Source organism: Eulemur rufifrons, unplaced genomic scaffold (assembly GCF_041146395.1).
Source record: "Eulemur rufifrons isolate Redbay unplaced genomic scaffold, OSU_ERuf_1 scaffold_44, whole genome shotgun sequence".
NCBI classification, from domain to species: domain Eukaryota; kingdom Metazoa; phylum Chordata; class Mammalia; order Primates; family Lemuridae; genus Eulemur; species Eulemur rufifrons.
In genome coordinates, this window is record NW_027182826.1 from 1684594 (window position 1) to 1756682 (window position 72089).

Consider the following 72089-nt stretch of genomic DNA (forward strand, 5'->3'; position numbering starts at 1 on the left):
AATGAAATTCAACCCAACATGAGGAACAGCAATCTGTCTCACTTATCAGTTCTCTCATTAAATGTGAATGGATTGAATTCCCCACTCAAGACACATAGACTGGCCCGATGGATAAAAAAGATATAAGCCAAGTATCTGCTGTCTTCAGGAAACTCATCTAACCTACAAGGATGCATTTAGACTGAAAATAAAAGGGTGGAAATCAATATTCCAAGCAAATGGAACCCAAAAGAAAGCTGGCGTGGCAGTTCTAATCTCCGATAACGTAGTTTTTAAATCAACAAAAGTAAAGAAAGACAAAGATGGTTACTATATACTGGTGAAGGTTACAATTCAACAAGAAGACATAACTATACTTAACATATATGCACCCAACCTAGGTGCACCCAGATTCATAAAGCAAAACCTACTTGATCTGAACCAAATGATAGATAACAACACTTTAGTAGCCAGAGATTTTAACACGCCACTGACAGTTCAAGACAGATCCTCCAAACAAAAAATAAACAAAGAAATATTGGACGTAAATAGAATGCTAGAACAAATGAGCCTGACTGACATCTACAGGACATTCTACCCAAATACCACTGAATATAAGTTCTTCTCATCAGCTCATGGGACATTCTCCAAGATTGACCATATCTTAGGACATAAAGCATGTCTTAAAAAATTTAAAAATATAGAAATAATACCATGCATCTTCTCAGATCACAGTGGAATAAAAGTAACAATGAACCCTAACATAAATCCTCATTTCTACTCAAAGTCATGGAAGCTAAATAACCTTCTCCTGAACAATCATTTATAAATGAAGAAATCAAGTCAGAAATCAAAAGATTATTTGAATTAAACGACAAAGGAGATACAACTTATCAAAATCTGTGGGACACAGCTAAAGCAGTCCTGAGAGGAAAATTTATTTCCATAAATGCCTATACCAAAAAGACAGAAAACTTACAAATAGGCAATCTAATGAATAGACTCAAAGAGCTGGAGAAGGAAGAAGAGACTAACCCCAAACCCAGCAGAAGGAGAGAAATTATTAAGATTAAATCAGAACTAAATGAAAAGGACAACAATCAAACCATAAGGGAGATTAATAAAACCAAAAGTTGGTTCTTTGAAAAAATAAACAAAATTGACACACCTCTGGCTAAACTAACCAAGAGCAGAAAAGAAAAATCTCTTATAACCTCGATCAGGAACACGAAAGGAGTAATCATGACTGATGCCACAGAGATACATGATATCATCTATGAATTCTACAAAAATATTTATGCACACAAATTAGAAAACCTGGAGGAAATGGACAAATTCTTATAAACACACAGCCTTCCCAGGCTCAACCAGGAAGAAATAGAATTCCTGAATAGACCGATATCTAGATCTGAAATTGAAACAGCAATAAAAAACCTTCCCAAAAAGAAAAGCCCTGGACCAGATGGGTTCACACCTGAATTCTACCATACCTACAAAGAAGAACTGGTACCCATCGTACATAAACTATTCTCCAATATAGAGAAGGATGGGATTCTCCCCAACACTTTTTACCAAGCCAACATAATCCTGATACCAAAACCAGGAAAGGATGCAACTAAAACAGAGAACTATAGACCAATTTCTCTTATGAATATAGATGCAAAAATTCTCAATAAAATTCTAGCAAATCGAATCCAAGTGCTTATCAAAAAAATAATCCATCACGACCAAGTGGGCTTCATCCCAGAGATGCAGGGATGGTTTGACATATGTGAATGTAATTTATCACATAAATAGAAGCAAAAATAAAGATCATATGATCCTCTCAATAGATGCAGAGAAAGCATTTGACAAAATTCAACACCCTTTTATGATAAGAACACTTAACAAAATAGGCATAGATGGCGCCTATATAAAAATGATACAAGCCATATACGACAAACCCTCAGCCAACATCATACTGACTGGGGAAAAACTGAAAGCATTCCCACTTCAAACTGGAACCAGACAAGGCTTACCACTGTCCCCATTACTTTTCTACATAGTATTGGAAGTCCTTGCAAGAGCTATCAGGCAAGAGAGCAGAATCAAGGGAGTCGAAATAGGGACAGAAGAGATCAAACTCTCACTCTTTGCTGATGATATGATGTTATATCTAGAAAACCCCAAGGTTTCAACCAAGAGATTCCTGGAATTGATCAATGAATTCAGTAAAGTCTCAGGATACAAAATCAATACACACAAATCAGAGGCATTCATATACGCCAATAACAGTCAAATGGAAAACCAAATTAAGGACTCAATACCCTTCAAAATAGCAACAAAGAAAATAAAATACCTAGGAATATATTCTAAGGAGGTAAAGGACCTCTATAGGGAGAACTATGAAACACTGAGGAAGGAAATTGCAGAACATGTAAATAGGTGGAAAACCATACCATGCTCATGGATCGGTAGAATCAACATTGTTAAAAATGTCTATACTGCCCAAAGTTATCTACAGATTCAATGCAATCCCTATTAAATTACCAACATCTTTTTTCACAGACATAGAAAAAATAATTTTACGCTTTGTATGGAACCAGGGAAGACCCCGTTTAGCAAAAGCAATCTTAAACAACAAAAACAAAATGGGAAGTATTAATTTGCCAGACTTCAAACTATACTACAAGGCTGTGGTTCTTAAAACAGCCTGGTACTGGCACAAGTGCAGGGACACAGACCAGTGGAACAGAACAGAAAATCCAAATATAAAACCATCCTCATATAGCCATCTAATCTTTGACAAAGCAGACAAAAACATACTCTGGGGAAAAGATTCCTTATTTAATAAATGGTGCTGGGAAAACTGGATATCCACATGTAGAAGACTAAAACAGGACACACAACTCTCATGCCTCACAAAAATCAAATCACGGTGGTTAACAGACTTAAACCTTAGGTCAGAAACTATTAGAATTCTAGAAGAAAATGTAGGAAAGACTCTTACAGACATTGGCCTAGGCAAAGAATTTATGAAGAAGACCCCTAAAGCAATCACAGCAACAACAAAAATAAATAAATGGGACCTGATCAAATTAAAAAGCTTCTGCACAGCCAAAGAAACAGTCACGAGAGTAAACAGACAACCTACAGAATGGGAAAAAATTTTCGCATACTACACATCAGATAAAGGACTGATAACAAGAATCTATTTAGAACTCAGGAAAATCAGTAAGAAAAAATCAAACAACCCTATCAAAAAGTGGGCAAAGGACATAAATAGAAATTTTTCAAAAGAAGATATAAAAATGGCTAACAAACATATGAAAAAGTGTTCAACATCTCTAATCATCAGGGAAATGCAAATCAAAACCACAATGAGATATCACTTAACTCCAGTGGGAATGGCCTTTATCAAAAAGTCCCAAAACTATACATGTTGGCGTGGGTGTGGAGAGACAGGTACTCTCATACACTGCTGGTGGGACTGTAAACTAGTGCAGCCCCTGTGGAAAGCAATGTGGAGATACCTTAAACAGATTCAAGTAGACCTACCATTCGATCCTGCAATTCCATTATTGGACATCTACCCAGAAGAACAAAAGTCATTCTATAAAAAAGACACCTGCACCTGAATGATTATAGCAGCACAATTCACAATCACAAAGATGTGGAAACAACCCAAATGCCCATCAATTCATGAATGGATTAGCAAAATGTGGTATATGTATACCATGGAATATTACTCAGCTATTAGAAATAATGACGATATGGCATCTCTTTGGTTCTCCTGGAGAGAGCTGGAACCCATTCTATTAAGTGAAGTATCCCAAGAATGGAAAAATAAGCACCACATGTACTCACCAGCAAACTGGTTTCCCTGAGTGCACATTTGGGAACAACACCAATTGGGTATCGGACAGAGGTCGGGGCTGGGTGGAACGGATGGGTGTATACCTACTTGATGAATGTGATGTGCACTGCCTGGGGAATGGACACCCTTCAAGTTCTAACTGGGGGGGATGGGGTGGGGGAGGAGAGGGGTGCACACCTACATGATGAGTGTGATGTGCACTGATTAGGGAATGGACACAATTGAAGCTCAGAATCGGGGGGAAGGGGAGGCATGGGCAATGTATATAGCCTGATCTTTTGTACCCCAATAATGAGCTGAAAAACAAACAAACAAACAAAAAAGAATCCTTTGATTCATCAGCTGGAAATACACCATGGTTCTTTAAAGATCTCTATGCATGGGCCCAGGTAACTGGCTAGTTCCAAGAAGTATGCCACAGAGCTTTTGAAATAACCACTACGTTGAGAATTATTTGCCAGGTTTTGCACCACCTTACACCATAATTGTGATAAGGTTCGTCCGTGCCTCCTTCAACCCAAGATGGCTGGGGCAGACAAAACTATGCTGAGGCCTAGTTCATTTGGTGTTGCCGATAGTTGGTACTGGAGTCTGGCAAGAAGCCATGCTATTAAGAGTCATTCCACCATCCTTTCTCCATTATTTTAAAAGGCAGAACACCTTTTTCCAGTTATCATAAGAATGAGTTGCTGGAGGGGACGTTTTTGTGTGGGGTCGGGTGGTGTGTTGGGGGGAAGGCTCTCTGTCTGTCCGGTGGTTTGTCTTTATTATGCCCAAAGAGGAGAGGTGGGCATGTGTGTGGCAGGTGAAAAGTGCGGATCCTGTTTCAGTCTTAGACTGAAACAGGATCCGCACTTTTCAGCCAGTTCCTTTACGAATCCTTTGATTCATCAGCTGGGAATCCACCATGGTTGTCGAGACCCCTCTATGCGTGGGCCCAGGTAACTGGCTAGTTCCAAGAAGTATGCCATAGAGCTTTTGAAATAACTGCTACGTTGAGAATTATTTGCCAGTTTTTGCAGCACCTTTGACCATAATTGTGATAAGGTTCATCTGTGTCTCCTGAAACCAAAGCAGGCTGCCACGGACAAAACTATGCTGAGGCCTAGCTCCTTTGGTGTTACCGATACCTTTTACTGGAGCCTGGCAAGAAGCCATTTTTTTAAGTACCATTCCATCATCCTTTCTCCACTATTTTAAAAGGCAGTGCACCTTTAGCCAGTTAGCATAAAGATGAGTCACTGGAGCGGCTTTTTGTGTGGGGTCGGGTGTGTGTGGGAGGGCAGGCCCTCTGTCAGTCCGGTGGTTTGTTTTTATTATTCCCAGAGAGGAGAAGCGGGCATGTATGTGCAAGGTGAAAACTTTGGATCCTGTTTCAGTCTTACACTTACAGGATCTCCACTTCTGAGCCTGTTCCTTTCGGAATCCTTTAATTCATCAGTTGGGAATCCACCATGGTTCTCTAGACCTCCCTGAGCGTGGGCCCAGGTAACTGGCTAGTTCCAAGATGTATGCCACAGAGCTTTAGAAATAACCACTACATTGAGTATTATTTGCCAGTTTTTGCAGCAACTTTCAAAATGATTGTGAAAAGGTTAGGCAGTGCATCCTGAAACCCAAGCTGGCTTCCACGGAAAAAACTATGGTTTGGCCTATCTCCCTTAGAGTTGCTGATAATTGGTACTGGTCCGTGGCAAGAAGCCATTCTTTTAAGTATCATTCCACCATCCTTTCGCCACTATTTTAAAAGGCAGAGCACCTTTCGCCATTTAGCTTAAGGATGAGTCGCTGGAGGAAACGTTTTTGTGTGGGGTGGGGGAGGCAGAGCCAGGCCCTCTGTCAGTCCGGTGGTTTGTTTTTATTATCCTCAGAGAGGAGAAGTGGACATGTGTGTGGCAGGTGAAAAGTGTGGATCCTGTTTAAGTCTTAGACTGAAATAGGATCGGCACTTTTCATCCTGTTCCTTTAAGAATTCTTTGCTTCATCAGCAGGGAATCCACCGTAGTTCTCTACACCCCACTATGCGTGGGCCCAGTTAACTAGCTAGTTCAAAGAAGTATGCCACAGAGCTTTTGAAATAAGCACTACCATGTAAATTATTTGCCAGCTTTTCCAGCACTTTTACCATAATTTTGATAAGGTTCATCTGTGCTTCCTTAAACCGTAGATCGCTGCCACGGACAAACCTATACTGAGGGTTCTCTCGTTGGTGTTGCCAATACTTGGTACGGGAGTCTGATAAGAATCCAGTCTTTTAATTATCATTGCACCATCCTTTCTCCCTTATATTAAAAGGCAGAGCAACTTTCGGCAGTTAGCATAAGGCTGAGTCAACGGAGGGGACGTTTTTGTGTGGGGTCAAGGTGGGTTGGGGGACAGGCCCTCTGTCAGTCTGGTGGTTTGTGTTTATTATGCCCAGACAGGGAAGTGGGTATGTTTGTGGCAGGTGAAAAGTGCGGATCCCATTTCAGTCTTAGACTGAAACGGGATCCGCACTTTTCAGCCTGTTTCTTTAAAAATCCTTTGTTTCATCAGCTGGGAATCCACCATGGTTCCTTAGAACCCTCCATGCATGGGCCCATGAACTGGCCAGTACCAAGATGTATGCCACACAGCTTTTTAGATAAACACTACGTGTAGAATTATTTGCCAGTTTATGCAGCACATATCACCATAATTGTGATAAGGTTCGTCTGTGCCTCCTTAAACACAAGATGGCTGCCACGGAGAAAACTATGCTGAGGCCGAGCTCACTTGGAGTTCACGACACTTGTTACTGGAGGCTGGAAGGAGGCCTTTCTTTTAAGTATCATTCCACCATCCTTTCTCCATTATTTTAAAATGCAGGGAAACATTTCCAAGTTAGCATAATAATTAGTAGCTGAAGGGGACTTTCTTATTTGTGGGGTCAGTGTGGATGGGGGGCGCAGGCCCTCTGTCAGTTAACTGGATTGTTTTGATTTTCCCCAGAGAGGAGAAGTGGGCATGTGTGTGGCAGATGAAAAGTTCGGATCACGTTTCTGTCTTAGACTGAAACAGGACCTGCACTTTTCACCCCGTTCCATTAAGAATCCCTTGCTTCATCAGCTGGGAATCCACCATGGGCCTCTAGACCGCTCTAGGCGTGGGCCCAGTTAACTGGCTAGTTCAAAGAATTATGCCGCAGTGCTTTTAAAGACACCACTACCATGAGAATTATTTGACTGCTTTTGCAGCACCTTTCACCATAATTGTGATAAGGTTCATCTGTGCATCCTTAAACCCAAAATGGCTGCCAGGGACAAACGTGTGCTGAGGCCTAGGTCACTTGCTGTTGCCAATACTTGGTAAGGGAGTCTGGCAATAAGCCAGTCTTTTAGGTATAATTCCACCATCCTATCTCCATTATTTTAAAAGGCAGAGGACCTTTCGCCAGATAGCATAAGGATGAGTCACTGGAGGGGACGTTTTTGTTTGGGGTGGTGGGGGGCGGGGAAGGCCATCTGTCAATCCGATGGGTTGTTTTTGTTATCCCTAGAGAGGAGAAGTGGGCATGTGTGTTGCAGGGAAAAAGTGCAGATCCTGTTTCAGTCTTAGACTGAAACAGGATCCGCACTTTTCAGCCAGTTCCTTTAAGAATACTTTGATTCATCACCAGGAACCCACCATGGTTCTCTAGACTCCTCTATGCGTGGGCACAGGTAACTGGATTGTTCCAAGAAGTATACCACAGAGCTTTTGAATTAACCAGTACGTTGAGAATTATTTGCGAGGTTTTCAGCACGTTTCACCATAATTGTCATAACGTTTGTATGTGCATCCTTGAACCCAAGATGGCTGCCACGGACATTACTATGCTGAGGCGTAGCTGACTTTGTGTTGCCTATTTTTGTTTGTGGAGACTGACAAGAAGCCATTCTTCTAAGTATCATTCCACCATCTTTTCTCCATTATTTAAAAATGCAGGGAAATTTTCTAGTTAACATAATAATTAGTAGCTGGAAGGGACCCTTTTTTTTGTGGCGTCGGTGTGGTGGTTGGGGGGCAGGCCTTCTGTCAGTTTGCTGGTTTGTTTTTATTATCCCCAGAGAGGAGAAGAGGGCATGTGTGTGGAAGGTGAAAAGTGGGGATCCTGTTTCAGTCTTAGAAAAACCGGATCCACACTTTTCACCCCGTTCCATTAAGAATCCTTTGCTTCATCAGCTGGGAATCCACCATGGTTCTCTAGACCCCTCTATGCGTGGGCCCAGAAAACTGGCTGGTTCCAAGAAGTATTCCACAGAGCTTTTGAAATAACCACTACGTTGAGAATTATTTGCCATATTTGCAGCACCTTTCACCAAAATTGTCATAATAATCATCTCTTCATCCTTAATCTCGAGATGGCTGCCATGGACAAAAATTTGCTGAGGCTTAGCTCTCTTGGAGTGGCCGAAACTTCATACTGGAGAGTGGCAAGAATACATTCTTTTAAGCATCATTCCACCATCCTTTCTCCACTATTTTAAAAGCTAGAACACTTTCCGCAGTTAGAATAACAAGGACTCGCTGGTGGGGAACTTTTTATGTGGGGTCTGGGGGGCGGGTGGGGCAAGGCCTTTGTCAGTTCTATGGTTTCTTTTTATTATCCCCAGAGAGGAGAAGTGGGCATGTGTGTGGCAGGTGAAAAGTGCGGGTCCTGTTTCAGAGACTGAAACGGGATCAACACTTTTCATCCCGTTCCTTTAAGAATCCTTTGCTTCATCAGCTGGGAATCCACCATGGTTCTCTAGACCCCTCTATGCGTCGGCCCAGAAAACTGCCTCATTCCAAGAAGTATTCCACAGAGCATTTTAAATAACCACTACGTTGAGAATTATTTCCCAGTTTTTGCAGCACCTTTCACCATAATTTTCATAAGGTTTGTCTCTTCCTCCTTAGTGTTGAGATGGCTGCCATGGACAAAACTATGCTGAGGCCTAGCTCACTTGTTGTGGTCGATACTTGGTACTGGAGACTGGCAAGAATACAGTCTTTTAAGTATCATTCCTCCATACTTTCTCCACTTTTTTAAAAGCCAGAGCACCTTTCGGCAGTTAGAATAACAAGGTGTCACTGGAGGGGAAGTTTTTATGTGGTGTTTGGGGGGCTCGTGGGACAAGCCCTATACCAGTTCTGTTGTTTGTTTTTATTATCCCCAGAGAGGAGAAGTTGGCATGTGTGTGGCAGGTGAAAAGTGCGGATCCTGTTTCAGAGACTGAAACAGGATCAACACTTTTCATCCCGTTCCTTTAAGAAGCCTTTGCTTCATCAGCTGGGATTCCACCATGGTTCTCTACACCCCACTATGCGTGGGGCCCAGTTCCCTGGCTAGTTCAAAGAAGTATGCCACAGAGCTTTTGAAATAACCACTACCATGGTAATTATTTGCCAGCTTTTCCAGCACTTTTACCATAATTTTGATAAGGTTCATCTGTGCTACCTTAAACCCGAGATGGCTGCCACACACAAACCTATAATGAGGGATATCTCGCTTGGTTTTCCCTATACTTGGTACGGGAGTCTGACAAGAATCCAGTCTTTCAATTATCATTGCACCATCCTTTCTCCCTTATATTAAAAGGCAGAGCAACTTTCGGCAGTTAGCATAAGGATTAGTCACTAGAAGGGACGTTTTTGTGTGGGTTGGTTGGGGGAGAGGTCCTGTGTCAGTCCGGCGGTTTGTATTTATTATGCCCAGATAGGGGAAGTGGATATGTGTGTGGCAGGTGAAAAGTGCGGATCCTGTTTCAGTCTTAGAGTGAAACAGGATCCACACTTTTGAGCCTGTTCCTTTAAAAATGCTTTGATTCATCAGCTGGGAATCCACCATGGTTCCCTAGACCCCTCTATGCATGGGCCCAGTAAACTCGCCAGTACCAAGATGTATGCCGCAGAGCTTTTGAATTAAACACTACGGATAGACTTGTTTGCCAGTTTTTGCAGCACATATCACCATAATTGTGATAAGGTTCGTCTGTGCCTCCTTAAATACAAGACGGCTGCCATGGAGAAAAGTATGGTGAGGCCTAGTTCACTTGGTTTTCACGACACTTGTTACTGGAGCCTGGAAGGAGGCCATTCTTTTAAGTATCATTCCACGATCCTTTCTCCATTATTTTAAAATGCAGGGAACCTTTTGCAAGTTAGCATAATAACTAGTAGCTGGAGGGGATTTCTTGGGGGGGAGTCGGTGTGGGTGGGGGGCGCAGCCCCTCTGTGAGTTCGCTGATTTGTTTTTATTTTCCCCAGAGAGGGGAAGTGGGCATCTGTGTGGCAGGTGAAAAGTGCGGATCCCATTTCTGTCTTAGACTGAAACAGGACCTGCACTTTTCACCCCGTTCCTTTAAGAATCCTTTGTTTCATCAGCTTGGAATCCACCATGGGTCTCTAGACCGCTCTATGCATAGGCCACTTAAAAGGCTAGTTCAAAGAATTATGCCGCAGAGCTTTTGAACTAACCACTACCATGGGAATTATTTGACAGCTTTTGTAGCTCCTTTCACAATAATTGTGATAAGGCTCATCTGTACCTCTTTAAAACCAAGATGGCTGCCACAGACAAAGGTGTGCTGAGGCCTAGGTCACTTGCTGTTGCCAATACTTGGTATGGGTGTCTGGCAATAAGCCAGGCTTTTAGGTATAATTCCACCATCGTATCTTCATTATTTTAAAAGGGAGAGGACCTTTCGCAAGACAGCATAGGGATGAGTCGCTGGAGGGGACTTTTTTGTGTGGGGTCATGGGGGGCGCAGGCAGGCCATCTGTCAATTCAATGGGTTGTTTTTGTTATCCATAGAGAATAGAAGTGGGCATGTGTGTTGGAGGCAAAAAGTGCGGATCCTGTTTCAGTCGTAGACTGAAACAGGATCCATACTTTTCAGCCTGTTCCTTTAAGAATCCTTTGATTCATCACCTGGGAATCTCCCATGGTTCTCTAGACCCCTCTCTGCGTGCGCACATGTAACTGGCTTGTTCCAAGAAGTATGCCGCAGAGCTTTTGAATTAACCAGTACGTTGAGAATTCTTTGCCAGGTTTTCAGCACGTTTCACCATAATTGTGATAACATTAGTATGTGCCTCCTTAAACCCAAGATGGCTGCCACGGACATAACTAAGCTGAGGCGTAGCTGACTTGGTGTGGCCTATTTTTGTTAGTGGAGACTGACAAGAAGCCATTCTTCTAAGTATCATTCCACCATCCTTTCTTCTTTGTTTAAAAATGCAGGGAAATTTTGCAAGTTAGCTTAATAATTAGTAGCTGGAGGGGACTTTTTTTTTTTTTGGGGGGTCGGTGTTAGTGGGGGAGGGCAGGTCCTCTTTCCGTTCACTGGTTTGTTTTATTATCCCCAGAGAGGAGAAGTGGGCATGTGTGTGGCAGGTGAAAAGTGCGGATCCTCTTTCAGTCTTAGACAGGAACAGGATCCGCACATTTCACCCCGTTCCATTAAGAATCGTTTACTTCAACAGCTGGGAATACACCATGGTTCTCTAGGCAACTCTGTGCTTGGGCCCAGAAAACTTCCTGGTTCCATGAAGTATTCCACAGAGCTTTTTAAATAACCACTATGTTGACAATTATTTGTCAGTTTTTGCAGCACCTTTCACCATAATTGTCATAAGGTTCGTCTCTTCCTCCTTAATCTCGAGATGGCTGCCATGGACAAAACTATGCTGAGGCCTAGCTCACTTGGTGTGGCCGATACTTCGTACAGGAGACTGGCAAGAATACATTATTTTAAGTATTATTCCACCATCCTTTCTCCACTATTTTGAAAGCCAGAGCACCTTTCGGAAGTCAGAATAACAAGGAGTCGCTGGAGGGGAAGTTTTTATGTGGGGTCTGGGTGGCTGGGGCAGCAAACCCTTTGTCAGTTCTGTGGTTTCTTTTTATTATCCTCAGAGAGGAGAAGTGGGCATGTGTGATGCAGGGGAAAACTGCGTATCCTGTTTCAGAGACTGAAACAGGATCTGCACTTTTCATCCTGTTCCTTTAAGAATCCTTTGCTTCATCAGCTGGGAATCCAGCATGGTTCTCTACACCCCACCATGCAAGGGCCCAGGTAACTGGCTAGTTCAAAGAAGTATGCCGCAGATCTTTTGAAATAACCACTACTGTTCAAATTATTTGCCAGCTTTCCAGCACTTTTACCATAAATTTTATAAGGTTCATCTGTGCTTCCTTAAACCCTAGATGGCTGCCACGGGAAAACCTATGCTGAGGCCTAGGTCACTTCCTGTTGCCAATAATTGGTATGGGAGTCTGGCAAAAGGCCAGTCTTTTAGGTATAATTCCACCATCCTATCTCCATTTTTTTAAAAGGCAGAGGACATTTCACCAGATAGCATAAGGATTAGTCGCTGGAGGGGACGTTTTTGTGTGCGGTTGTGGGGAGTGGGCGCAGGCCATCTATCAATCCAATGGGTTGTTTTAATTATCCCTAGAGAGGAGAATTGGGCATGTGTGTTGCAGGCAAAAAGTGCATATACTGTTTCAGTCTTAGACTGAAACAGAATCTCACTTTTCAGCCTGTTCCTTTAAGAATCATTTGATTCATCACCTAGGAATCCACAATGGTTCTCTAGACCCCTCTATGCGTGGGCCCAGAAAACGGCCTGGTTCCCAGAAGTATTCCACAGAGCTTTTGAAATAAACACTACGTTGAAAATTATTTGCCAGTTTTTGCAGCACCTTTCACCATAATTGTCATAAGGTTCATCTCTTCCTCCTTAATCTCGAGATGGCTGCCATGGACAAAACTATGCTCAGGCCTAGCTCACTTGGTGTGGCCAATACTTGGTACTGGAGACTGGCAAGAATACATTCTTTCAAGTTTCATTCCGCCATCCTTCTCCACTATTTTAAAAGCCAGAGCACCATTCGGCAGTTAGAATAAGAAGGAGTGCCTGGAGGCGAAGTTTTTATGTGGGGTCTGGGGGCTGGTGGGGCAAGCCCTCTGTCAGTTCTAGGGTTTGATTTTATTATCCCGAGGGAGGAGAAGTGGGTATGTGTGTGACAGGGGAAAAGTGCGGATCCTGTTTCAGAGAGTGAAAGAGGATCCACAATTTTCATCCCGTTTCTTTAAGAATCTTTCACTTCATCAGCTGGGAATCCACCATGGGTCTCTAGACCGCTCTATGCGTGGGCTCAGTTAACTGGCTAGTTCAAAGAATTATGCTGCAGAGCTTTTGAAATAACCACTACCATGAGAATTATTTGACAGCTTTTGCAGCACCTATCACCATAATTGTTATAAGATTCATCTGTGCCCCCTTAAACACAAGATGGCTGCCACGGAGAAAACTATGCTGAGGCCTAGGTCACTTGGATTTCACGATACTTGTTACTAGAGCCTCAAGGAGGCCATTCTTTTAAGTATCATTCCACCATTCTTACTCCATTATTTTAAAATGTAGGGAACCTTTTGCAAGTTAGCGTCATAATTAGTAGCTGGAGGGGACTTTTTTTTGTGGGGTCGGTGTGTGTGGGGGGCGCAGGCCCTCTGTCAGTTTGGTAGTTTGTGTTTATATTACTTAGAGAGCAGAAGGGGGCATGTATGTGGCAGGTGAAAAGTGCAGATCCCATTTCTGTCTTAGACTGAAACAGGACCTGCATTTTTCACCCCGGTCCTGTAAGAATCCTTTGCTTCATAAGCTGGAAATCCACCATGTGTCTCTAGACCACTCTATGCGTGGGCCCAGTTAACAGGCTAGTTCAAAGAATTATCCCGCAGAGCTTTTGAAATAACCACTACCATGCAAATTATTTGACAGCTTTTGCAGCACCTTTCACAATAATTGTGCTAAGGTTAATCTGTGCCTCCTTAAACCCAAGATGGCTGCCAGGGACAAACGTGCGCTGAGGCCTAGGTCACTTGCTGTTGCCAATAATTGGTATGGGTGTCTGGCAATAAACCAGTCTTTTAGGTATAATTCCACCATCCTATCTTCATTATTTTAAAAGGCAGGGGATCTTTCACCAGATAGCATAAGGATGAGTGGCTGGAGGGACGTTTTTGTGTCGGGTGTTGGGGGGCAGGGGCAGGCCATTGTCAATCCGATTGGTTGTTTTTGTTATTCCTAGAGAGGAGAAGTGGGCATATGTGTTGCAGGCAAAAAGTGAGGATCCTGTTTCAGTCGTACACTGAAACAGGATCCGCACTTTTCAGCCTGTTCCTTTAAGAATCCTTTGATTGATCTCCTGGGAATCCACCATGGTTCTGTAGACCTCTCTATGGGTGGGCACAGGTAACTGACTTGTTATAAGAAGTATGCCGCAGATCTTTTGAATTAACCAGTATGTTTAGAATGATTTGCCAGGTTTGTAGCACGTTTCACCATAATTGTGATAACGTTTGTATGTGCCTCCTTAAACCCAAGATGGCTGCCATGGACATAACTACGCTGAGGCGTAGCTGACTTGGTGTTGCCTATTTTTGTTGGTGGAGACTGACAAGAAGCCATTCTTCTAAGTACCATTCCATCACCCTTTCTCCATTATTTAAAAATGCAGGGAAATTTTGCAAGTTAGCTTAATAATTAGTAGCTGGAGAGGACTTTTTTTTTGTGAGGTCTGTGTGGGGGGGCAGGCCCTCTTTCAGTTCGCTGGTTTGTTTTTATTATCCTAAGAGAGGAGAAGTGGGCATGTGTGTGGCAGATGAAAACTGCGGATCCTGTTTCAGTCTTAGACAGAAACAGGATCCGCACATTTCACCCCGTTCCATTAAGAATCCTTTGCTTCATCACCTGGGAATCCAACATGGTTCTCTAGACCCCTTTTCTTTGGCCCAGAAAACTGCCTGGTTCCAAGAAGTATTCCACAGAGCTTTTGAAATAACCACTACGTTGAGAATTATTTGCCAGTTTTTGCAGCACCTTTCACCATAATTGTCATAAGGTTCGTCTCTTCCTCCTTAATCTCGAGATGGCTGCCATGGACAAAACTATGCTGAGGCCTAGCTCACTTGGTGTGCCCGATACTTGGTATTGGAGACTGGCAACAATACATTCTTCTAAGTATCATTAAAGCATCCTTTCTCCACTATTTTAAAAGCCAGAGCACCTTTTGGCAGTTAGAATAACATGGAGTAGCTGGAGGGGAAATTTTTATGTGGGGTCTGGGGGACTTGTGGGGCAAGCCCTCTGTGAGTTCTGTGGTTTGTTTTTATTATCCCCAGAGAGGAGAAGTGCGCATGTGTGTGGATGTGAAAAGTTCGATCCTGTTTCAGAGACTGAAACATGATCCGCACTTTTCATCCCATTCCTTTAAGAATCCTTTTCTTCATCAGCTGGGAATCCACCTTGGTTCTCTACACCCCACTATGGGTTGGCCCAGTTAACTGGCTAGTTCAAGAAGTATGCACCAGAGGTTTTTTTGGTTTTTTTTTTTTTTTTTTTTTTTTTTTTTTTTTTGAGACAGAGTGTCACTCTGCTGCCCAGGCTAGAGTGAGTGCCGTGGCGTCAGCCTAGCTCACGGCAACCTCAAACTCCTGGGCTCAAGCGATCCTCCTGCCTCAGCCTCCCGAGTAGCTGGGACTACAGGCATGCGCCACTATGCCCGGCTAATTTTTCTATATATATTTTTTTAGTTGTCAATATAATTTCTATTTTTAGCAGAGACGGGGTCTCGCTCTTGCTCAGGCTGGTCTCGAACTCCTGACCTTGAGCGATCCACCCACCTCCGCCTCCCAGAGTGCTAGGATTACAGGCGTGAGCCACCGCGCCCGGCCTCACCAGAGCTTTTGAAATAACCACTACCATGGAAATTATTTGCCAGCTTTTCCAGCACTTTTACCATAATTTTGATAAGGTTCATCTGTGCTTCCTTAAACCCTAGATGGCTGCCACGGACAAACCTATACTGAGGGCTATCTCGCTTGGTGTTGCCAATACTTGGTTTAGGAGTCTGACAAGAATGCAGTCTTTTGGCCGGGCGTGGTGGCTCACGCCTGTAATCCTAGCACTCTGGGAGGCCGAGGTGGGCAGATCGTTTGAGCTCAGGAGTTCGAGACCAGCCTGAGCAAGAGCGAGACCCCATCTCTACCAAAAATAGAAAAGAAATTATATGGACAGCTAAAAATATATATAGAAAAAATTAGCCGGGCATGGTGGTGCATGCCTGTAGTACCAGCTACTCAGGAGGCTGAGACAGGAGGATCCCTTGAGCCCAGGAGTTTGAGGTTGCTGTGAGCTAGGCTGACGCCACGGCACTCACTCTAGCCTGGGCAACAGAGTGAGACTCTGTCTCAAAAAAAAAAAAAAAAAAAAAAAAAAAAAAAGAATGCAGTCTTTTAATTATCATTGAACCATCCTTTCTCCCTTATATTAAAAGGCAGAGCAACTTTCGGCAGTTAGCATAAGGATGAGTCAACGGAGGGGACGTTTTTGTGCGGGGTCGTTGTGGGTTGGGGACAAGCCCTCGGTCAGACCGGCGGTTTGTATTTATTATCCTCAGACAGGTGAAGTGGATATGTGTGTGGCAGGTGAAAAGTGTGGTCCCTCTTTAAGTCCCTAGACCCCTCTATGCATGGGCCCAGGTAACTGGACAGTACCAAGATGTATGCCACAGAGCTTTTGAAATAAACACTACGTGTAGAATTATTTGCCAGTTTTTGCAGCACATATCACCATAATTCTGATAAGGTTCGTCTGTGCCTCCTTAAACACAAGATGGCTGCCACGGAGAAAACTATGCTGAGGCCTAGGTCACTTGGAATTCACGATACTTCCTACTGGAACCTGGAAGGAGGCCATTCTTTCAAGTATCATTCCACCATTCTTACTCCATTATTTTAAAATGCAGGGAACCTTTTCCAAGTTAGCATAATAATTAATAGCTGGAGGGGACATTTTTTTTGTGGGGTCAGTGTGGGTGGGGGTTGCAGGCCCTCTGTCAAGTCGCTGGTTTGCTTTTAGTTTCCCCAGAGAGGAGAAGTGGGCATGTGTGTGGCAGGGGAAAAGTGTGGATCCTATTTCTGTCTTAGACTGATATAGGACCCGCACTTTTCACCCCGTTCCTTTAAGAATCCTTTGCTTCATCAGCTGGGAATCCACCATGGGTCTCTGGACCACTCTATGCGTGGGCCGAATTAACTGGCTAGTTCAAAGAATTATGCAGCAGAGCTTTTGAAATAACCACTACCATCGACATTATTTGCCAGCATTTCCAGCACTTTTACCATAATTTTGATAAGGTTCATCTGTGCTTCCTTAAACCCTAGATGGCTGCCACGGACAAACCTATACTGAGGGCTATCTCGCTTGGTGTTGCCAATACTTGGTACGGGAGTCTGACAAGAGTCCAGTCTTTTAATTATCATTGCACCATCCTTTCTCCCTTATAATAAAAGGCAGAGCAACTTTCGGCAGTTAGCATAAGGATGAGTCAACGGAGGGGACGTTTTTGTGTGGTGTCGGGGTGGGTTGGGGGACAGGCCCTCTGTCAGTCTGGTGGTTTGTATTTATTATGCCCAGACAGGGAAGTGGATATGTGTGTGGCGGGTGAAAAGTGCAGATCCTGTTTCAGTCTTAGACTGAAACAGGATCCGCACTTTTTAGCCTGTTCCTTTAAAAACGCTTTGATTCATCAACTGGGAATCCACCATGGTTCCCTAGACCCCTCCATGCATGGGCCCATGTAACTGGCCAGTACCAAGATGTATGCCGCACAGCTTTTGAGATAAACACTACCTTTAGAATTATTTGCCAGTTTTTTTCACCACATATTACCATAATTGTGATAAGGTTCGTCTGTGCCTCCTTAAACACAAGATGGCTGCCATGGAGAAAACTATGCTAACCGTAGCTGTCTTGGATTTCACGACACTTGTTACTGCAGCCTGGAAGGAGGCCATTCTTTTAAGTATCATTCCACCATCGTTTCTCCTTTATTTTAGAATGCAGGGAACCTTTTGCAAGTTAGCATAATAATTAGTAGCTGGAGGGGACTTTTTTTGCGGGGAGTTGGTGTGGGTGGGGGGCGCAGGGCCTCTGTCAGTTCGCTGGTTTGTTTTCCTTTTCCCCAGAGAGGAGAAGTGGGCATGTGTGTGGCAGGTGAAAAGTGCAGATTCCGTTTCTGTCTTAGACTGAAACATGACCGGCACTTTTCACCCCGTTCCCTTAAGAATCCTTTGCTTCATCAGCTGGATATCCACCATGGGTCTCTAGACCACTCTATGCGTGGGCTCAGTTAACTGGCTAGTTCAAAGAATTATGCCGCAGAGCTTTTGCAATAACCACTACCATGAGATCTATTTGAGAGCTTTTGCAGCATCTTTCACCATAATTGTTACAAGGTTTATCTGTGCCTCCTTAAACCCCAGATGGCTGCCACGGACAAAGCTGTGCTGAGGCCTAGGTCACTTGCTGTTGCCAATAATGGTGTGAGTATCTGGCAATAAGGAGTCTTTTAGGTATAATTTCACCATCGTATCTTCATTATTTTAAAATGCAGAGGACCTTTCACCAGATAGCATAAGGATGAGTGGCTGGAGGGGACGTTTTTGTGTGGGGTGGTGGTGGGCGGGGGCAGGCCATCTGTCTATCCGATGGGTTGTTTTTGTTATCCCTAGAGAGGAGAAGTGGGCATGTGTGTTGCAGGCAAAAAGTGCGGATTCTGTTTCAGTCGTACACTGAAACAGAATCCGCACTTTTCAGCCTGTTCCTTTAAGAATCATTTGATTCATCACCTGGGAATCCACCATGGTTCTCTAGATCCATCTATGCGTCGGCAGAGGTAACTGGCTTGTTCCAAGAAGTATGCCTCAGAGCTTTTAAATTAACCAGTACATTGAGAATCCCTTGCTGGGTTTTCAGCACCTTTCACCATAATTGTGATAACGTTTGTATGTGCCTCCTTAAACCTAAGATGGCTGCTATGGACATAACTATGCTGAGGCGTAGCTTACTTGGTGTTGCCTATTTTTGTTACTGGAGACAGACAAGAAGCTGTTCTTCTAAGTATCATTACACCATTCTTTCTCCATTATTTAAAAATGCAGGGAACCTTTTGCAAGTTAGCATATTAATTAGTAGCTGGAAAGGACTTTTTTTTTTTCCTGGGGTCGGTGTGGATGGGGGTGGGCATGCCCTCTATCAGTTCGCTGATTTGATTTTATTATCCCCAGGGAGGAGAAGTGGGCATGTGTGTGGCAGGTGAAAAGTGCGGATCCTGTTTCAGTCTTAGAGAGAAACAGGATCCGCACATTTCATTCCCTTCCATTAAGAATCATTTACTTCAACAGCTGGGAATACTCCATGGTTCTCTAGGCAACTCTATGCTTGGCCCCAGAAAACTGCCTGTTTCCATGAAGTATTCCACAGAGCTTTTGAAATAACCACTATATTGAGAATTATTTGCTAGTTCTTGCAGCGACTTTCACCATAATTGTCATAAGGTTCGTCTCTTCATCCTTAATCTCGAGATGCCTGCCATGGACAAAACTATGCTGAGGCCTAGCTCATTTGGTGTGGCTGATACTTGTTACTGGAGACTGGCAGGATTACATTCTTTTAAGTATCATTCCACCATCCTTTCTCCACTATTTTAAAAGCCAAAGCCCGTTTCTACAGTTAGAGTAACAAGGAGTCGCTGGAGGGGAAGTTTTTATGTAGGGTCTGGGTGGCTGGTGCGGCAAGCCCCGTGTCAGTTCTGTGGTTTCCTTTTTTTATCCTAAGAGAGGAGAAGTGCGCATGAGTGTGGCACGTGAAAAGTGCGGATCCTGTTTCAGAGACTGAAACAGGATCAACACTTTTCATCCTGTTCCTTTAAGCATCCTTCACTTGATCAGCTAGGAATCCAGCATGGTTCTCTACAACCCACTATGCGTGGGCCCAGTTACCTGGCTAGTTCAAAGAAGTATGCTAGAGAGCTTTTGAAATAACCACTACCATGGACATTATTTGCCAGCATTTCCAGCACTTTTACCATAATTTTGATAAGGTTCATCTGTGCTTCCTTCAACCGTAGATGGCTGCCATGAACAAACCTATATGGAGGGCTACTCGCTTGGTGTTGCCAATACTTGGTACGGGAGTCTGACAAAAATCCAGTCTTTTAATTATCATTGCACCATCCTTTCTGCCTTATATTAAAAGGCAGAGAAACTTTCGGCAGTTAACATAAGGATGAGTCACTGGAGGGGACGTTTTTGTGTGGGGTCAGGGTGGGTTGGAGGACAGGCCCTCTGTCAGTCGGCAGCTTTTTTTTGTTATGCCAAGAAAGGGGAAGTGGATACGTGTGTGGCAGTTGAAAAGTGCGGATCCTGTTTCTGTCTTACACTGAAACAGGATCCGCACTTTTCAGCCTGTTCCTTTAAAAATCCTTTGATTCATCAGCTGTGAATCCACCATGGTTCCCTAGACCACTCTATGCATGGGCCCAGGTAACTGGCCAGTACCAAGATGTATGCCGCACAGCTTTTGAGATAAACACTAACTTTAGAAATATTTGCCACTTTTTGCAGCACATATTACCATAATGGAGATAAGGTTCGTCTGTGCCTCCTTAAACACAAGATAGCTGCCACGCAGAAAACTATGCTGAGGCCTAGCTCACTTTGATTTCATGACACTGTTAATGGAACCTGGAAGGAGGCCATTCTTTTTAGGATCATTCCACCATCGTTTCTCCATTGTTTTAAAATGCAGGGAAACTTTTGCAAGTTAGCATAATAATTAGTAGCTGGAGGGTAATTTTTTTGGGGGGGGTCAGTGTGGGTGGGGGGCGCAGGCCCTCTGTCAGTTCGCTGGTTACTTTTTATTTTCCCCAGAGAGGAGAAGTGGGCATGTGTGAGGCAGGTGAAAAGTGCGGATCTCGTTTCTGTCTTAGACTGAAACATGACCTGCACTTTTCAGCCTGTTCCTTTAAATACCCTTTGCTTTATCAGCTGGGATTCCACCATGGTTCTCTAGACCGCTCTATGCATGGGCCCAGTTAACAGGCTAGTTCAAAGAAATATACCCCAGAGCTTTTGAAATAACCACTACTATGGAAATTATTTGCCAGCTTTTCCAGCACTTTTACCATAATTTTGATAAGGTTCATCTGTGCTTCCTTAAACCCTAGATGGCTGCCACGGACAAACCTATGCTGAGGCCTAGGTCACTTACTGTTGGCAATAATTGGTATGGGAGTCTGGCAAAAAGCCAGTCTTTGAGGTATAATTCCACGATCCTATCTTCATTATTTTAGAAGGCAGAGGACCTTTCGCCAGATAGCATAAGTATGAGTCGCTGGAGGGTACGTTTTTGTGTGGGGTGTTGGGGGGCGGGGGCAGGCCATCTGTCAATCCGATGGGTTGTTTTTGTTATCCCTAGAGAGGAGAATTGGGCATGTGTGTTGCAGGCAAAAAGTGCATATAATGTTTCAGTCTTAGACTGAAACAGGATCTGCACTTTTCAGCCTGTTCCTTTAAGAATCCTTTGATTCATCACCTGGGAATCCACTATGGTTCTCTAGTCCCCTCTGTGCGTGGGCCCAGAAAACTGCCCGGTTCCAATAAGTATTCCACAGAGCTTTTGAAATAGCCACTACCTTGAGAATTATTTGCCAGTTTTTGCAGCACCTTTCACCATAATTGTCATAAGGTTCGTCTCTTGCTCCTGAATCTCGAGATGGCTGCCATGGACAAAACTATGCTGAGGTCTGGCTCACTTGGTGTGGCCGATATTTGGTATTGGAGACTGGCAAGAATACATTCTTTCAAGTATCATTACACCATCCTTCTCCACTATTTTAAACGCCAGAGCGCCTTTCGACAGTTAGAATAAGAAAGAGTGGCTGGAGGCGAAGTTTTTATGTGGGTTCTGGGGGCTGGTGGGGTAAGCCCTCTGTCAGTTCTGTAGTTCCTTTCTATTATCCCCAGAAAGGAGAAGTGAGCATGTGTTTGGCAGGTGAAAAGTGCGGATCCTGTTTCAGAAACTGAAACAGGATCCGCACGTTTCATCCCGTTCCTTTAAGAATCCTTCGCTTCATCAGCTGGAAATCTCCCATGGTTCTCTACACCCCACTATGCGTGGGACCAGTTAACTGGCTAGTTCAGGAAGTATGCCCCAGAGCTTTTGAAATAACCACTACCATGGAAATTATTTGCCAGCTTTTCCAGCACATTTACCATAATTTTGATAAGGTTCATCTGTGCTTCATTAAACGCTAGATGGCTGCCATGGACAAACCTATACTGAAGGCTATCTCGCTTGGTGTTGCCAATACTTGGTACGGGAGTCTGACAAGAATCCAGTCTTTAATTATCAATCCACAATCCTTTCTCCCTTATATGAAAAGGCAGAGCAACTTTCGGCAGTTAGCATAAGAATGAGTCACTGGAGGGGATGTTTTTGTGTGGGATCTGGGTGGGTTGGGGGACAGGCCCTCTGTCAGGCCGGAGGTTTGTATTTATTATGCCCAGACAGGGGAAGTAGATATGTGTGTGGCAGGTTATAAGTGCGGATCCTGATTCAGTCTTCAACTGAAACAGGATCCGCACTTTTCAGCGTGTTCCTTTGAAAATCCTCTGATTCATCAGCTGGGAATCCACCATGGTTCCCTAGACCCCTCTATGCATGGGCCCAGGTAAGTGGCCAGTACCAAGATGTATGCTGCAGAGCTTTTGAAATAAACACTACGTGTAGAATTATTTGCCAGTTTTTTCAGCAAATATGACCATAATTGTGATAAGGTTCGTCTATGGGTCCTTAAACACAAGATGGCTGCCACAGAGAAAACTATGCTGAGGCCTAGCTCACTTGGATTTCATGACACTTGACAATGGAGTTTGGAAGGAGGCCATTCTTTTAAGTGTCATTCCACCATCCTTTCTTCATTATTTTGAAATGCAGGGAATCTTTTGCAAGTTAGCATAATAATTAGTATCTGGAGGGGATTTTTTTTGTGGCTTTTGTGAGGGTGGGGAGCGCAAATCCTCTGTCAGTTCGCAGGTTTGTTTTTATGTTCCCGAGCGAAGACAAGTGAGCATCTGTGTTGCAGGGGAAAAGTGCGGATTCCATTCCTGTCTTAGACTGAAACAGGCCCCGCACTTTTCACCCCGTTCCTTTAAGAATCATTTGCTTCATCAGCTGGGAATCCACCATGGGTCTCTGGACCGCTCTATGCGTGGGCCAAGCTAACTGGCTAGTTCAAAGAATTATGCTGCAGACCTTTTGAAATAACCACTACCATGAGCATTATTTGACAGCTTTTGCAGCAACTTTCACCATAATTCTGGTAAGGTTCCTCTGTGCATCTCTAAACCCAAGATGGCTACCAGGGACAAACGTGTGCTGAGGCCTAGGTCACTTGCTGTTGCCAATACTTGGTAAGGGAGTCTGGCAATAAGCCAGTCTTTTAGGTATAATTCCACCATCGTATCTTCATTATTTTAAAAGGCAGAGGACCATTCGCCAGATAGCATAAGGATGAGTGGCTGGAGGGGACGTTTTTGTGTGGGGTGGTGGGGGGCGGGGGAAGGCCATCTGTCTATCTGATGGGTTGATTTTGTTATCCCTAGAGAAGAGAAGTGGGCATGTGTGTTGCAGGCAAAAAGTGCGGATCCTGTTTCAGTCTTACACTGAAACAGGATCCGCACTTTTCTGTCTGTTCCTTTAAGAATGCTTTGATTCATCACCTGGGAATCCACCATGGTTCTCTAGACCCATCTTTGCGTGGGCAGAGGTAACTGGCTTGTTCCAAGAAGTATGCCTCAGAGCTTTTAAATTAACCAGTACGTTGAGAATTCTTTGCCAGGTTTTTAGCACGTTTCACCATAATTGTGATAACTTTTGTATGTGCCTCCTTAAACGCAGGATGGCTGCCACGGACATAACTATGCTGAGGTTTAGCTGACTTGGTGTTGCCTATTTTTGTTAGTGCAGACTGACAAGAAGCCATTCTTCTAAGTATCATTCCACCATCCTTTCTCCATTATTTAAAAATGCAGGGAACATTTTGCAAGTTAGCATAAAAATTAGTAGCTGGAGGGGACTTTTTTTTTTTTGGTAGGGTTGGTGTGGGTGGGGGAGGGCAGGCCCTCTGTCAGTTCGGTGTTTTGTTGTTATTATCCCCAGAGAGGAGAAGTGGGCATGTGTGTGGCAGGGGAAAAGTGCGTATCCTGTTTCAAAGACTGAAACAGGATCCGCACTTTTGATCCCGTTCCTTTAAGAATCCTTCGATTCATCAGGTGGGAATCCACCATTGTTCTCTACACCCCACTATGCGTGGGCCCAGTTAACTGGCTAGTTGAAAGAAGTATGCCGCAGATCTTTTGAAATAACCACTACTATGGAAATATTTGTCAGCTTTTCCAGCACTTTTACCATAATTTTGATAAGGTTCATCTGTGCTTCCTTTAACCCTAGATGGCTTCCACGGACAAACCTATGCTGAGGCCTAGGTCACTTCCTGTTACCAATAATTGGTACGGGAGTCTGGCAAAAGGCCAGTTTTTAGGTATAATTCCACCATCCTATCTCCATTATTTTAAAAGGCAGAGGACCTTTCACCAGATAGCAGAAGGATGAGTCGCTGGAGCGGACGTTTTTGTGTGGGGTGGTGGGGGTCGGGGGAAGGCCGTCTGTCAATCCGATGGGTTGTTTTTGTTATCCCTACAGAGGAGAAATGGGCATGTGTGTGGCAGGCAAAAAAGTGCGGATCCTGTTTCAGTCTTAGACTGAACAGGATCCGCACTTTTCAGTCTGTTCCTTTAAGAATCCTTTGATTCATCACCTGGGAATCCACCATGGTTCTCTATACTCCTCTATGCGTGGGCACAGGTAACTGGCTTTTTCCAAGAATTATGCCACAGAGCTTATAAATTAACCAGTATGTTGAGAATTCTTTGCCAGTTTTTCAGCACGTTTCACCATAATTGTGATAACGTTTGTGTGTGCCTCCTTACACCCAAGATTGCTGCGACAGACATAACTATGCTGAGGCTTAGCTGACTTGGTGTTGCCTATTTTTATTAGTGCAGACTGACAAGAAGCCATTTTTCTAAGTATCATTCCACTATCCTTTCTCCATTATTTAAAATTGCAGGGAAATTTTACAAGTTAGCATAATATTTGGTAACTGGATGGGACTATTTTTTTGTGGGGTCGGTGTGCTTTGTGGGGAGGCAGGCTCTCTGTCAGTCTGGTGGTTTGTTTTTATTATCCCCATAGAGGAGAAGTGGGCATGTGTGTTGCAGGTAAAAAGTGCCGATCCTGTTTCAGTCCTATACAGAAACAGGATCCGCACATTTCACCCCGTTCTATTAAGAATCCTTCACGTCATCAGCTGGGAATCCACCATGGTTCTCTAGACCCTTCTATGCGAAGGTCCAGAAAACTGCCTGCTTCCAAGAAGTATTCCACAGAGCTCTTGAAATAACCACTACGTTGAGAATTATTTGCCAGTTTTTGCAGCACTTTTCACCGTAATTGTCATAAGGTTCATATCTTCCTCATTAATCTAGACATGGCTGTCATGGACAAAACTATGCTGAGGCCTAGGTCACTTTGTGTGGCCGATACTTGATATTGGAGACTGGCAAGAATACATTCTTTTAACTATCATTCCACCATCCTTTCTCCACTATATTAAAAGCCACAGCACCTTTCGGCAGTTAGCATAACAAAAGTCATTGGAGAGGAAATTTTTACGTGGGTCCTGGGGGGCTGGTGGGGCAAGGCCTGTGGCAGTTCGGTGGTTTGTTTTTATTATCCCCAGAGAGGAGAAGTGGGCATGTATGTGGCAGGGGAAAAGTGCGGATTCTGTTTCAGAGACTGAAACAACATCCGCACTTTTCACCCCGGTCCTTTAAGAATACTTTGCTTCTTCAGCTGGGAATCCACCATGGTTCTCTATACCCCACTATGCGTGGGCCCAGTTAACTGGCTAGTTCAAAGAAAAATTCTGCAGAGCTTTTGAAATAACTGCTACCATGGAAATTATTTGCCAGCTTTTCCAGCACTTTTACCATAATTTTGATAAGGTTCATCTGTGCTTCCTTAAACCCTAGATGGCTGCCACGGACAAACCTATACTGAGGGCTATCTCACTTGGTGTTGCCAATACCTGGTATGGGAGTCTGATAAGAATCCAGTCTTTTAATTATCATTGCACCATCCCTTCTCCCTTATATTAAAAGGCAGAGCAACTTTCGGCAGTTAGCATAAGGATCAGTCACTGGACGGGAAGTTTCTGTGTGGGGTAGGGGTGGGTGGTGGGACAAGCCCTCTGTCAGTCCGGCGGTTTGTATTTACTATGCCCAGGCAGGGGAAGTGGATATGTGTGTGGCAGGTGAAAAGTCGACTGAAACAGGATCCACACTTTTCAGCCTGTTCCTTTAAAAATCCTTTGATTCATCAGCTGGGAATCCACCATGCTTCCCTAGACCCCTCTATGCATGGGCCCAGGTAACTGCCCAGTACCAGGATGTATGCCACAGAGCTTTTGAAATAAACACTAAGTCTAGAATTATTTGCCAGTTTTTGCAGCACATATCACCATAATTGTGATAATGTTCGTCCTTGGGTCCTTAAGGACAAAATGGCTGCCACGGAGAAAGCTATGCTGAGGCTGGCCGGGCGCGGTTGCTCACGCCTGTAATCCTAGCACTCTGGGAGGCCGAGGTGGGCAGATCGTTTGAGCTCAGGAGTTCGAGACCAGCCTGAGCAAGAGTGAGACCCCATCTCTACTAAAAATAGAAAGAAATGATATGGACAGCTAAAAATATATATAAAAAATATTAGCCAGGCATGGTGGTGCATGCCTGTAGTCCCAGCTACTCGGGAGGCTGAGACAGGAGGATCGCTTGAGCTCAGGAGTTTGAGGTTGCTGTGAGCTAGGCTGACGCCACGGCACTCACCTTAACCTGGGCAACAGAGTGAGTCTGAATCAAAAAAAAAAAAAAAACAAAAAAACTATGCTGAGGCCTAGCTCACTTGGATTTCATGACACTTGACAATGGAGTTTGGAAGGAGGCCATTCTTTTAAGTGTCATTCCACCATCCTTTCTTCATTATTTTGAAATTCAGGGAATCTTTTGCAAGTTAGCATAATAATTAGTATCTGGAGGGGATTTTTTTGTGGGGTCTGTGTGGGTGGGGGGCGCAGGTGCTCTGTCAGTTCCCTGGTTTGTTTTTTTGTTCCCCAGAGAAGAGAAGTGGGCATCTGTGTGGCAGGGGAAAAGTGCGGACCATTCCTGTCTTAGACTGAAACAGGACCCTCACTTTTCACCCCGTTCCTTTAAGAATCCTTTGCTTCATCAGCTGGGAATCCACCATGGGTCTCTAGACCGCTCTATGTGTGGGCCAAGCTAACTGGCTAGTTCAAAGAATTGTGGCACAGACCTTTTGAAATAACCACTACCATGAGAGTTATTTGACAGCTTTTGCAGCACCTTTCACCATAATTCTGATAAGGTTCATCTGTGCGTCCTTAAACCCAAGATGGCTGCCAGAGACAAACCTGTGCTGAGGCCTAGGTCACTTGCTGTTGCCAATAGTTGGTATGGGAGTCTGACAATAAGCCAGTCTTTTAGGTATAATTCCACCATCCTATCTCCATTATTTTAAAAGGCAGAGGACCTTTCACCAGATAGCATACGGATGAGTCGCTGGAGGGAACGTGTTTGTGCTGGGTGGTGAGGGACGGGGGCAGGCCGTCTGACAATCCGATGTGTTGTTTTTGTTATCCCTAGAGAGAAGTGGGTATGTGTGTTGCAGGCAAAAAGTACGGATCCTGTTTCAGTCGTAGACTGAAAGAGCATCCTCAACCCCTCTATGCATGGGCACAGGTAACTGGCTTGTTCCAAGATGTATGCCACGGAGCTTTTGACTTAACCAGTACATTGAGAATTCTTTGCCAGGATTTCAGCAGTTTCACCATAATTGTGATAACGTTTGTATGTGTCTCCATAAACCCAATATGGCTGCCACGGACATAACTATGCTGAAGCATAGCTGACTTGGTGTTGCCTATTTTTGTTAGTGGAGACTGACAAGAAGCCATTCTTCTAAGTATCATTAACATCCTTCCTCCATTATTTAAAAAGGCAGGGAAATTTTGCAAGTTAGCATAATAATAAGTAGCTGGAGGGGACTTTTTTTTGTGGGGTCGGAATAGGGTGGGCAGGCCCTTTGTCAGTTCCCTGGTTTGCTTTTATTATCCCCAGAGAAGAGAAGTGCACATGTGTGTGGCAGGTGAAAAATGCGGATCTTGTTTCAGTCTTAGACAGAAACAGGATCCGCAATTTTCACCCCTTTCCATTATGAATCCTTTGTTTCATGAGCTGGGAATCCACCATCATTCCCTAGACCCCTCTATGCATGGGCCCAGGTACCTGGCCAGTACAAAGATATATGCCGCAGAGCTTTTGAAATAAACAATACGTGTAGAATTATTTGCCAGTTTTCGCAGCACATATCACCATAATTTTATAAGGTTCGTCTGTGCCTCCTTAAACACAAGATGGCTGCCACGGAGAAAACTATGTTGAGGCCTAGCTGACTTGGATTTCACGACACTTGTTACTGGAGCCTGGAAGGAGGCCATTCTTTTAAGTATCATTCCACCATTCTTACTCCATTATTTTAAAATGCAGGAAACCTTTTGCAAGGTAGCATAATAATTAGGAGTTGGAGGGGACTTTTTTGTGTGTGGGGTCAGTGTGGGTGGGGGCCGCAGGTCCTCTGTCAGTTCACTGGTTTGTTTTTATTTTCCCCAGAGAGGAGAAGTGGGCATGTATGTGGCAGGTGAAAAGTACGGATTCCGTGTCTGTCTTAGACTGAAACAGGACCCGCACTTTTCACCCTGTTCTTTTAAGAATTTTTTGCTTCATCAGCTTGGAATCCACCATGGGTCTCTAGACCACTCTATGTGTGGGCTCAGTTAACTGGCTAGTTCAAAGAATTATGGTTTGAATGGTTTGAAATAACCACTACCATTAGAATTATTTGACAGCTTTTGCAGCACCTATCACCATAATTGTTATAAGGTAAATCTGTGCCTACTTAAACCCAAGATGGATGCCACGGACAAACGTGTGCTGAGGCCTAGGTCACTTACTGTTGCCATTACGTCGTATGGGAGTCTGGCAATAAGCCAGTCTTTTAGGTATAATTCCAGCATCCTATCTTCATTATTTTAAATGGCAGAGGACCTTTCGCCAGATAGCATAAGGATGAGTCGTTGGACGGGACGTTTTTGTGTGGGGTGGTGGGGGTCGGGGCAGTCCATCTGTCAATCCAATGGGTTGTTATTATTATCCCAAGAGAGGAAAAGTGGGCATGTGTGTTGCACGCAAAAAGTGCGGATCCTGTTTCAGTCTTAGACTGAACCAGGTTCCGCATTTTTCAGCCTGTTCCTTTAAGAATCCTTTGAAGCATCACCTGGGAATCCACCATGTTTCTCTAGACCCCTCTATGCGTGGGCACAGGTAACTGGCTTGTTCCAAGAAGTATGCCTCAGGGCTTTTGAATTAACCAGTTCTTGAATTCTTTGCCAGGTTTTCAGCACGTTTCACCATAATTGTGATAACGTTTGTATGTCCCTCCTTAAACGCAAGATGGCTGCCACGGACATAACTATGCTGAGGCGTAGCTGACTTGTTGTTGCCTATTTTTGTTAGTGGAGACTGACAATAAGACATTTTTCTAAGTATCATTCCACCATCCTTTCTCCATTATTTAAAAATGCAGGGAACATTTTGCAAGTTAGCATAATAATTAGTAGCTGGAGGGGACATGTTTTTTTTTTTTGGTGGGGTCGGTGTGGGGGGGCAGGCCTTCTGTCAGATAGCAGGTTTGTTTTTCTTATCCCCAGAGAGGAGAAGTGGGCATGTGTGTGGAAGGTGAAAAGTGCGGATCCAGTTTCAGTCTTAGACAGAAACAGGATCCTCAGTTTTCACCCTGTTCTATTAAGAATCCTTTGCTTCATCAGCTGGGAATCCACCATGGTTCTCTAGACCTCTCTATGCGTGGGCCTAGAAAACTGCCTGGTTCCAAGAATTATTCCACAGAGCTTTTGAAATAACCACTACGTTGAGAATTATTTGCCAGTTTTTGCAGCACCTTTCACCATAATTGTCATAAGGTTCGCCTCTTCCTCCTTAATCTCGAGTTGCCTGCCATGGCCAAAACTATGCTGAGGCCTAGCTCACTTGGTGTGGCCAATACTTGCTACTGGAGACTGGCAAGAATACATTCTTTTAAATATAATTCCACCATCCTTCTCCACTATTTTGAAAGCCAGTGCACCTCTGGGAAGGCAGAATAACAAGGAGTTGCTGAAGGGGAAGTTTTTATGTGGTTTCTGGTTGGTTAGTGGGAAAAGCCCTCTGTCAGTTCTGTGGTTTCTTTTTATTATCCCCAGAGAAGAGAAGTGGGCATGTGTGTGGCGGGTGAAAAGTGCGGATCCTGTTTCAGAGACTGAAACAGGATCCGCACTTTTCATCCAGTTCCTTTAAGAATCCTTTGCTTCATCAGCTGGGAATCCACCATGGTTCTCTACACCGCACTGTGCATGGGCCCATTTAACTGGCTAGTTTAAAGAAGTATGCCCCAGAGCTTTTGAAATAACCACTACCATGGAAATTATTTCCCAGCTATTTCAGGACTTTTACCATAATTTTTATAAGGTTCATCTGTATTTCCTTAAAACCTAGATGGCTGCGACGGATAAACCTTTTCTGAGGGCTACGTCGCTTGGTGTTGCCAATAATTGGTATGGGAGTCTGACAAGAATCCAGTCTTTTAATTATCATTGCACCATCCTTTCTCCCTTATATTAAAAAGCAGAGCAAATTTCGGGAGATAGCATAAGGATGAGTCACTGGAGGGGACGTTTTTTTGTGGGGTCTGGGTGGGTTGGGGGACAGGCCCTCTGTCAGTTCACTGGTTTGATTTTATTTTCCCCAGAGAGGAGAAGTGGGCGTGTGTGTGGCAGTTGAAAAGTGCGCATCTCGTTTCTGTCTTAGACTAAGAAAGGACCCGCACTTTTCACCCTGTTCCTTTAAGAATCCTTTGATTGATCAGCTGGGAATCCACCATGGTTCTCTACGCCCGACAATGAATGGGCCCAGTTAACTGGCTAGTTCAAAGAAGTATGCCGCAGACTCTTTGAAATAACCACTACCATGGAAATTATTTGCCACCTTTTACAGCCCTTTTACCATAATTTTGATAAGGTTCATCTGTGGTTCCTTAAACCCTAGATGGCTGGCACGGACAAACCTATACTGACGCCTATCTGGCTTAGTGTTGCCAATACTTGGTACGGGAGTCTGAGAAGAATCCAGGCTTTTAATTATCATTGGACCATCCTTTCTCCCTTATATTAAAAGGCAGAGCAACTTTCGGCAGTAATCATAAGGATGAGTCACTGGAGGGGACGTCTTTGAGTGGGGTCGGGATGGGTTGGGGGACAGGCCCTCTGTCAGTCCAGCTGTTTTTTTTTTTATTATGCTGAGACAGGGGAAGTGGATATATGTGTGGCAGGTGAAAAGTGCGGATCGTGTTTCAGTCTTAGTCTGAAACACGATCCACACTTTTCAGCCTGTTCCTTTAAAAATCCTTTGATTCATCAGCTGGGAATCCACCATGGTACCCTAAACCTCTCTATGCATTGGCCCAGGTAACTGGCCAGTACCGTGTATGCCACACAGCTTTTGAAACAAAGTCTACGTGTAGAATTATTTGCCAGTTTTTGCAGCACATATCACCATAATTGTGATAAGGTTCGTCTGTGCCTCCTTAAACACAAGATGGCTGCCAGGGAGAAAACTATGCTGAGGCCTAGCTCACTTGGATTTCACGACACTTGTTACTGGAGCCTGGAAGGAGGCCATTCTTTTAAGTATCATCCCACAATCCTTTCTCCATTATTTTAAAATGCAAGGAAACTTTTGCAAGTTAGCATAATAATTGATAGCTGGAGGGGACTTTTTTTTTGTGGGGTCTGTGTGGGTGAGGGGTGCAGTCCCTCTGTCAGTTCGCTGCTTACTTTTTCTTTTCCCCAGAGAGGAGAAGTGGGCATGTGTGTGGCAGGTGAAAAGTTCGAATCCCGTTTCTGTCTTAGACTGAAACAGAACCCGCACTTTCACCCCCTCCTTTAAGAATCCTTTGCTTCATCAGATGGGAATCCACAATGGGTCTCTAGACCGCTCTATGCGTGGGCCCAGTTAACAGGCTAGTTCAAAGAATTATGACGCAGAGCTTTTGAAATAACCACTACCTTCAGAATTATTTGACAGCTTTTGTAGCACCTATCACTATAATTGTGATAAGGTTCATCTGTGCCTCCATAAACCCACGATGGTTGCCACGGACAAACGTGTGCTGATGCCTAGGTCTCTTGTTGTTGCCAATAATAGTTATGGGTGTCTGGCAATAAGCCAGTCTTTTAGGTATAATTTCACCATCCTATCTTCATTATTTTAAAAGGCAGAGGACCTATTGCCAGATAGCATAAGGATGAGTGGCTGGAGGGGACGTCTTTGTGAGGGGTGCTGGAGGGCAGGGGCAGGCCATCTGTCAATCAGATGGGTTGTTTTTATTATCCCTAGAGGGGATAAGTGGGCATGTGTGTTGCAGGCAAAAAGTGCGGATCCTGTTTCAGTCTTAGACTGACAGAGGATCCGAATTTTTCAGCCTGTTCCTTTAAGAATCCTTTGATTCATCACCTGGGAATCCACCATGTTTCTCTAGATCCCTCTATACGTGGGCAGAGGTAACTGCCTTGTTCCAAGAAGTATGCCTCAGGGCTTTTGAATTAACCAGTACGTTGAGAATTCTTTGCCAGTTTTTCAGCACGTTTCACCATAATTGTGATAATGTTTGTATTTGCCTCCTTAAACGCAAGATGGCTGCCACAGACATAACTATGCTGAGGCTTAGCTGACTTGGTTTTGCCTATTTTTCTTAGTGGAGACTGACAAGAAGCCATTCTTCTAAGTATCATTCCACCATCCTTTCTCCATTATTTAAAAATGCAGGGAACCTTTTGCAAGTTAGCATAATAATTAGTAGCTGGAGGGGACTTTTATTTTTGTGCGGTCGGTGGGGGGGGGGCAGGCCCTCTGTCAGTTCGCTGATTTGTTTTTATTATCCCCAGAGAGGAGAAGTGGGCATGTGTGTGGCCGGTGAAAAGTGGGGATCCGGTTTTAGCCTTAGACAGAAACATGATCCGCACTTTTCACCCCGTTCCATTATGAATCCTTTGCTTCATCTGCTGGGAATCCACCATGGTTCTGTAGACCCCTCTACACGTGGGCCCAGAAAACTGCCTGGTTCCAAGAGGTATTCCACAGAGCTTTTGAAATAACCACTACGTTGAGAATTATTTGCCAGTTTTTGCAGCACCTTTCACGTAATTGTCATAAGGATCGTCTCTTCTTCTTTAATCTTGAGATGCCTGCCATGGAGAAAACTATGCTGAGGCCTAGCACACTTGATGTGTCTGATACTTGGTACTTGAGTCTGGCAGGATTACATTCTTTTAAGTATCATTCCACCATCCTTTCTCCACTATTTTAAAAGCCAAAGCATGTTTCTGCAGTTAGAATAACAAGTAGTCGCTGGAGGGGAAGTTTTTATGTGGGGTCTGGGTGGCTGGGGCTCAAGAGCTCTTTCCTTCTGTGGTTTCTTTTTATTACCCCCAGAGAGGAGAATTGGGCATGTGTGTGGCATGTGTAAAGTGCGGATCCTGTTTCAGAGACTGAAACAGGAGACGCACTTTTCATCCTGATCCTTTAAGAATCGTTTGCTTCATCAGCTGGGAATCTACCATGGTTCTCTACACCCCACTATGCGTGGGCCCAGTTAACTTGCTAGTTCAAAGAAGTATGTCACAGAGCCTTTGAAATAACCACTACCATGGAAATTATTTGCCAGCTTTTCCAGCACTTTTACCATAATTTTGATAAGATTCATCTGTGCTTCCTTAAACCCTAGATGGCGCCACGGACAAACCTATATGGAGAGCTACTCGCTTGGTGTTGCCAATACTTGGTACGGGAGTCTGACAAGAATCCAGTCTTTTAATTATCATTGCACCATCCTTTCTCCCTTATATTAAAAGGCAGAGCAACTTTCGGCAGTTATCATAAGGATGAGTCACTGGAAGGGACGTCTTTTTGTGGGGTTGGGATGGGTTGGGGGACAGGCCCTCTCTCAGTCCCGTGGTTTTTTTTTATTATGCCCAGACAGGGGAAGTGGATATGTGTGTGGCAGGTGAAAAGTGCGGATCCTGTTTCATTCTTAGACTGAAACAGGATCCGCACTTTTCAGACTGTTCCTTTGAAATCCTTTGATTCAACAGCTGGGAATCCACCATGGTTCCCTAGACCCCTCTATGCATGGGCCCAGGTACCTGGCCAGTACAAAGATGTATACTGTAGAGGTTTTGAAATAAACACCACGTGTAGAATTATTTGCCACTTTTTGTAGCACATATCACTATAATTGTGATAAGGTTCATCTGTGCCTCCTTAAATACAAGATGGCTACCACGGAGAAAACTATGCCGAGGCCTAGGTCACTTGGATTTCAGGACCCTTTTTACTGGAGCCTGGAAGGAGGCCATTCTTTTAAGTATCATTCCACCATTCTTACTCCATTATTTTAAAATGCAGGGAATTTTTCCAAGTTAGCATAATAATTAGTAGCTGGAGGGTACATTTTTTTTGTGGGGTCGGTGTGTGTGGGGGGCGCAGGCCCTCTGTCAGTTAGCTCGGTTTTTTTTATGTTCCCCAGAGAGGAGAAGTGGGCCTGAGTGTGGCAGGGGAAAAGTGCGGATTCCGTTCCTGTCTTAGACTGAAACAGGACCCGCACTTCTCACCCCGTTCCTTTAAGTACCCTTTGCTTCATCAGCTGGGAATCCACCATGGGTCTCTAGACCGCTCTATGTGTGGGCCCAGTTAACAGGCTAGTTGAAACAATTATGCCACAGAGCTTTTGAAATAACCACTACCATAAGAATTATTTGACAGCTTTTGCAGCACCTTTCACCATAATTGTCATAAGGTTCGTGTTTTCCTCCTTAATCTCGAGATGGCTGCCATGGACAAAACTATGCTGAGGCCTAGCTCACTTGGTGTGGCCCATACTGGGTACTGGAGACTGGCAAGAATACATTCTTTTAAGTATCATTCCACCATCCTTTCTCCACTATTTTAAAAGCCAGAGCAACTTTTGGCAGTTAGAATAACAAGGAGTCGCGGGAGTGGAAGTGTTGTGTCGGGTCTGGGGGGCTGGTGGGGCAAGCCCTCTGTCAGTTCTGTGGTTTGTTTTTATTATCCCCAGAGAGGAGATGTGGGCATGTATGTGGCTGCTGAAAAGGGCGGATCCACTTTCAGAGACTGAAACAGGATCCGCAATGTTCAAATCCTTCCTTTAAGAATCCATCGCTTCATGAGCTGGAAATCCACCATGGTTCTCTACACCCCACAATACGTGGGCCCTGTTAAGTGGGTGGTTCAAAGAAGTATGCTGCAGAGCTTTAAAAATAACCACTACCATGGAATTGATTTGCCAGCTTTTCCAGCACTTTTACCATAATTTTGATAAGGTACATCTGTAATTCCTTAAACCCTAGATGGCTGCCACGGACAAACCTATACTGAGGGCTATCTCGCTTGGTCTTCCCAATACTTGGTACGGGAGTCTGACAAGAATCCAGTCTTTTAATTATCATTGCACCATACTTTCTCCCTTATATTAAAAGGCAGAGCAACTTTCGGCAGTTAGCATAAGGATGAGTCACTGGAGGGGACGTTTTTATGTGGGGTCAGGGTGGGTTGTTGGACAAGCCCTCTGTCAGTCCGGCGGTTTGTATGTATTATGCCTAGACAGGGGAAGTGGATATGTGTGAGGCAGGTGAAAAGTGCAGATCCTCTTTCAGTCTTAGACTGAAACAGGATCCGCACTTTTGAGCCTTTTCCTTTAAAAATCCTTTGATTCATCAGCTGGAAATCCACCGTGGTTCCCTAGACCCCTCTCTGCTTGGGCCCAGGTAACTGGCCAATACCAATATCTATGCTGCAGAGCATTTGAAATAAACACTACTTGTAGAATTATTTGCCGGTTTTTGGAGGAGATATCACCATAATTGTGATAAGGTTCGTCTGTGCCTTCTTAAACACAAGGTGGCTGCCACGGAGAAAACTATGCTGAGGCCTAGCTCACTTGGATTTCACGACACTTGTTACTGTAGCCTGAAGGGAGGCCATTCTTTTAAGTATCATTCCACCATCCTTTCTCCATTATTTTAAAATGCAGGGAACATTTTCCACGTTAGCCTAATATTTAGTAGCTCGAACGAACTTTTTTTTTTGTGGCGTCGGTGTGGGTGGGTGGGGGCAGGCCCACTGTCAGTTCGCTGGTTTGTTTTTATTTTCCCCAGAGAGGAGAAGTGGGCATGTGTGTGGCAGGAGAAAAGTGTGGATCCCGTTTCTGTCTTAGACTGAAAGAGGACACGCACTTTTCACGCCGTTCCTTTAAGAATCCTTTGCTTCATCTGCTGGGAGTCCACGATGGGTCTCTAGACCGCTCTATGCGTGGGCCCAGTTACCTGGCTAGGTCAAAGAATTATACCTCAGATCTTTTGAAATAACCACTACCATGAGAATTATTTGACAGCTTTTTCAGCACCTTTCACCATCATTGTGATAAGGTTCATCTGTGCCTCGTTAAAACCCAGAAGGCTGCCACGGACAAACCTGTGCTGAGGCCTCGGTCATTTGCTGTTGCCAATACTTGCTATGGGAGTCTGGCAATAAGCCAGTCTTTTAGGTATAAATCCACCATCCTATCTCCAATATTTCAAATGCAGAGGACCTTTGGCCAGAGAGCATCAGGATGGGTCGCTGGAGGGGATGTTTTCGTGTGGTGTGGTAGGGGTGGGGGCAGGCCATCTGTCAATCCGATGGGTTGTTTTTATTATCCCTAGAGAGGAGAAGTGGGCATGTGTGTTGCAGGCAAGAAGTGCAGATCTTGTTTCAGTCGTACACTGAAACAGGATCCGCACTTTTCAGCTTGTTCCTTTAATAATCCTTTGATTGATCACCTGGGAATCCACCATGGTTGTCTAGACCCCTCTATGGGTGGGCACAGGTAACGGGCTTATTCCAAGATGTATGCCGCAGAGCTTTTGAATTAACCAGTACGTTGAGAATTATTTGCCAGATTTTCAGCACTTTTCACCATAATTTTGAAAACGTTTGTATGTGACTCCTTAAACCCAAGATGGCTGCCACGGACATAACTATGCTGAGGCGTAGCTGACTTGGTTTTGCCTATTTTTGTTAGTGAAGACTGCCAAGAAGCCATTCTTCTAAGTATCATTCCACCATCCTTCCTCCATTATTTAAAAATACAGGGGGCTGGGCGCGGTGGCTCACACCTATAATCCTAGCACTCTCGGAGGCCGAGGTGGGCAGATTGTTTGAGCTCAGGAGTTCGAGACCAGCCTGAGCAAGAGCGAGACCCCATCTCTACTAAAAATAGAAAGAAATTATATGGACAGCTAAAAATATATATAGAAAAAATTAGCCGGGCATGGTGGTGCATGCCTGTAGTCCCAGCCACTCGGGAGGCTGAGACAGGAGGATCGCTCGAGCCCAGGAGTTTGAGGTTGCTGTGAGCTAGGCTGATGCCACGGCACTCACTCTAGCCTGGGCAACAGAGTGAGACTCTGTCTCAAAAAAAAAAATAAATAAATAAAAAATAAAATAAAAATACAGGGAACCTTTGGAAGTTAGCATAATAATTAGTAGCTGGAGGGGCCTTTTTTTTTTGTGGGGTCCGTTTGGGTGGGGAGGGTCAGGCCCTCTGTCAGTTCGCTGGTTTGTTTTTATTATCCCCATAGAGGAGAGGTCGGCATGTGTGTGGCAGGTGAAAAGTGCGGATCCTCTTTCAATCTTAGACAGAAACGGGATCCGTATATTTCACCCCTTTCCATTAAGAGTCCTTTGCTTCATCAGCTGGGAATCCACCATGGTTCTCTAGACCCCTCTATGCGTGGGCCCAGAAAACTGCCTGGTTCCAAGAAGTATTCCACAGAGCTTTTGAAATAACCACTACGTTGAGAATTATTTGCCAGTTTTTGCAGCACCTTTTGGCATAATTGTCATAAGGTTCGTCTCTTCCTCCTTAATCTCGAGATGGCTGCCATGGACAAAACTATGTTGAGGCCTAGCTCACTTGGTGTGGCCTATACTTGGTACAGGAGACTGGCAATAATACATTCTTTTACGTATCATCCCACCATAGTTTCTCCACTATTTTAAAAGCCAGAGCACCTTTTGGCAGTTAGAGTAACAAGGAGTCGCTAGAGGGGAAGTTTTTATGTGGGGACAGGGGGGCTGGTGGCGCAAGCCCTCTGTCAGTTCTATGGTTTCTTTTTGTTTTCCCCAGGGAGGAGAAACGGGCATGTGTGTGGCAGGTGAAAAGTGCAGATCCTGTTTCAGAGACTGAAACAGGATCTGCACTTTTCATCCCCTTCCTTTAAGAATCTTTTGTTTCATCAGCTGGGAATCCACCATGGTTCTCTACACCTCACTATGCGTGTGCCCAGTTAACTGGCTAGTTCAAAGAAGTATGTCGTAGAACTTTTGAAATAACCACTACCATGGAAATTATTTGCCAGCTTTACAGCACTTTTACCATAATTTTGATAAGGTTCATCAGTGCTTCCTTAAACCCTAGATGGCTTCCATGGACAAACCTATACTGAGACTATCTGGCTTGGTGTTGCCAATACTTGGTACGGGTGTCTGACAAGAATCCGGTCTTTTCATTATCATTGCACGATCCTTTTTCCCTTGTATTAAAAGACAGAGAAACTTTCATCAGTTAGCATAAGGATGAGTCCCTGGAGGGGACGTTTTTGTGTGGGGTCGGGGTGGGATGGGGGACAGGCCATCTATCAGACAGGTGGTTTGTATTTATTATGCCTAGACAAGGGAAGTGGATATGTGTGTGGCAGGTGAAAAGTGCGGATCCTCTTTCAGTCTTAGACTGAAACAGAATCCACACTTTTGAGCCTGTTCCTTTAAAAATCCTTTGATTCATCAGCTGGGAATCCACCATGGTTCCCTAGACCCCACTATGCATGGGCCCAGGTAACTGGCCAGTACCAAGATGTATGCCACAGAGCTTTTTAAATAAACACTACATATATAATTATTTCCCAGTTTTTGCAGCACATAACACCATAATTGTGATAACGTTCATCAGTGCCTCCTTTAACACAAGATGGCTGCCACGGATTAAACTATACTGAGGCCTAGCTGACTTGGATTTCACGACACTTGTTACTGGAGCCTGGAAGGAGGCCATTCTTTTAAGTATCATTCCACCATCCTTTCTCCATTATTTTAAAATGTAGGAAACCTTTTATAAGTTAGCATAATAATTAGTAGCTGGAGAGGACTTTTTTTTTTTTTCTTGGGTAAGTGTGGGTGGCGGGCGCAGGCCCTCTGTCAGTTCGCTGGTTTGTTTTTCTTTTCCCCAGAGAGGAGAAGTGGGCATGTGTTTGGCTGGTGAAAAGTGCGGTTCCCTTTTCTGTCTTAGACTGAAACAGGACCTGTACCTTTCACTCCGTTCCTTTAAGAATCCTTTGCTTCATCAGCTGGGAATCCACCACGGGTCTCTAGACCGCTCTATACATGGGCCCAGTTACATGGCTAGTTAAAAGAATTATACCGCAGAGCTTTTGAAACAACCACTAGCATGAGAATTATTTGACAGCTTTTGCAGCACCTTTTGCCACAATTGTGATAAGGTTCATCTGTGCCTCCTTAAACCCAAGATGCTGCCATGGAGAAACGTGTGCTGAGGCTTAGGTCACTTGCTGTTGCCAATACTTGTTATGGAAGTCTGACAATAAGCCAGTCTTTTAGGTATAATTCCACCATACTATCTCCATTATTTTAAAGGGCAGAGGACCTTTCGCCAGAGAGCATAAGGATGAGTCACTGGAGGGGACGTTTTTCTGTGGGGTAATGGGGGTGGGGGGCAGGCCATGTTTCAATCCGATGGGTTGTTTTTGTTATCCCTAGAGAGGAGAAGTGGGCATGTGTGTTGCAGGCAAAAAGTGGGGATCCTGTTTCAGTCTTACACTGAAACAGGATCCGCACTTTTCAGCCTGCTCCTTTAAGAATCCTTTGATTCATCACCTGGGAATCCACCATGGTTCTCTAGACCCCTCTATGTGTGGGCACAGGTAACTGGCTTGTTCCAAGAAATATACCGCAGATCTTTTGAATTAACCTGTACCTTGAGAACTATTTACAGGTTTTCAGCACGTTTCACCATAATTGTGAAAACGTTTGTATGTGCCTCCTTAAACCCAAGATGGCTGCCACGGACATAACTAAGCTGAGGTGTAGCTGAATTGGTGTGGCCTATTTTTGTTTGTGGAGAGTGACAAGAAGCCATTCTTCTAAGTATCACTCCACCATCCTTTCTCCATTATTTAAAAATGCAGGGATATATTGCAAGTTACCATACTAATTAGTAGCTGGAGGGGATGTTTTTTTTTTTTTTTGTGGGGTCGGTGTGGGTGCGGGAGGGCAGGCGTTCTCTCAATTCGCTGGTTTCTTTTTATTATCCCCGGAGAGGAGAAGTGGGCGAGTGTGTGGCAGGTGAAAAGTGGGGAACCTGTTTCAGGATTAGACAGAAACAGGATCCGCACATTTCACCTCGTTCCATTAAGAATCCTTTACTTCCACAGCTGGGAATCCACCATGGTTCTCTAGACCACTCTATGCGTGGGCCCAGAAAACTGCCTGGTTCCATGAAGTATTCCACAGAGCTTTTGAAATAACCACTACGTTGAGAATTCTTTGCCAGTTTGTGCAGCACCTTTCGCTATAATTGTCATAAGGTTCGTCTTTTCCTCCTTATCTCGAGATGGCTGCCATAGACAAAACTATGCTGAGGCCTAGCTCACTTGAGGTGGCCGATACTTGGTACTGGAGACTGGCAAGAATACATTCTTTGAAGTATCATCCCACCATCCTTTCTCCACTATTTTAAAAGCCAGAGCACCTTTTGGCAGTTAGAATAACAAGGAGTCGCTGGAAGGGAAGTTTTTATGTGGGTTCTGGGGGACTGGTGGGGCAAGCCCTCTGTCCGTTTTGTGGTTTGTTTTTATTATCCCCAGAGAGGAGAAGTGGGCATGTGTGTGGCAGGTGAAATGTGCAGATCTTGTTTCAGTCTTAGACTGAATCAGGATCCGCACATTTCAGCCTGTTCCTTTAAAAATCCTTTGATTTATCTGCTGGGAATCCACCATAGTTCCCTAGACCTCTCTATGTATGGTCCCAGGTAACTGGCCAGTACCAAGATGTATGCCACAGAGCTTTTGAAATAAACACTACGTGTAGAATTATTTGCCAGTTTTTGCAGCACATATCACCAAAATTGTGATAAGGTTCACCTGTGCCTCCTTAAAGACAAGATGGCTGCCACAGAGAATACTATGCTGAGGCCTACCTCACTTGGTTTTCATGACACTTGTTACTGGAGCCTGGAAGGAGGCCATTCTTTTAAGTATCATTCCACCATACTTTCTCCATTATTTTAAAATGCAGGGAACCTTTTGCAAGTTAGCATAATGATAGTAACTGGAAGGGACAACTTTTTGTAGGGTCGGTGTGGGTGTGGAGAACAGGCCCTCTGTCAGTTCGCTGGTTTGTTTTTATTTTCCCCATAGAGGAGAAGTGGGCATGTGTGTGGCAGGTGAAAAGTGCGGATCCCATTTCTGTCTTAGACTGAAACAGGAACCGCACTTTTCACACTGTTCCTTTAAGAATCCTTTGCTTCATCAGCTGGGAATCCACCATGGGTCTCTAGACCGTTCTATGCGTGGGCCTAGTTAACTGCCTAGTTGAAAGGATTATGCCATAGAGATTTTCATATAACCACTACCATGAGAATTATTTGACAGCTTTTTCAGCACCTTTCACAATAATTGTGATAAGGTTCATCTGTGCCTCCTTAAAATCAAGGTGGCTGCCAGGAACAAACCTATGCTGAGGCCTAAGTCACTTTCTGTTGCCAATACTTGGTATGGGAGTCTGGCAATAAGCCAGTCTTGTAGGTATAATTCCACCATCCTATCTCCATTATTTTAAAAGGCAGAGGACCATTCTCCAGATAGTATAAGGATGTATCTCAGGATGGGACGTTTTTGTGTGGTGTGGTGGGGGGTGGGGCCAGGCCATCTGTCAATCGTATGGGTTGTTTTTGTTACCCCTAGAGAGGAGAAGTGGGCATGTGTGTTGCAGGCAAAAAGTGGGGATCCTGTTTCAGTCTTACACTGAAACAGGATCCGCACTTCTTAGCCTTTCCTTTAAGAATCCTTTGATTCATCACCTGGGAATCCACCATGGTTCTCTTGACCCCTCTATGCGTGGGCACAGGTAAGTGGCTTGTTATAAGAAGTAGGACGCAGAGCTTTTAAATTAACCAGTATGTTTAGAATTATTTGCCAAGTTTTCTGCATGTTTCACCATAATTGTCATAACGTTTGTATGTGCCTCCTTAAACCCAAGATGGGTGCCACGGACATAACTATGCTGTGGCGTAGCTGACTTGGTGTGGCCTATTTTTGTTAGTGATGACTGACAAGAAGCCATTCTTCTAAGTATCATTCCACAATCCTTTCTCCATTATTAAAAAATGCAGGGAAATTTTGAAAGTTACCACAATAATTAGTAGCTGGAGGGGACTTCTTTTTTGTGGGGTCGGTGTTGGGGGGGCAGCCCTCTGTGAATCCAGTGGTTTGTATTTACTATGCCCGGACACGGGAAATGGATATGTCTGTGGCAGGTTAAAAGTGCAGGACTTTTTTTGGGGGGGGGTCGGTGTGGGTGGGCGGCGCAGGCCCTCTGTCAGTTCGCTGGTTTGATTTTATTATCCCCAAGGACGAGATGTGCCCATGTGTGTTGCAGGTGAAAAGTGCGCATCCCATTTCTTAGACTGAAACAGAAGCCGCACTTTTCACCCTGTTCTTTTAAGAATCCTTTCATTCATCACCTCGGAATCCAACATGGTTCTCTACACCCCACTATGCATGGGCCCAGTTAACTGGCTATGTCAAAGAAGTATGCTGCAGAACTTTTGAAATAACCACTACCATGGAAATTATTTGCCAGCTTTTCCAGCCCTTTTACCTTAATTTTGATAAGGTTCATCTGTTCTTCCTTAAACCCTAGATGGCTGCCACGGACAAACCTATACTCAGGGCTATCCGGCTTGGTGTTGCCAATACTTGGTATGGGAGTCTGACAAGAATCCACGCTTTTAATTATAATTGGACCATCCTTTCTTCCTTATATTAAAAGGCAGAGCAACTTTTGTCAGTTAGCATAAGGATGAGTCACTGGAGTGGACGTTTTTGTGTGGGGTTGGGGTGGGTTGGGGGACAAGCCCTCTGTCAGTCCAGCAGTTTGTATTTATTATGCTCAGACAGGGGAAGTGGATATGTGTGTGGCAGGTGAAAAGTGCAGATCCTCTTTCAGTCTTAGACTGAAACAAGATCCGCACTTTTGAGCCTGTTCTTTAAAAATTCTTTGATTCATCAGCTGGGAATCCACCATGGATCCCTAGACCCCTCTATGCATGGGTTCAAGTAACAGGCCAGTACCAAGAGGTATGCCCCAGAGCTTTTCAAATAAACACTACGTATAGAATTATTTGCCAGTTTTTGGAGGACATATCACCATAATTGTGACAAAGTTCCACTGTGCCTCCTTAGCACAAGATGGCTGCCACGGAGAAAAGTATTTTGAGGCCTAGCTCACTTGGATTTCACAACACTTGTTACTGGAGCGTGGAAGGAGGCCATTTTTTAAGTATCATTTCACCATACTTTCTCCATTTTTATACAATGCAAGGAAACTTTTGCAAGTTAGCATAATAATTAATAGATGGAGGGGAATATTTTTTTGTGGGGTATGTGTGGGTGGGGGGCGCAGGCCCTCTGTCAGTTCGCCGGTTGGTTTTTATTTTCCCCAGGGAGGAGAAGTGGGCATGTGTGTGGCAGGTGAAAAGTGCGCATCCTGTTTCTGTCTTAGACTGAAACAGAACCCGCACTTTTCAGGGTGTTCCTTTAAGAATCCTTTGCTTCATTACCTGGGAATCCACCATGGTTCTCTAGAACCCTCTATGCGTGGGCACAGGTAACTGGATTGTTCCAAGAAGTATGCCGCAGAGCTTGTAAATATACCAGTACGTTGAGAATTATTTGCCAGTTTTTCAGCACGTTTCACCATAATTGTGATAATTTTGTACGTGCCTCCTTAAACCCAACATGCTGCCACGCATATAACTATGCTGAGGTGTAGCTGACTTGGTGTTGCCTATTTTTGTTAGTGGAGGCTGACAAGAAGCCATTCTTCTAAATGTCATTCCACCATCCTTTCTCCATTATTTAAATATGCAGGGAAATTTTTCAAGTTAGCATAATAATTAGTATCTGGAGGGGACGTTTTCTTTTGCGGGGTCGGTGTGGGTGGGTGGGGCAGGCCCTCTGTCAGTTAACTGGTTTGTTTTTATTTACCCCAGAGAGGAGAAGTGGGCATGTATGTGGCAGGTGAAAAGTGCGGATCCTGTTTCAGAGGCTGAAAGAGGATCCGCACTTTTCATCCTGTTCCTTTAATCATCCTTTGCTTCATCAGCTGGGAATCCACCATGGTTCTCTACACCCCACTATGCGTGGGCCCAGTTAACTGGCTAGTTCAAATAACTATGCCGCAGATCTTTTGAAATAACCACTACCATGGAAATTATTTGCCAGCTTTTACAGCACTTTTACCATAATTTTGATAAGGTTCATCTGTGCTTCCTTAAACCCTAGATGGCTGCCGCGGACAAACCTATACTGAGCGCTGTCTGGCTTGCTGTTGCCAATACTTGGTACGGAAGTCTGACAAGAATCCAGTCTTTTAATTATCATTGCACCATTCTTTCTCCCTTATATTAAAAGGCAGAGCAACTTTCAGCAGTTAGCATAAGATGAGACACTGAAGGGGACCCTGTTGTGTAGGGTTGGGGTGGGTTGGGTGACAGGCCATCTATCAGTCCGTCGGTTTGTATTTATTATGCCCAGACAGGGGAAGTCCATATGTGTGTGACAGGTGAAAAGTACGGATCCTGTTTCAGTCTTAGACTGAAACAGGATCCGGACTTTTCAGCCTATTCCTTTAAAAATCCTTTGATTCATTAGCTGGGAATCCTCCATGGTTCCCTAGACCCCTCTATGCTTGGGCCCAGGTAACTGGCCAGTACCAAGATCTATTCCACAGTGCTTTTGAAATAAACACTACGTGTAGAATTATTTGCCAGTTTTTGTAGCACATATCACTATAATTGTGATAAGGTTCATCTGTGCCTCCTTAAACACAAGATGGCTGCCACGGAGAAAACTATGCTGAGGCCTAGCTCACTTGGATTTCCCGACACTTGTTACTGGAGTGTGGAAGGAGGCCATACTTTTAAATATAATTCCACCATCCTTTCTCCATTATTTTAAAATGCAGAGGACCTTTCGCCAGTTATCATGAGGATGAGTAGCTGGAGGGGACTTTTTGTGTGGAGTGGTGGGGTGCGGGGGCAGTCCATCTGTCAATCCTATGGGCTGTTTTTGTTATACCTAGAGAGGAGAAGTGGGTATGTGTGTTGCAGAGAAAAAGTGCGGATCCTGTTTCAGCCTTAGACTGAAACAGGATCCGCACTTTTCAGCCTGTTCCTTTAAGAATCCTTTGCTCTATCAGCTGGGAATCCACCGTGGTTCTCTAGACCCCTCTATGCGTGGGCACAGGTAACTGGCTTGTTCCAAGAAGTATGCCGCAGAGCTTTTGAATTAACCAGTATGTTGAGAATTATTTGCCAGGTTTTCAGCACGTTTCAATATAATTGTCAAAACGTTTGTATGTGCCTCCTTAAACGCAAGATGGCTGCCACGGACATAACTATGCTGAGGCGTAGCTGACTTGGTGTTGCCTATTTTTGTTAGTGGAGACTGACAAGAAGCCATTCTTCTAAGTATCATGCCACCATCCTTTCTCCATTTTTTAAAAAGGCAGGGAAATTTTGCAAGTTAGCATAATAATTAGTAGCTGGAGGGGACTTTTTTTTCTTGTGGGGTCGGTGTAGGGGGGGGAGGCCCTCTGTCAGTTCGCTGGTTTGTTTTTATTATCCCCAGAGAGGAGAAATGCGCATGTGTGTGGCAGGAGAAAAGTGCGAATCTTGTTTCAGTCTTATACAGAAACAGGATCCACACATTTCACCCTGTTCCATTAAGAATCCTTTGTTTCATCAGCTGGGAATTCACCATGGTTCTCTAGACCCCTCTATGCCTGGGCCCAGAAAACTGCCTGGTTATAAGAAGTATTCCACAGAGCTTTTGAAATAACCACTATGTTGATAATTATTTGCCAGTTTTTGCAGCACCTTTCACCATAATTGTCATAAGGTTCGTCTCTTCCTCCTTAATCTCGAGATGCCTGCCATGGACAAAACTATGCTGAGGCCTAGCTCACTTGGTGTGGCCGATACTTGTTACTGGAGACTAGCAAGAATACATTCTTTTAAGTATCATTCCACCATCCTTTCTCCACTATTTTAAATGCCATAGCACCTTTCGGCAATTAGAATATCATGGAGTCGCTGGAGGGGAAGTTTTTACGTGGGGTCTGGGGTCTGGTGGGGCGAGCCCTCTGTCAGTTCTGTGGTTTCTTTTTATTATCCCCAGAGAGGAGAAATGGGCATGTGTGTGGCAGGTGAGAAGTGTAGTTCCTGTTTCAGAGACTGAAAGAGGATTCGCACATTTTATCCCATTCCTTTAAGAATCCTTTCCTTCATCGTCTGGGAATCCACCATGGTTTTCTACAGCCCACTATGCATGGCCCCAGTTGACCGGCTAGTTAAAAGAAGTATGCTGCAGAGCTTTCAAATAACCACTGCCATGGAAATTATTTACCAGCTTTTTCAGCACTTTTACCATAATTTTGATAAGGTTCATCTGTGCTTCCTTAAAACCTAGATGGCGCCACGGACAAACCTATACTCAGGGCTATTTGGCTTGGTGTTGCGAATACTTGGTAAGGGAGTCTGACAAGAATACTCTCTTTTAATTATCATTGCACCATCCTTTCTCCCTTATACTAAAAGGCAGAGCAACTTTCGGCAGTTAGAATAAGGATGAGTGAACGGAGGGGTGGTTTTTATGTGGGGTTGGGGTGGGTTGGGGGACAGTCCCTGTGTCAGTCCGGTGGTTTGTATTTATTATGCCAAGACAGGGAAGTGGATATGTGTGTGGCAGGTGAAAAGTGCGGATCCTGTTTCAGTCTTAGACTGAAACAGGATCCGCACTTTTCAGCGTGTTTCCTAAAAATCCTTTGATTTATCAGCTGGGAATACACCATGGTTCCCTAGACCCCTCTAAACATGGGCCCAGGTAACTGGCCAGTACCAAGATGTTTGCCAGAGAGCTTTTGAAATAAACACTACGTGTAGAAATATTTGCCAGTTTTTGCAGCACAAGTCACCATAATTGTGATAAGGTTCGTCTTTGCCTCTTTAAACACAAGATGACTGCCACGGAGAAAACTATGCTGAGTCCTGGTTCACTTGCATTTTACGACACTTGTTATTGGAGCCTGCATGGAGGCCATTCTTTTAACTATCATTTCACCATTTGTACTCCATTATTTTAAAATGCAGGGAACTTTGTGCAAGTTAGCATAATAATTAGTATCTGGAGGTGACTTTTTTGGGGTGGGCAGTGTGGGTGGGAGGCGCAGGCCATCTGTCAGTTTGCTGGATTGTTTTTGGTTTCCCCATAGAGGAGAAGTGGGCATGTGTGTGGCAGGTGAAAAGTGCGGATCCTGTTGCTATCTTAGACTGAAACAGGACCTGCACTTTTCACCCCGTTCCTTTAAGAATCCTTTGCTTCATCAGCTGGGAATCCCACATGGGTCACTAGACCGCTCTATGTGTGGTCCGAGTTAACTGGCTAGTTCAAAGAATTATGCCACAGAGCTTTTGAAATAACCACTACCATGAGAATTATGTGACAGCTTTTTCAGCACCTTTCCCCATAATTTTGATAAGGTTCATCTGTGCCTCCTTAAACCCAAGATGGCTGCCATGGACAAACGTATGCTGAGGCCAAGGTCACTTGCTGTTGCCAATACTTGGTATTGGAGTCTGGCAATAATCCAGTCTTTTGGTATAATTCCACCATCCTATCACCAGTTCTTTAAAAGGCATATGACCTTTCACCAGATAGCATAAGGATGAGTCGCTGGAGGGGACTTTTTTGTTTGGGGTGGTGGGGGGTGCGGGCAGGGCATCTGTCAATCCAGTGGGTTGTTTTTGTTAGCCCTAGAGAGGAGAAGTGGGCATCTGTGTGCCGGCAAAAAGTTCGGATCCAGTTTTACTCTTAGAGTGAAACAGGATCCCCATTTTTCAGCCTGTTCCTTTAGGTATCCTTTGATTCATCAGCTGGGAATCAACCATGGTTCTCTAGACCCCTCTATGCGTGGGCCCAGAAAACTGTCTGGTTCCAAGAAGTATTCCACAGCTTCTGAAAAAACCACTACGTTGAGAATTATTTGCAAGTTTTTGCAGCACCTTTCACCATAATTGTCATAAGGTTCGTCTCTTTCTCCTTAATCTCGAGATGGCTGCCATGGACAAAAATATGCTGAGGCATAGGTCACTTAGTGTGGCCGATACCTGGTACAGGAGACTGGCCAGAATATATTCTTTTAAGTACCATTCCACCATCCTTTCTTCACTATTTTAAAAGCCAGAGCACCTTTCAGCAGTTAGAATAACAAGGAGTCACTGGAGGAGAAGTTTTTATGTGGGGTCTGAGGGGCTGGTGGGGCAAGCCCTCTGTCAGTTCTGTGGTTTCTTTTTATTATCCCCAGAGAGGAGAAGTGGGCATGTGTGTAGCAGGTGAAAAGTGAGGATCCTGTTTCAGAGACTGAAACAGGATTCACACTTTTCATCCCATTCCTTTAAGAATCCCTCGCTTCATCAGCTGGGAATCCACCATGGTTCTCTCCACTCCACTATGCGTGAGCCCAGTTAACTGGCTAGTTCAAAGAAGTTTGCCGCAGAGCTTTTGAAATAACCACTACCATGGAAATTATTTGCCAGCTTTTCCAGCACTATTACCATAATTTTGATAAGGTTCATCTGTGCTTCCTTAAACCCTAGATGGTTGCCACGGACAAACCTATACTGAGGGCTATCTGGCTTGGTGTTGCCAATACTTTGTTTGGGAGTCTGACAAGAATCCAGTCTTTTAATTATCATTGCACCATCCATTCTCCCTTATATTAAAAGGCAGAGCAACTTTCGGCAGTTTGCATAAGGATGAATCTCTGGAGGGCACGTTTTTGTGTGGGGTCGGGTTAGGTTGGGGGACAGGCCCTCTATCAGTCCGGAGGTTTGTATTTATTATGCACAGACAGGGGAAGTGGATATGTGTGTGGAGGAGAAAAGTGCGGATCCTGTTTCAGTCTTAGACTGAAACAGGATCCGCACTTTTCAACCTGTTCCTTTAAAAATCCTTTGATTCATCAGCTAGGAATCCACCATGGTTCCCAGACCCCTATGTGCGTGGGCACAGGTAACTGGCTTGTTCCAAGAAGTATGCTGCAGAGCTTTTGAATTAACCAGTAGGTTGAGAATTATTTGCCAGGTTTTCAGCACATTGCACTATAATTGTGATACCATTTGTATGTGCCTCCTTAAAGCAAAGATGGCTTCCACAGACATAACTATGCTGAGGCGTAGCTGACTTGGTGTTGCCTATTTTTATTAGTGGAGACTGACAAGAAGCCATTCTTGTAAGTATCATTCCACCATCCTTTCTCCATTATTTAAAAATGCAGGGAAATTTTGCACGTTAGCATAATAATTACTAGTGGAGGGGACATTTTTTTTGTGGGGTCGGTGTGGACGGGGGAGCAGGACCTCTGTCAGTTCGCTGGTTCGTTTTTATTATCCCCAGAGAGGAGAAGTGGGCATGTGTGTCGCAGTTGAAAAGTGGGGATGCTGTTTCTGTCTTAGACAGAAACAGCATCCCCACTTTTCCGCACGTTCCATTAAGAATCCTTTGCTTCATCATGTGGGAATCCACCATGGTTCTCTTCACCCCACTATGCGTGGGCCCATTTAACTGGCTAGTTCAAAGAAGTATGCCGCAGAGCTTTTGAAATAACCACTACCATGGAAATTATTTGTCAGCATTTCCAGCACTTTTACCATCATATTGATAAGGTTCATCTGTGCTTCCTTTAACCCTTGATGGATGCCACGTACAAAACTATATGGAGGGGTATCTCGCTTGGTGTTGCCAATACTTGGTACGGAAGTCTGACAAGAATCCTGTCTGTTAATTATCATTGCACCATCCTTTCTCCCTCACCTTAAAAGGCAGAGCAACTATCAGACGTTAGCATAAGGATGAGTCACTGGAGGGGAAGGTTTTGTGTAGGGTCGGGATGGCTTGGGGGACAGACCCTCTGTCAGTCCGGCGGATTGTATTTATTATGCCCAGTCACGGGAAGTGGATATGTGTGTGGCAGGTAAAAAGTGTGGATCCTGTTTCAGTCCAGGACAGCAAAATGATCCGCATTTTTCACCCCGTTCCATTGTGAATCCTTTGCTTCTTCAGCTGGAAATCCACCATGGTTCTCTAGACCTCTCTATGCGTGGGCCCAGAAAACTGCCTGGTTCCAAGAAGTATTCCACAGAGCTTTTGAAATAACCACTAAGTTGAGAACTATTTGCCAGTTTTTGCAGCACCTTTCAACATAATTGTCATAAGGTTCATCTCTTCCTCCTTAATGTCGAGATGGCTGCCATGGACAAAACTATGCTGAGGTCTAGCTCACTTGGTGTGGCCAATCCTTGGTACTGGAGACTGGCAAGAATACATTCTTTTCAGTATCATTCCACCATCCTTTCTCCATTATTTTAAAAGCCAGGGCACCTTTCAGCATTTAGAATAACTAGGAGTCCCTGGAGGGCAATTTTTTATGTGGGGTCTAGGAGGCTGGTGGGGCAAGCCCTCTCTCAGTTCTATAGTTTGTTTTTATTATCCCCAGAGAAGAGAAGTGGGCATATGTGTGGCAGGTGAAAAGTGCGGATCCTGTTTCAGAGACTGAAACAGGATCCGCACTTATCTTCCCGTTCCTTTAAGAATCGTTTGATTCATCAGCTGGATATCCACCATTGTCCTCTATTCCCCTCTCTGGGCGGGTCCAGAAATCTGCCTGGTTCCAAGAAATTTTCTACAGAGCTTTTGAAATAACCACTACGTTGAGAATTATTTGCCAGTTTTTGCAGCACCTTTCCTCATAATTGTCATAAGGTTCGTCGCTTCCTCCTTCATCTCGAGATGGCTGCAATGGACAAAACTATGTTCAGGCCTGGCTCACATGGTGTGGCCGATACTTGGTAGTGAAGACTGGCAAGAATACATTCTTTTAAGTATCACTCCACCATCCTTTCTCCACTATTTTAAAAGTCAGAGCATCTTTTGGCAGTTAGAATATCAAGTAGTCGCTGTAGGGGAAGTTTTATGTGTGGTCTGTGGAGCTGGTGAGGCAAGCCCTCTGTCAGTTCTGTGGTTTGTTTTTATTATCCCCAGAGAGGAGAAGTGGGCATGTGTGTGACAGGGAAGAGTTCGAATCCCGTTTCAGTCTTAGACAGAAACAGGATCTAAGACTTAAACAGGATCTGCACTTTTCAGCCAGTTCCTTTAAAAATCCTTGATTCATCAGCAGGGAATCCACCATGGTTCCCTAGAAACCTCTATGCATGGGCCCAGGTAACTGGCCAGTACAAAGATGTACGCTGCAGAGCTTTTGAAATAAACACTACGTGTAGAATTATTTGCCTTGGCATAATAATTGGTAGCTGGAGGGGAATTTTTTTTTTCTGGGGTCGGTGTGGGTGGGGGGTGCAGGCTCTCTGTCAGTTCGCTGGTTTGCTTTTATTTTCCCCAGAGAGGAGAAGTGGGCATGTGTATGGCAGGTGAAAAGTGCGGATTCCATTTCTGTCTTAGACTGAAACAGGACCCACACTTTTCACCCCATTCCTTTAAGGATCCTTTGCTTGATCAGCTAGGAATCCACCATGCTTCTCTAAACCCCACTATGGATGGCCCAGTTAACTGGCTGGTTCAAAGAAGTATGCCACAGAGCTTTTGAAATAACCACTACTATGGAAATTATTTGCCAGCTTTTCCAGCACTTTTACCATAATTTTGATAAGGTTCATCTGTGCTTCCCTAAACCTAGATGGCTGCCACGGACAAACCTATGCTGAGGTCTAGGTCATTTCTTGTTGCCAATGATTTGTATGGGAGTCTGGCAAAAGGCCAGTCTTTTAGGTATAATTCCACCATCCTATGTCCATTATATTAAAAGGCAGCGGACTTTTCGCCAGATAGCATAAGCATGAGTCGCTGGAGGAGACGTTTTTGTGTGCGGTGGTGGGGGGAGGGGGCAGGCCATCTGTCAATCCGATAGGTTGTTTTTGTTATCCCTAGAGAGGAGACGTGCCCACGTGTGTTGCAGGCAAAAAGTGCGGATCCTGTTTCAGTCTTAGACTGAAACAGGATCTGCACTTTTAAGCCTGTTCCTTTAAGAATCCTGTGATTCATCACCTGGGAATCCACCATGGTTCTCTACACCCCACTATGCGTGGCCTCAGTTAACTGGCTAGATCAAAGAAATATGCCGTAGAGCTTTTGAAATAACCACTACCATGGAAATTATTTGCCAGCATTTCCAGCACTTTTACCATAATTTGTATAAGGTTCATCTGTGCTTCCTTAAGCGCTAGATGGCTGCCACGGACAAACCTATACTCAGGGTTCTCTCGCTTGGTGTTGCCAATACCTGGTACGGGAATCTCATGAGAATCCAGTCTTTTAATTATCATTGCACCATCCTTTCTCCCTTTCCATAAAAAGCAGAGCAACTTTCTGCAGTTAGCATAAGGATGAGTCAACGGAGGGGACATTTTTGTGTGGGGTCGGGGTGGGTTGGGGGACAGTGCCTCTGTCAGTCTGGTGGTTTGTATTTATTATGCCCAGACAGGGAAGTCGATATGTGTGTGGCAGGTGAAAAGTGCGGATCCTATTTCAGTCTTAGACTGAAACAGGATCTGCACTTTTGAGCCTGTTCCTTTAAGAATCCTGTGATTCATCACCTGGGAATCCACCATGGTTCTCTACACCCCACTATGCGTGGGCCCAGTTAACTGGCTAGATCATAGAAATATGCCGCAGAGCTTTTGAAATAAGCACTACCATGGAAATTATTTGCCAGATTTTCCAGCACTTTTACCATAATTTTTATAGGATTCATTTGTGCTTCCTTAAGTGCTAGATGGCTGCCACGGACAAACCTATACTCAGGGTTCTCTCGGTTGGTGTTGCCAATACCTGGTACGGGAGTCTCACGAGAATCCAGTCTTTTAATTATCATTGCACCATCCTTTCTCCCTTACCATAAAAGGAAGAGCTACTTTCGACAGTTAGCATAAGGATGAGTCAACAGACGGGACATATTTGTATGGCGTTCGCGTAGGTTGGGGGACAGGCCCTCTGTCCATCCGGTGGTTTGTATTTATTATGCCCAGACAGGGAAGTGGATATGTGTGTGGCTGGTGAAAAGTGCGGATCCTGTTTCAGTCTTAGACTGAAACAGGATCCACACTTTTGAGCCTGTTCCTTTAAAAATCCTTTGATTCATCAGCTGGGTATCCACCATGGTTCCCTAGACCCCTCCATGCATATGCCCATGTAACTGGCCAGTACCAAGATGTATGCCGGACAGCTTTTGAGATAAACACTAACTTTAGAATGATTTGCCAGTTTTTGCAGCACATATCACCATAATTGTGATAAGGTTGGTCTGTGCCTCCTTAAACTCAAGATGGCTGTCACGGAGAAAACTACGCTGAGGCCTAGCTGACTTGGATTTCACGACACTTGTTACTGGAGCCTGGAAGTAGGCCATTCTTTAAGTATCATTCCACCATCATTTCTCCTTTATTTTAAAACGCTGGGAACCTTTAGAAAGTTAGCATAATAATTACTAGCTGGAGGGGACTCTTTTTTTGGGGGGGTCAGTGTGGGTGGGGAGCGCAGGCCCTCTGTCAGTTCGCTGGTTTCTTTTTATTTTCCCCAGAGAGGACAAGTGGGCATGTGTGTGGCAGGTGAAAAGTGCAGATACCGTTTCAGTCTTAGACTGAAACATGACCTGCCCTTTTCACCCCGTTCCTTTCTGAATCCTTTGCTTCATCAGCTGGGAATCCACCATGGGTCTCTAGACCGCTCTATGCGTGGGCCCAGTTAACTGGCTATTTCAAAGAATTATGCCGCAGAGGTTTTGAAATAACCACTACCATGATTATTATTTGACAGCTTTTGAAGCTTTCACCATAAATGTGATAAGGCTCATCTGTGCCTCCTTAAAACCAAAATGACTACCACAGACAAAGGTGTGCTGAGGCTTAGGTCATTGCTGTTGCCAATATTTGGTATGGGAGTTGGCAATAAGCCAGTCTTTTAAGTAAATTCCACCATCCTATCTCCATTATTTTGAAAGGCAGAGGAACTTTCTCCAGATAGCATAAGGAGGAGTCGCTGGAGGGGACGTATTGTGTGGGGTCGTGGGGGGTGGGGGCAGGCCATCTGTCAATCTGATGGTTTGTTTTTGTTATTCCTAGAAAGGAGAAATGGGCATGTGTGTTGCAGGCAAAAAAGTGCGGATCCTGTTTCAGTCTTAGACTGAAACTGGATCCGACTTTTCAGCCTTTTCCTTTAAGAATCCTTTGATTCATCACCTGGGAATCCACCATGGTTCTTTATACTCCTCTATGTGTGGCCACAGATAACTGGCTTGTTCCAAGAAGTATGCCGCAGAGCTTTTCAATTAACCAGTACATTGAGAATTATTTGCAGGCTTTCAGCAGGTTTCACCATAATTGTGATAACGTTTGTATGTGCCTCCTTAAACCCAAGATGGTTGCCACGGACATAACTATGCTGAGGCGTAGCTTACTTGGTGTTGCCTATTTTTGTTAGTGGAGACTGACAAGAAGCCATTCTTCTAAGTATCATCCTACCATCCTTTCTCCATTATTTAAAAATGCAGGTAAATTTTGCAAGTTAGCATAATAATTAGTAGCTGGAGGGGACTTTTTTTTGTGGGTTGGAGTGAGTGGGGGGGTCAGGCCCTCTGTCAGTTCGCTGGTTTGTTTTTATTGTCCCCAGAGAGAAGAAGTGGGCATGTGTGTGGCAGGTGAAATTGAGGATCCTGTTTCAGTCTTAGACAGAAACAGGATGCTCTCTTTTCACCCCATTCCAGTAAGAATCCTTTGCTTCATCAGCTGGAAATCCACCATGGTTCTCTATACCCCTCTATGCGTGGGCCCAGAAAATTGCCTGGTTCCAAGATGATTTCCACAGAGCTTTTTAAATAACCACTACGTTGAGAATTATTTGCCAATTTTGCAGCGACTTTCACCATAATTGTCATAAGGTTCGTCTCTTCCTCCTTAATCTGGAAATGGCTGCCATGGACAAAACTATGCTGAGGCCCAGCTCACTTGGTGTGGCCGATACTTGGTCCTGGAGACTGGCAAGAATACATTCTTTTAAGTATAATTCCACCATACTTTCTCCACTATTTTAAAACCCAGAGCACCTTTGGGAGTTAGAATAACAAGGAGTCGCTCGAGGGGAAGTGTTTATGTGGGGTCTGGCGGGCCGGTGGGGCAAGCCCTCTGTGAGTTCTGTGGTTTGTTTTTATTATCACTAGAGAGGAGAAGTGGGCATGTGTGTGGCAGGTGAAAAGTGCAGATCCTGTTTCAGAGATAGAAACAGGATCCGCAATTTTCATCCAGTTTCTTTAGGAATCCTTGGTTTCATCAGCTGGTAATCCACCATGGTTCTCTACACCCCACTATTCGTGGGCCCAGTTAGCTGGCTAGTTCAAAGAAGTATGCCGCAGAGCTTTTGAAATAAGCACTGCTATGGAAATTATTTGCCAGATATCCAGCACTATTACCATAATTTTGATAAGGTTCATCTGTGCTTCCTTAAACCCTAGATGGCTGCCACGGACAAACCTATGCTGAGGCCTAGGTCACTTCCTGTTGCCAGTAATTGGTATGGCAGTCTGGCAAAAGGCCAGGCATTTAGGTATAATTCCAGCATCCTATCTCCATTATTTTAAAAGGCAGACGACCTTTCGCCAGATAGTATAAGGATGAGTCGCTGGAGGGGACTTTTTTGTGTGCGGTCATGGGGGGTGGAGGTCGGCAATCTGTAAAACCGATGGGTTGTTTTTGTTATCCCTAGAGAGGAGAAATGGGCATGTGTGTTGCAGGCAAACAGTGCATATACTGTTTCAGTCTTAGACTGAAACAGGATCCACACTTTTCAGCCTGTTCCTTAAGAGTCCTTTGATTCATCACCTGGGAATCCACCATGGTTCTCTAGACCCCTCTATGCGTGGGCCCAGAAAACTGCCTGGTTCCAAGAAGTATTCCACAGAGCTTTTGAAATAACCACTACGTTGAGAATTATTTGCCAGTTTTTGCAGCTCCTTTCACCATAATTGTTATAAGGTTCGTCTCTTCCTCCTTAATCTCGAGATGGCTGCCAAGGACAAAACTATGCTGATGCCTAGCTCACTTTGTGTTGCCGATACTTGGTACTGGAGACTGGCAAGAATACATTCTTTTGACTATCATTCCACCTTCCTTCTCCACTATTTTAAAGCCAGAGCACCTTTCGGCAGTTAGAATAAGAATGAGTGGCTAGAGGCGAAGTTTTTAAGTAGGGTCTGGGGGCTGGTGGGCCAAGCCCTCTGTCAGTTCTCCGGTTTCTTTTTATTATCCCCAGAGAGGAGAAGTGGGCTTGTGTGTGGCAGGTCAAATGTGCGGATCCTGTTTTAGAGAATCAAACAGGATCTGCACTTTTCATCCAGTTCCTTTAAGAATCCTTTGCTTCATCAGCTGGGAATCCACCACGGTTCTCTACAACCCACTATGCATTGGCCTAGTTACCTGGCTAGTTCAAAGAAGTATGCCGCAGACCTTTTGAAATAATGACTACTATGGAAATTATTTGCCAACTTTTCCAGCACTTTTACCATAATTTTGATAAGGTTCATCTGTGCTTCCTTAAACCCTAGATGGCTGCCACGAACAAACCTATGCTGAGGGCTATCTCGCTTGGTCTTGCCAATACTTGGTACGGGAGTCTGACAAGTATCCAGTCTTTTAATTATCATTGCACCATCCTTTCTCCCTTATATTAAAAGGCAGAGCAACTTTCGGCAGTTAGCATAATGATGAATCACTGGAGGGGACGTTATTGTGTGGGGTCGGGGTGGGTTGGGGGACAGGCTCTCTGTCAGTCTGGCAGTTTGTATTTATTATGTCCAGACAGGGGAAGTGGATACGTGTGTGGCAGGTGAAAAGTGCGGATCCTGTTTCAGCCTTAGAGTGAAACAAGATCCGCACTTTTCAGCCTGTTCCTTTAAAAATCCTTTGATTCATCAGCTGAGAATGCACCATGGCTCCCTAGACCCCTCTATGCATGGGCCCAGGTAACTGGCCTGTACCAAGAAGTATGCCACAGAGCTTTGAAATAAACACTAAGTTTAGAATTATTTGCCAGTTTTTGCAGCACATATCACCATAATGGTGATAAGGTTCATCTGTGCCTCCTTAAACACAAGAAGGCTGCCACGGAGTAAACTACGCTGCGGCCTAGCTCACTTGGTTTTCATGACACTTGTTACTGGAGCCTGGAAGGAGGCCATTCTTTTAAGTATCATTCCACCATCGTTTCTCCATTATTTTAAAATGCAGGGAACTTTTGCAATTTAGCATAATAATTAGTAGCTGGAGTGGACCTTTTTGTTTTGGGGTCTGTGTGGGTGTGGGGCGCAGGCCCTCTGTAAGTTCGCTGGTTATTTTTTATTTTCCCCAGAGAGGAGAAGTGGGCATGTGTGTGGCAAGTGAAAAGTGCGCATTCCGTTTCTGTCTTAGACTGCAACAGGACCCGCACATTTCACCCTGTTCCTTTAAGAATCCTTTGCTTCATCAGCAGGGAATCCAATATGGGTCTCTAGACCGCTCTATGCATGGGCCCAGTTAACTGGATCGTTCAAAGAATTATGCCACGGAGCTTTTGAAATAACCACTACCATGAGAATTATTTGACAGCTTTTGCAGCACCTTTCACCATAATTGAGATAAGGTTCATCTGTGCCTCCTTCAACCCAAGATGGCTGCCACGGAGATAGGTGTGCTGAGGCCTAGGTCACTTGCTGTTGCCAATATTTTGTATGACACTCTGGCAATAAGCCCGTCTTTTAGGTATAATTCCCCCATCCTTTCTCCATTATTTTAAAAGGCAGAGGACCTTTCGCAGATAGCTAAAGGATGAGTTGCTGGAGGGGACATTTTTGTGTGGGGTGTTGGGGGACGGGGGCAGGCCATCTGTCAATCTGATGGGTTTTTTTTGTTATCCCTAGAGACGAGAAGTGGGCATGTGTGTTGCAGGCAAAAAGTGCGGATCCTGTTTCAGTCTTAGACTGAAACTGGATCCGCACTTTTTAGCCTGTTCCTTTAAGAATCCTTTGATTCATCACCTGGGAATCCACCATGGTTCTCTAGACCCCTCTCTGCGTGGGCACCGGTAACTGGCTTGTTCCAAGAAATATGCCGCAGAGCTTTTGAATTAACCAGTACGTTGAGAATTATTTGCCATGTTTTCAGCACGTTTCACCATAATTGTGATAACGTTTGTATGTGCCTCCTAAAACCCAAGACGGCTGCCACGGACATAACTGTCCTGAGGTGTAGCTGACTTGGTGTTGCCTACTTTTGTTAGTGGAGACTGACCAGAAGCCATTCTTCTAAGTATCATTCGATCATCCTTTCTCCATTATTTCAAAAAGCAGGCAAATTTTGCAAGTTAGCATAATAATTAGTAGCTGGAGGGGAGGTTTCTTTTTGTCGGGTCGGTGTGGTGTGGGGCACGCTCTCTGTCAGGTCATTGGTTTCTTTTTATTAACCCCAGAGACGAGAAGTGGGCATGTGAGTGGCAGGTGAAAAGTGCGCATACCGTTTCTGTTTTAGAAGGAAACAGTACCCGCACTTTTCACCCTGTTCCTTTAAGAATCCTTCACTTCATCAGCTGGGAATCCACCATGGTTCTATGCAACCCACTATGAGTGGGCCCAGTTACCTGGCTAGTTCAAAGAAATATGCCACAGAGCTTTTGAAATAACCACTACCATGGAAATTATTTGCCAGCTTTTCCAGCACTTTTACCATAATTTTGATAAGGTTCATCTGTGCTTCCTTAAACCCTAGATGGCTGCCACGGAAAAACCTATACGGAGGGCAATCTCGCTTAGTCTTGCCAATACTTGGTATGGGAGTCTGACAAGTATCCAGTCTTTTAATTATTGCACTATCCTTTCTCCCTTATATTAAGAGGCAGAGCAACTTTTGGAAGTTAGCATAAGGATGAGTCAACGGAGGGGACGTTTTTGTGTGGGGTGGGGGGGGTTGGGGGACAGGCCCTCTGTCAGTCCGGCGGTTTGTGCTTATTATGCCCAGACAGGGGATGTGGATATGTGTGTGGCAGGTGAAAAGTGCAGATCCTGTTTCAGCCTTAGACTGAAACAGGATCTGCACTTTTCAGCCTGTTCCTTTAAAAATCCTTTGATTCATCAGCTGGGAACCCACCATGGTTCTCTAGACCCCTCTATGCTTGGGCCCAGGTAACTGGCCAGTACCAAGATGTATGGTGCACAGCTTTAAAATAAACACTACGTGTAGAATTATTTGCCAGTTTTTGCAGCACATATCACCATAATTGTGATAAGGTTCATCTGTGCCTCCTTAAACACAAGATGGCTGCCCCGTAGAAAACTGTGCTGAGTCCTAGCTGACTTGGATTTCACGACACTTGTTACTGGAGCCTGGAAGTAGGCCATTCTTTTAAGTTTCATTCCACCATCCTTTCTCCATTATTTCAAAATGCAGGGAACATTTTGCAAGTTAGCATAATAATTAGTAGCTGGAGGCGACTGTTTTTATGTGGGGTCGGTGTTCGCGGGGGGGGGGGGGGGTGCAGGCCCTCTGTCTGTTCGCTGGTTTGTTTTTATTTTCCCCAGAGAGGAGAAGTGGGCATGTGAGTAACAGGTGAAAAGGGCGGATTGCATTTCTGTCGTAGACTGAAACAGGATCCGCACTTTTCACCCCGTTCCTTTAAGAATCATTTGCTTCATCAGCTGGGAATCCACCGTGGGTCTCTAGACCACTCTATGCGTGGGCCCAGTTTACTGGCTAGTTCAAAGACTTATGCCTCACAGCTTTTGAAATAACCACTACCATGAGAATTATTTGACAGCCTTTGCAGCACCTTTCACAATAATTGTGATAAGATTCATCTGTGCCTCCTTAGACCCAAGATGGCTGCCACAGACAAACGTGTGCTGAGGCCTATGTCACTTGCTGTTGCCAATACTTCGTATGAGAGTCTGGCAATAAGCCAGTCTTTTAGGTATAATTCCACCATCCTATCTCCATTATTTTAAAAGACAGAGGACCTTTCACCAGATAGCATAAGGATGAGTTGCTGGAGGGGACGTTTTTGTGTGCGGTGGTGGGGGGTGGGGGCACGCCATCTGTCAATCCGGTGGCTTGTTTTTGTTATCCCTAGACAGGAGAAGTGGGCATGTGTGTTGCAGGCAAAAAGTGCGGATCCTGTTTCAGTCTTAGACTGAAACAGGATCCGCAATTTTCAGCCTGTTCCTTTAAGAATCCTTTGATTCATCACCTGGGAATCCACCAGTGGTTCTCTCGACCCCTCCATGCGTGGGCACAGGTAACTGGCTTGTTCCAAGAGGTATGCCGCAGAGCTTTTGAATTAACCAGTACGTTGAGAATTATTTGCCAGGTTTTCAGCAGGTTTCACCATAATTCTGATAACGTTTGTATGTGCCTCCTTAAAACCAAGATGGCTCCCATGGACATAACTATGCTGAGGCGTAGCTGACTTTGTTTTGCCTATTTTTGTTAGTGGAGACGGACAAGAAGCCATTCTTCTCATATCATTCCACCATATTTTCTCCATTATTTAAAAATGCAGGGAACGTGTGCAGGTTAGCATAATAATTAGTAGCTGGAGGGGAAGTTTTTTTTTGTAGGGTCCATGTGGGTGGCGGGGCAGGCCCTCTGTCATTTTGCTGGTTTGTTTTTACTTTCCTCAGAGAGGAGAAGTCGGCATGTGTGTGGAAGGTGAAAAGTGCCAGCTTTTCCAGCACTTTTACCATAATTTTAATAAGGTTCATCTGTGATTCTTTAAACCATAGATGACTGCACAGACAAACCTATTCTGAGAGCTATCTCGCTTGGTGTTGCCAATACTTGGTACGGGAGTCTGACAAGAACCCAGTCTTTTAATTATCATTGCACCATCCTTTCTACCTTATATTAAAAGGCAGAGCAACTTTCGACACTTAGCATAAGGATGCGTCACTGGAGGGGACGATTTTCTGTGGGGACGGGGTGGGTAGGGGGACAGGCCCTCTGTCAGTCCGTCGGATTGTATTTATTATGCCCAGGCAGGGGAACGGATAAGTGTGTGGCCGGTGAAAAGTGCGGATCCTGTTTCAGTCTTAGACTGAAACAGGATCCGCACTTTTCAGCCTGTTCCTTTAAAAATCCTTTGACTCATCAGCTGGGAATCCACCGTGGTTCCCTAGATCCCTCTATGCATGGGCCAGGTAAGTGGCCAGTATCAAGATGTATGCCTCAGAGCTTTTGAAATAAACACTACATGTAGAAATATTTGCCAGTTTTTGCAGCACATATCACCATAATTGTGATAAGGTTAGTCTGTGCCTCCCTAAACACAAGATGGCTGTGCCAGAGAACTATGCTGAAGCCTAGGTCACTTGGATTTCAGGACACTTGTTACTGGAGGCTGGAAGCAGGCCATTCTTTTAAGTATCATTCCACCATCCTTTCTCCATTATTTTAAAATGCAGGGAACATTTTGCAAGTTAGCATAATAATTTGTAGCTGCATGGGACTGTTTTTGGGGTGGGGTCGGTGTGGGTGGGGGGCGCAGGCTCTCTGTGAGTTTCTTCATTTGTTTTTATTATCCCCAGAGAGGAGAAGTGAGAATATGTGTGGCAGGTTAAAAGTGAGGGTAACGTTTCAGTCTTAAATTGAAAGAGGACCCGCATTATTCACCCCGTTCCTTTTCGAATCCTTTGCATCATCAGCTGGGAATCCACCATGGGTCTCTACACCGCTCTATGCATGGGCCCTGTTAACTGGCTAGTTCAAAGCATTATGCCGCAGAGCTTTTGAAATAACCACTACCATGAGAATTATTTGACAGCTTTTGCAGCATCTTTCACCATAATTGTGATAAGGTTCATCTGTGCCTCCTTAAACCCAAGATGGCTACCAGGAACATACGTGTGCTGAGGCCTAGGTCACTTGCTGTTGCAAATACATCGTATCGGAGTCTGGAAATAAGCCAGTCTTTTACGTATACTTCCACCATCCTATATCCATTATTTTAAAAGGCAGAGGACTTTTCGCCAGAAAGCATAAGGATGAGTCGCTGGACGGTACGTTTTGTGTGGGGTGGTGGGGAGGGGGGGCGGGCCATCTGTGAAATCCATGGGTTGTTTTTGTTATCCCTAGAGAGGAGAAGTGGGCATGTGTGTTGCAGGCAAAAAGTGCGGAACCTGTTTCAGTTTTGGACTGAAACAGGATCCGCATTTTTCAGCCTGTTCCTTTAAGAATCCTTTGTTTCAAAACCTGGGAATCGACCATGGTTCTGGAGACCCCTCTATTCGTTGGCAGAGGTAACTGGCTTCTTCCAACAAGTATGCCGCAGAGCTTTTGAATTAACCAGTACGTTGAGAATTCTTTGCCAGTTTTTCAGAACATTTCACCATAATTGTGATAACGTTTGTATGTGCCTCCTTAAACCCAAGATGGCTGCCATGCACATAACTATGCTGAAGGGTAGCTGACTTGGTGTTGCTTATTCTTGTTAGGGGAGACTGACAAGAAGCCATTCTTCTAAGTATCTTTAACATCCTTCCTCCATTATTTAAAAATCCAGGGAAATTTTGCAAGTTAGCATAATAATAAGTAGCTTGAGAGGACTTTTTTTTTGTGGAGTTGGAGTGGGGCAGGCAGGCCCTTTGTCAGTTTGCTGGTTTGTTTTTATTATCCCCAGAGAAGAGAAGTGTGCATGTGTGTGGCAGGTGAAAAGTGCGGATCCTATTTCAGTCTTAGACAGAAACAGGATCCGCACTTTTCACCCCTTTCCACTGAGAATCCTTTGTTTCATCAGCTGGGAATCCACCATGGTTTTCTAGACCCCTCTATGCGTGGGCACAGAAAACTGCCTGGTTCCAAGAAGTATTCCACAGAGCTTTTGAAATAACCACTACATTGGGAATTTTTTGCAAGCTTTTGCAGCACCTTTCACCATAATTGTCGTAAGGCTTGTCTCTTCCTCCTTAATCTTGAGATGGCTGCCATGGACAAAACTATACTGAGGCCTAGCTCACTTGGTGTGGCCGATACTTGGTACTGGAGACTGGCAATAATACATTCTTTTAAGTATCATCCGAACATCCTTTCTACACTATTTTAAATGCCAGAGCACCTGTTGGCAGTTAGAATAACAAGGAGTCGCTGGAGGGGAGGTTTTTATGTGGGGTACCGGGGGTTGGTGGGGAAGCCCTCTGTCAGATCTGTGGTATGTTTTTATTATCCCCAGAGAGGAGAAGAGGGCATGTGTCTGGCAGGTGAAAAGTGGAGGTCCTGTTTCAGTCTTAGACAAACAGGATCCGCAGTGTTGATCTCATTCCTTTAAAAATCCTTTGCTTCTTCAACTGGGAATCTACCATGTTTCTCTAGACCGCTCTATGCGTGGACTCAGAAAACTGCCTGGTTCCAAGAAGTATTCCACAGAGCTTTTGAAATAAACACTACGTCGGGAATGATTTGTCAGTTTTTGGAGCACCTTTCACCATAATTGTCATAAGGTTCGTCTCTTCCTCCTTAATCTCGAGATGACTGCCGTGGACAAAACTATGCTGAGGCCTAGCTCACTTGGTGTGGCCGGTAATTGGTCCTGGAGACTGGAAAGAATACATTCTTTTAAGTATCATTCCACCATCCTTTCTCCACTATTTTAAAAGCCAGAGCAATTTCGGCAGTTAGAATAACAAGGAGTAGCTGGACGGGAAGTTTTTATGTGGGGTGTGGGTGGCTGGTGGGGCAAGCCCTCTGTCAGTTCTGTGGTTTGTTTTTATTATCCCCAGAGAGGAGAAGTGAGCATGTGTGTGGCAGTTGAAAAGTGCGGCTCCTGTTTCAGAAACTGAAACAGTATGAACACTTTTCATCCCGTTCCTTTAAGAATCCTTTGTTTCATGACCTGGGAATCCACCATGGTTTTCTATGTGTGGGCCCAGTTAACTGGCTAGTTCAAAGAAGTATGCCACAGAGCTTTTGAAATAACCACTACCATGGAAATTATTTGCCAGCTTTTACAGCACATTTACCATAATTTTGATAAGGTTCATCTGTTCTTCCTTAAACCCAGGATGGCTGCTACGGACAAACCTATACTGAGGGTTATCTCACTTGGTGTTGCCAATACTTGGTACGGAATTCTGACAAGAATCCAGTCTTTTAGTTATCATTGGACCGTCCTTTCTCCCTTATATTTAAAGGCAGTGCAACTTTCGGCAGTTAGCATAAGGATGAGTCACTGGAGGGCACGTTTATGTGTGGGGTCGTGTTGGGTTCAGGGACATGCCCTCTGTCAGTCCAGTGGTTTGTATTTATTATGCCCAGACAGGGCAAGAGGATATGTGTGTGGCAAGTGAAAAGTGCGGATCCTGTTTCAGTCTTAGACTGAAACAGGATCCGCACATTTCAGCCTATTCCTTTAAGAATCCTTTGATTCATCACCTGGGAATCCACCATGGTTCCCTAGACCCCTCTATGCATGGGCCCATGTAACTGGCCAGTACCATGTATGCAAAAGAGCTTTTGAAATAAACACTAGGTGTAGAATTATTTGTCAGATTTTGCAGCACATATCACCATAATTGTGATAAGGTTCGTCTGTGCCTCCTTAAGCACAAGATGGCTGCCACAGAGAAAACTATGCTGAGGCCTAGCTCACTTGGATTTCAGGACACTTGTTACTGGAGCCTGGAAGGAGGCCATTCTTTTAAGTATCATTACACCATTCTTACTCAATTATTTTAAAATGCAGGGAACCCTTTGCAAGTTAGCATAATAATTAGTAGCTGGAGGGTACATTTTATTTGTGGTGTCACTGTGTGTGTGGGGCCCAGGCCCTCTGTCAGTTAGCTAGCTTGTGTCTATTTTCCTTAGGGAGGAGAAGTGGGCACGTGTGTGGCAGGTGAAAAGTGCGGATCCTGTTTCTGTCTTAGACTGAAACAGGACCTGCACTTTACACCCCGTTCCTTTAAGAATCCTTTGCTTCATCAGCTGGGAATCCACCATGGTTCTCTACACCCCACTATGCGTGGGCCCAATTAACTGGCTGGTTCAAAGAATTATGCCGCAGACCTTTTGAAATAACCACTGCCATGAGAATTATTTGAGAGCTTTTGCAGCACCTTTCACCATAATTGTGATAAGGATCATCTGTGCCTACTTAAACCCAAGATGGCTGCCACGGACAAACGTGTGCTGAGGCCTAGGTCCCTTGCTGTTGCCAATAGTTGGTATGGGAATCTGGAAATAAGCCAGTGATTTAGGTAGAATTCCACCATCCTATCTACATTATTTTAAAAGACAGAGGACCTTTCGCCAGAAGGCGTAAGGATGCGTCACTGGAGGGAACGTTTTTGTGTGTGGTGGTGAGGGGCGGGGGCAGGCTATCTGTCAATCCGATGGGTTGTTTTTGTTACCACTAGAGAGGAGAAGTGGGCATGTAAGTTTCAGGCAAAAAGTGCGGATCCTGTATCAGTCTTAGACTGAAACAGGATTCGCACTTTTCAGCCTGTTCCTTTAAGAATCCTTTGATTCATCACCCGGGAATCCACCATGGTTCTCTTGACCCCTCTATGCGTGGGCACAGGTAACTGGCTTGTTCCAAGAAGTATGCCGCAGAGATTTTGAATTAACCAGTACGTTGAGAATTATTTGCCAGATTTTCAGCACGATTCACCATAAGTGTGATAACGTTTGTACGTGCCTCCTTAAACCAAAGATGGCTGCAACGGAAATAACTATTCTGAGGCGTAGCTGACTTGGTGTTGCCTATTTTTGTTAGGGGAGACTGACAAGAAGCCATTCTTCTAAGTATCATTCCACAATCCTTTCTACATTATTTAAAAATGCAGGGGAATTTTGCAAGTTAGCATAATAATTAGTAGCTGGATGGTACATTCTTTTTGTGGGGTCGGTGTGGGTGCGTGGGGCAGGCCCTCTGTCAGTTCGCTGGTTTGTTTTTATTAGCACGAGAGAGGAGAAGCGGGCATGTGTGTGGCAGGTGAAATGTGCGGATCCTGTTTCAGTCTTAGACAGAAACAGGATCCTCACATTTCACCCAGTTCCTTTAGGAATCCTTTGCTTCATCAGCTGGGAATCCACCATGGTTCTCTAGACCCCTCTCTGCGTGGGCACAGGTAACTGGCTTGTTCCAAGTAGTATGCCGCAGAGCTTTTGAATTAACCAGTACGTTGGAATTCTTTGCCAGTTTTTCAGCACGTTTCACCATAATTGTGATAACGTTTGTATGTGCTTCCTTAAACCCAAGAGGGCTGCCATGGACATAACTATGCTGAGGCGTAGTTGACTTGGTGTTGCCTATTTTTGTTAGTGGAGACTGACCAGACGCCATTCTTCTAAGTATCATCACACCATCCTTTCTCCATTGCTTAAAAATGCAGGGAAATTTTCCAAGTTAGCATAATAATTAGAAGCTGGAGAGGACGTTTTTTTTGGTGGGGTCATTGTGGGTGGGGGGGTCAGGCCCTCTTTCAGTTCCCTGCTTTGTTTTTATTATCACCAGAGAGGAGAACTGGGCATGTGTGTGGCAGGGGAAAAGTGCAGATCCTGTTTCAGAGACTGAAACAGGATTCGCAATTTTCATCCCGTTCCTTTAAGAATCCTTCGCTTCATCAGCTGGGAATCCACCATGGTTCTCTACACCCCACTATACGTGGGCCCAGTTAACTGGATAGTTCAAAGAAGTATGCCACAGGCTTTTGAAATAACCACTACTATGGAAAATATTTGCCAGATTTTCTAGCACTTTTACCATAATTTTGATAAGGTTAATCTGTGCTTCCTTAAACCCTAGATGGCTACCACGGACAAACCTATGCTGAGGCCTAGGTCACTTCCTCTTGCCAATAATTGGTATGGGAGTCTGGCAAAAGGCCAGTCTTTTAGGTATAATTCCACCATCCTATCTCCATTACTTTAAAAGGCAGAGGACCTTTCTCGAGATAGCATAAGGATGAGTCGCTGGAGGGGACTTTTTGTGTTCGGTGATGGGTGGCGGGGGCAGGCCATCTGTCAATCCGATGGGTTGTTTTTGTTATCCCTAGAGAGGAGAAGTGGGTATGTGTGTTGCAGGCAAAAAGTGCGGATCCTGTTTCAGTTTTAGATTGAAACAGGATCTGAACTTTTCAGCCTGTTTCTTTAAGAATCCTTTGATTCATCACCTGGGAATCCACCATGGTTCTCTAGACCCCCCTATCTGTGGGCCCAGAAAACTGCCTGGTTCCAAGAAGTATTACACAGAGTTTTGAAATAACAACTAGGTTGAGAATTCTTTGCGAGTTTTTCAGCACGTTTCACCATATTTGGATAAGGTGTGTATGTGCCGCCTTAAACCCGAGATGGCTGCCACGGACATAACTATGCTGAGGCGTAGTTGACTTGGTGTTGCCTATTTTTGTTACTGGAGACTGGCAAGAAGGCATTCTTCTAAGTATCATTCCACCATCCTTTCTCCATTGTTTAAAAATGCAGGGAAATTTTGCAAGTTAGCATAATAATTAGTAGCTGGAGGGGACATTTTTTTTGGTTGGGTCGTTGTGGATGGGGGGCTCAGGCCCTCTGTCAGTTTGCTGGTTTGTTTTTTTTAACCCCAGAGCGGAGAAGTGGGCATGTGTGTGGCACGTGAAATGATCGGATCGTGTTTCAGTCTTAGACAGAAACAGGATCCGCACATTTCACCCCGTTCCATTAAAAATGCTTTACTTCAACAGGTGGGAATACACCATGGTTCTCTAGGCCACTCTATGCTTGGGCCCAGAAAACTGCCTGGTTCCATGAAGTATTCCAGAGAGCTTTTGAAATAACCACTATGTTGAGAATTATTTTCCAGTTTTTGCTGCCCCTTTCACCATAATTGTCATAAGGTTCGTCTCTTCGTCCTTAATCTCAAGATGCCTGCCATGGACAAAACTATGCTGAGGCCTAGCTCACTTGGTGTGGCCGATACCTGGTACTGGAGACTGGCACGATTACATTCTTATAAGTATCATTCCACCATCCTTTCTCCACTATTTTAAAAGCCACAGACCGTTTCTGCAGTTAGAATAACAAGGAGTCGCTGGAGGGGAAGTTTTTATGTGGGGTGTGGGTGGCTGGTGTGGCAAGCCCTCTGTCAGTTCTGTGGTTTCTTTTTATTATCCCCAGAGAGGAGAAATGGGCATGTGTGTTGCAGGCAAAAAGTGCGGATCCTGTTTCAGTTGTAGACTGAAAAACTATCCGCACTTTTCAGCCTGTTCCTTTAAGAATCCTTTGATTCATCACCTTGGAATCCACTATGGTTCTCTAGACCCCTCTATGCGTGGGCACAGGTAACTGGCTTGTTCCAAGAACCATGCCACAGAGCTTTTGAGTTAACCAGTATGTTGAGAATTCTTTGCCAGTTTTTCAGCACGTTTCACCATAATTGTGATAACGTTTGTATGTGCCTCCTTAAACCCAAGATGGCTGCGATGGACATAACTATGCTGTGGCGTAGCTGACTTCGTGTTGCCTATTTTTGTTAGTGGAGACTGACAAGAAGCCATTCTTCTAAGTATCATTCCACCATCCTTTCTCCATTGTTTAAAAATGCAGGGAAATTTTGCAAGTAAGCATAATAATTAGTAGCTGGAGGGGACTTTTTTTTGGTGGGGTCGGTGTGGGTGGGGGGGTCAAGCCATCTGTCAGTTCGCATGTTTGTTTTTATTATCCCCAGAGAGTAGAAGTGGGCATATGTGTGTCAGGGGAAAAGTGCGGATCCTGTTTCAGTCTTAGACAGAAACAGATTCCGCAAATTTCACCCCGTTCCATTAAGTATCCTTTACTTCAACAGCTGGGAATACACTATGGTTCTCTACAACCCACTATACATGTGCCCAGTTAACTGGCTAGCTAAAAGAAGTATGCCACAGAACTTTTGAAATAACCAGTACCATGGGAATTATTTGCCAGCTTTTCCAGCACTTTTACCCTAATTTTGATAAGGTTCATCTGTGCTTCCTTAAACCCTAGATGGCTGCCACGGACAAACCTATACTGAGGGCTATCTCACTTGGTGTTGCCAAGACTTGGTCCGGGAATCTGACAAGAATCCAGTCTTTTAATTATCATTGCACCATCCTTTCTCCCTTTTATTAAAAGGCAGAGCAACTTTCGGCAGTTAGCATAAGGATGAGTCAATGGATGGGATGCTTTTGTGTGGGGTCGGGGTGGGTTGGTTGACAGTTCCTCTGTCAGTTGGGTGGTTTGTATTTATTATGCCCAGACAGGGAAGTGGATATGTGTGTGGCAGATGAAAAATGCGGATCGCCTTTCTGTCTTAGACTGAAACAGGACCCGCACTTTTTCCTCCGTTCTTTTAAGAATCCTTTGCTTCATCAGCTCGGAATCTACCATGGGTCTCTAGACCACTCTATGCGTGGGCCCAGTTAACTGGCTAGTTCAAAGAATTATGCTGCAGAGCTTTTAAAATAACCACTACCATGAGAATTATGTGACAGCTTTTGCAGCAGCTTTCATCATAATTGTGATAAGATTCATCTGTGCCTCCTTAAAACCAAGATTACTGCCACAGAGAAACTTGTGCTGAGGCCTAGGTCACTTGCTGGTGCCAATACTTGGTAAGGGAGTCTGGCAGTAAGCCAGTCTTTTAGGTATAAATCCACCATACTATCTCCATTATTTAAAAGGCCGAGGACTTTTCACCAGATAGCATAAGGATGAGTCGTGGGAGGGGACGATTTTGTGTGGGGTGGTGGGAGGCAGGGGCAGGCCACCTCTCAATCCGATGGGCTGTGCTGTTATCCCTAGAGGGGAGAAGTGGGCATGTGTGTTGTAGGCAAAAAGTGCGGATCCTGTTTCAGTCTTAGACTGAAACAGGATCTGCACTTTTCAGCCTGTTCCTATAAGAATCCTTTGATTCATCACCTGGGAATCCACCATGTTTCTCTAGACCCCTCTGTGCGAGGGCACACGTAACTGGCTTGTTCCAAGAACTATGCCGCAGAGCTTTTGAATTACCCAGTACGTTGAGAATCATTTGCCAGGTTTTCACCACGTTGCACCATAATTGTGATAACGTTTGTATGTGCCTCTTTAAATCCAAGATGGCTACCACAGACATAACTATGCTGAGGTGTATCTGCCTTGGTGTTACCTATTTTTGTTAGTAGAGACTGACAAGAAGCCATTCTTCTAAGTATCATTCCACCATCCTTTCTCCATTATTTAAAAGGGCAGGGAAATTATGCAGGTTAGCATAATAATTAGTAGCTGGATGGGAGTTGTTTTTTTTTTGGTGGAGTCGGTGTGGGGGGGCAGGCCCTCTGTCAGTTCGCAGGTTTGTGTTTATTATCCCCAAAGAGGAGAAGTGGGCATGTGTGTGGCAGGGGAAAAGTGCGGATCCTGTTTTAGTCTTAGACAGAATCAGGATCCGCAATTTTCGCCCTGTTCCATTAAGAATCCTTTGCTTCATCAGCTGGGAATCCACCATGGTTTTCTAGACCCCTCCCTGCGTGAGCCCAGAAAACTGCCTGGTTCCAAGATATATTCCACAGAGCTTTTGAAATAACCACTATGTTGAGAATTATTTCCCAGTTTTTGCAGCACCTTTCACCATAATTGTCATAAGGTTCATCTCTTCCTCCTTAATCTCGAGATGCCTGCCATGGACAAAACTATGCTGAGGCCTAACTCACTTGGTGTGGCCGATACTTGGTACTGCAGACTGTCAAGAATACATTCTTTTAAGTATCATTCCACCATCCTTTCTCCACTATTTTAAAAGCCAGAGCACCTTTCGGGATTCAGAATAACAAGGAGTCGCCGAAGGGGAAGTTTTTATGTGGGTTCTGGGGGGCTAGTGGGGCAAGACCTTTCTCAGTTCTGTGGTTTGTTTTTATTATCCCCAGAGAGGAGAAGTGGACATGTGTGTGGCAGGTGAAAAGTGCGGATCCTGTTTCAGAGAATGAATCAGGATCGGCACTTTTCATCCCGTTCCTTTAAGAATCCTTTGCTTCATCAGCTGGGAATCCACCATGATTCTCTACACCGCACTGTGCGTGGGCCCAGTTAACTGGCTAGTTCAAAGAAGTATGCCACAGAGCTTTTGAAATAACCACTACCATGGAAATTATTTCCCACCTATTGCAGCACTTTTACCATAATTTTGATAAGGTTCATCTGTGCTTCCTTCAAACCTAGATGGCTGCCACGGATAAACCTTTACTCAGGGCTACGTCGCTTGGTGTTGCCAATACTTGGTACGGGAGTCTGACGAGAATCCAGTCTTTAAATTATCATTGCACAATCCTTTCTCCCTTATATTAAAAGGCAGAGCAACTTTCGGGAGTGAGCATAAGGATGAGTCACTGGAGGGGACGTTTTTGTGTGGGGTCGGGATGGGTTGGGTGACAGGCCCTCTGTCAGTCCAGCGGCTTGTATTTATTATGCCCAAACAGGGGAATAGGATATATGTGTGACAGGTGAAAAGTCCGGACCCTGTTTCAGTCTTAGACTGAAACAAGATCAACATTTTTCATCCCGTTCCTTTTAGAATCCTTTGCTTCATCAGCTGGGAATTCACCATGGTTCTCTACATCCCACTATGCGTGGGCACAGTTAACTCACTAACTCCAAG